Genomic DNA, 72,089 nt, shown 5'->3' with positions numbered 1-72,089 from the left:
AAGGATATTGTTCTGTATGAGGTTGACCTGCAACCTCTAGGACTCCGAAGCAGATATCTCCTGGCTAAATACTTTGCTAAGCTTGTTAGTTACGGTGACCAGAACAGGACCTCCAGTTATGTACGAAACTGGAAGAATAATCAACGCCTTAAGAGACAGAGTCCACTTAGCTTTGCTGAAAGCGAGGGTTTCCTTTTTAATGAAGTTGAATATGTTTCACTGACTTGTGGTCTAGATGCTGCTCCATCATTACATGAACGAGTTTTCTTCAAACCTCACTTGTGCTCGTACACCAACAAGAGCTCCCAACACCCGGAGTATCTTAGACAACTTACTTTGGAGGTTATTCACCAAATCCCATGTGATGCATTGCAAATATATACTGACGGTAGCAGGGGTGACGGCGCTATCTCCGGTAGCGGTGTTTATATCAGAGAAGGAAACGGCATTAAGATTTGTATTAAAAACCCCGATTTTTGCTCCGTCTTCCGAGCCGAACTTCTAGCTATTGCGGAGGCTCTGAATTATTGCGTCACAGAGAGTGTCAGTACTGATATTTGGATCTTGAGTGATAGCCGAAGCTCTATTCAGCATCTGTCTGAATGGTGGAAACAAGGTGACAAAACGACTCTGAACATAATCCAACATCTCACTTGAGTAAACGTCTCACCATTACTTTTCAATGGATACCGTCACATGTTGATGTATTTGGAAATGAGATTGCTGATGGCTGGCTCGTCAGGGGAACCGAGAGATCTCTCCCCATAACGGATGCTTTTCTTTTTCAGAAATTGCAACCCGTGTTAAGCAAAGCATCAGTTCCTCTTGGAGACAGCCCCCTATTCATGAATGGTACAAAGCATCCCGCCCTGGCGCTGCTTTACTTCGGGCAAGTAGTAGAGAACAACAAACCGTCCTAGCCCGACTGAGAAGTGGACACACTCGAGCACAGCGACATGTGGCTGGTATTAAGGTTTTCCCCCTTGTGCCCAAAATGCAATTTGACTCAGGCTGCTCCCGCCCATATTTTCTCTTGCATCGGCTGTGACCTGAATCAGCTGTATTCCGACCCTTCTGCTGTTTTGGAGGGACTTTTTGCACGGCTTCATGGACTTAGTATGATGTTTCTGTCTGCCAAGTGGGACAAGCAACAACAACAACAACAACACATTAGCCCACTTAAAATTTCATCATATCACAAATGTATTTGTTTCTGAAAATTGCATGAATTTCATGTTTGTTCACATAAAATTATTATTTTTTTCTTTTTTGCGTTTGTAGGGAGGAGGGGGGTGACACCACAAATTACCGCCCCGGGTGTCACCCATCTAGGTACACCACTGAATATACATAGATACATATATTCTTTGTTTTTTTTTTTTTTTGTATAGATTCGTCCTATTTAAGGGACTGCTTTATTTAAAAACTAAACGTTAAATGATAATCTTTAAACAATGTTGATTTCAGCAACGTTTTACAAGTGAATAAGCGCTTTGTTGTTTTGACCAGTTTTTCGTATTATTTTGAAAATGAGCCGTGACTAGTGATTGCAATACCGGTATTTGTAGCTATTTTGCAGTTTCGTAATACAGTAGACCCTCGTTTTACGCGGGGGTTACGTTCGATGAAAATGTCGCGTAAATTGAAACCTAATAGTAATGTTAAAATAGGGGTTAGATTCCGTAGATAAAAAAAATACTTCAATCTGGTGATGACTAATTGTATAAGTTTCATGTGTACTCATATCGATTTTTATGTACAATATGCATAAAGAAAACATAAATTGATTTCGTGTTTTGTTTATGAAGAGGAGCTGGCTATGATAGTCTTTTGGCAGTCATTAAGAACTTTTCTCTGCAATTCTTTGCAGAGCATTAACGCATCCATGATCACTTGTGTGATCTCCACGATAGAATCTTCCTTCACTAACAAATCAGAAAGATTATTTCTATTGCCTAGGAATGGCTCAAAATTTTCAATGTGAACGTTTTTGGTTGTGTGTCACCAAAGTTGATATCCTCGTTGGTGTTGGCTTCTTTTGTCACCCCTAAAAGCTCTTCCTTCAGTGAGTTCTGACAGTCGCCCTTGGTTCTGAACTGTGTGAACTTTATTTCTGAAAAGAGCTCTGGAACCAATCGCATAAAATGTCTCCAAGGGCCCAAGTTCGGTTATTAGCACGCCAAAATGCAGTTGATTACGTGTAATCTGCAATCTTTAGGAGTTAGGATTTTGAAAGAGAGGAAAATGTTATCGGTTTGCATTGCCGCATCCGCGTAAAATCGAAACTCATCCGCTTAAAAACGAATAATAAAGGTGTCAAACCTTAAACATCGTATAATCGAAACAGCGTAAAATAAACTCGCGTAAAACAAGGGTCTACTGTACCGGTATTTGCTGAGGTAGAATACTGGTATTTTCGATACTAGCAAAAAATACTAAATAGTTTTTGATTAAAAAGTTTTCAATTTGACTAATTAGATATCTACTGTTATTTTAAATATAAATTTCTTTTTCGATGAGACAATCAATCTTTTGAAGCAGTAATTTGGCTTCAAAAGTACGAATTTATAGAATATCAATGAATCTAAAAATAGCGGAAACATTATAAAATGATATTTTTATCACCAGACAGTGTGATGAATCATACTTCGCGAGTTCATGTGAACAACGTTTTTATTTTTCATTTCCTTGACTTGCCCTCTTGGGAAAATTAATTTTAAATGTAATTCGAATGCGCTTGTGCAAGGAACAATTATTTCAACCATCAATTGCAACTATTCTTCATGATATTTCATAAAAAATATTTGTCTCAACTACTGAATTTTGAAAAAAAAAAAAAAAAAACTTTCTGGTTAGTACAACGAAAAGTAATTTCTTGTCGTCGGTATTGACGTGCTGTTCTGTCCCGCTATTCAGCTTAATACCAAGCGAGAAAATATTTGTAATGTCTTGAGCATTTGCAAAAAGGAGTGGCATAATCAGTTGGAACATATTTTCAGATATTTACATAGTTGTTAAGAATTTTGAAAAGAAAACGAGAGAAAAAAAAACTAACAAGATCAAATACATCGTAAATTTCAAATTATTAACATCATCACCGGCCTGCTTGGATTTCGATAGAATATTTTTAACTGAAGGAAATTTTTTCACTAAAATGAGTTCCAGGCTTAGTGACAATTATGTTTCTTGCAATTATTGATTTTTATGGTTTTTGTTCCTTCATTTTATATCTGTTATCATGTCAACGAAACATATTGTTTTTGTATGGGTTTGGGAAATTTCTAATACCGGTATTCCGGTAACACGTTAAAAAAATACCGAATACCGGTATTGCATTTTTGGTCCGGTATTGCAATCCCAAGCCGTGACATACCCATAACGGAAATGTGGGGCCTTTATTAGCTTTCGTGGTTTATACAAAAGTACAATTTTTTCCCCACTGAAATTTTTCCTTTCACTTTAATCCGATAAAATTTGCCAATTCATAACTTCGAAAATATTTATGTTTTAAGAAACATTAAGAATTTGGGTTTCAAAGATTTAAAATTAAAAAAAAAGCTTATTATGAAGCTTAAATTGTAATGGTCTAATGTGTAAAAAATCACACATTATAGGAAAGATGTGCAGGATCTGAACTCCAAGCAAATGAAGTCCTGTTAAAAGGTAAAGGAACCATTCCTAGTCCTTAGTCTAACCTTTTTTTTTTCTTTTTTTTTTACCGATACCAACTCATTGTTTCGGAGCACAATGAATGTCAATTGGTTCTTAGGTCTGCCCTCTCCTAAGATGAAGTATCAGAAACTCGGCAATCAGAATAAGTGGGAACTATCGCTCTGTTTTCTTCGATATGGAAACCGAAAACGCCCTTCCAAGATACTGAGAACAAACATATTTCGATAACGTAATCTGAGTTCTCACATTTGTGCAACGAATAACAATTGATTTTATTTTCTTTAAACGCAGAAAAGCATGGAGTACGGCGAGGGGCTAAACGGTACTCAGTGGGTCGTTTACGTAAAATTACTAGTCTTTTCATTATTTTTTCGAAAAAGAGAGCATTAAAATATTTTCGCGTCTCACTAGGCATCAAAAATGGCGAGAAAAGTCAAGTCAATTTAATGTACAATAAAACCATGCCAGTCATTTCAAAGTTTTCCGGGGGGAGGGGGGCAAATGGTATGTACCTGGGGTAGGTAGAAAAACAATTTTTTTTCCTAATCAGTTTCTAATAGCGCGGAAAACTTGCGCATTGGCATCCTAATAACGGGAAAAATAATTATAAATTATTTTTGAAATCTCGCAAAAACCCTCAAGTTGAGAAAAAAAATGGAAAAAATCGGCAATAAGGAGTAAATTTTTTTCATAAAATAATTTACTTTTTCTAATAGTACAAAAAATAAACTTTGTAGTTGCCGAAATGTATAGAAAAAACTTGGGGACATATTGTCTATCATTTGAATTCGCGCAGAAAGCCTTTAAATACCATTTTTAAAGTAAAAGTAAGCTGACATAAAGCTATAAAAACATACTATTAAACATCCATTTTAATGTTTTACGTCATTTTTCTTTTGCTGAAATGACTCAGGAGTCACCACGTGCAGGCCAATCAATTTTTCTGGAGGGGGGAAGGGGGTCAAAGAGTGCAAATTGAATGGAAGTTTCAACGGAAAACAGCAAAAATCACTCCCACCCAAATGTAAATACATTTATTTCTCGAAGTCGTGGTGGTGGTGGGGGGGGGGGAATGAACAACCTCCTGACCCCCTAAATGACACACCTAATCACGTGGTGGTGGCAGCCCATGTACCGTACGAATGCTTCGCATGGGTCAGCTAGACCTACTTAATGCAGTGGTGGTCAAGATTATAAGAGGACAAACGGAAACACCACCAAATCTTCGCTGCAATTTGTCGGAAAGTAATGCAAATGTTGTGAGTAGTAACAAATTGTGAATGAAACTTTTTTTAACAACTTTTATTGAAAATACAAAGGAATTTCTTATTCGTGGTAGGAAGTTTGAGTTTAGACATCCATGTGATTTTGACAAAATTATAAGGACAATTAGATTAGTGTGTTCTAAAAAGCAAAATTCGCACGTTTTTTGTTCTGCAAACTACATAGCGATATACAGTGACTCCCAAAAGTGTTCGTACACCTACGACTTTCAATGAAATAGGCCCCTATAACATTGGTTAGAATTAATTTTACGAAATAAGTATTTAATCATAAAATCTATGATTAATTTTTTTATCAAAACTACACGAAAAATTTTGATGAAATATCAAAACTTAATTTTTTTAAAATGAAAAACCAAAAAGGGCCGGAAATTTTATCTTACAAAAGTCTTCGTACACTTTAAAAAATGTCTATTTTTTATTGAATAATCTAACTTTTTATTAAGTTATTATTTAGTAGAATGTCATTCAACATCCACAACAGCTTTTGAACGTCTGCGAATAGATTTCAATGTTTTTTTTCCCTTTTTTTTTTGAGTAATTTCTGAGTAAGTGTTCAACCACTCTTCGAGTCTTGCTGTTTCTAGCTCTCTTTTTATTTCAAAGTCCAGGCCCGTGTCCAGGTTTTCATAAAGGGAGGGGTTTTAAAGTTTCTACGTCCTTACCCGAGGGGTAGGTGGTGGTGGTAGGGGGTTGAATTCCACGGAAACTTGAGTTTTAAGCTGAATTGCCGATCTCAGTATGGCGTTTCTACACCTTTACAGACTGCTGTAACCCCTGCCCACCCTGGAAGGATAATTCTGGCTGCACAAGAGACTGCAGTGTACCTTAATTTTACAGACTTTTTAATTGAATCTTGTTTGTTTCTTTAAAAAACATCTGCTGCTTTTTAATCAAATATTTTCACAATGTGGTATATTGCAATAAGTATTAATAAACTAGAAAATCGCCCATAAAGGTATGACGGGTGAAAATTGCTTCTACATTTAAACGAAGCCATTGCCTGTTTGGTGATATTTTGATAGTTGAAATTGTAACTCTAACGCCAGTGAATGAACCCTAAACACCAGTAGGTAGCGTTCATTGTAGACCATTTCTTCTTTCCCGTGAAATGACACAGTCTCACCAGTAAAATAGTTAAGTTACCGGATTGAGTTCAGCCTTGTCACAATAAAGCCTTACCCTGCATGTTAAACATTACCAAAACATATTATCAAATTATATTGGCATACCGCGAGTTTCATTGTTGAAACTCGCGGGTTACTCGATCATTGGATATTATATATATGAGGATGTCCACAGATTCTTCAAATCTAAATATATAAAGGTGACGGTGTTTCTTTCTTTCTTTGTTTGTATTGTATGTACCCGATGGCCAGAAGACCCCATAGCACCTACAGCCCTGAAACTTGGCACAAAATTCGAATGTACCCGGGGGTCTGCACTCGAAGCCCGAATTCTACATTTCGAATTAGTTATTTTCTAATTAATTAATTAAGCTAAAAATTCACATGTTTCGCCAAATTGGTGGTTGAAAAAATCCCCCCATCCCCTAACATTATATATCGTTGTAAAGGGGTTTTTTTCTGTTTAAGAATGTGTTTGTTTCATTTCTCTCACTTAATTAGAACCGGAGATATAAGCGATTCTAATTGAGCCAATTTTCAAGGCTTCTCTTTCGAGAAAAAGCTATAACACTAGCTCCACTTTCCAGACAATTTTCAACTATAACACTAGGTTCATTTTCCAGACAATTTTCAATTACTTTCTTTTTGAACATTTTGGCGAAAGTTGCCTTTTTTGCTTATGAATAATTTACTGTTATTGCTTTATCTTAAATTCATTTTGCGTATGTTAATCGATTTTCTTTTAAATTAGAAAGTCGCTTGGCGAATTTGGCGATGAATTTTGAGTTGCAAACTATTTTACTGCAAATGTAATTTTGATGGAATTTTTATTTATTTGGTAAACTATTTTAAATTTCAAAGAATTGTACTTTTAAAAAGGTGTACGCATTTTGTTAAAGAGAAATGATGATTTCACATCAGGGCAGGGGCGGATCTAGAGGGGGGCCATGGGGGCCATGGCCCCTCCCAAAGCCTTGTGATTGTAGGATTTTTTTTTTAAAGAAAAAAGAGATCGAAAATATTATGAGAAAATAATAAAATTTAACACATGTTTTTTACATTAAAAGAAATTTAAGCCTTAATTGGGAGAGAAATTATATCTCTCTCCTCGAAAAAGAATTATTATTTCCAAAATTTTACTCCTTCGTTTGCATCATATCTAGATTCCAACTTTAGACACTTGGACGCTCTCTAAATGCTGTTGTATTGCTCACGAGACCAAAGAGAGCCTAAATTTGCGTATTTATGGCTTTAATTTCGAAATTTTTCGGAGGGAGAGCTCACAAATCCTCCATCGCTTTCTCTAATACGTGCAAAAGTAGCTTAAAATTAGATTTTTAGATCGTTTAAGGTAAAATATTAAGGAAGGGGGGATTCCAAACACCCTCACTCTCTCTTTAGAATCATTCATTTTAATAATGTTTCTCGAGAGTTTGTTCAAAAATTTTGGATAGCCTCTCCCAAAATGATCGGCTAGATCCGCCACTGCATCGGGGGGGGGGGGGGGGGGGATCGTCGATTATTTTTTTATTCAACGGACTTCCCTTAATTTTTTAGCGCGGGCATCGCTGTGCGGGTACTGCTAGTTCTTAATAAACTAAAGAATAAAGAGCTTATTGCAGATGCAAATTACGTTTCCAAACTCAATCACTAATGGACTTTCATAGCTGCAACATAAGCCAAACTCATCATTACATCATCATTTAGCAATATTAACGCAGTTAAGGCTTTGTCTTGACAAATCACTGAGCGGTTCTTCCACCATAGTGTAAAAATATTCTTCTAGTTGGTAAAGCTCTAACACTCGCAAATATCAGAAAAACTTCAGTACGAATTATAAAGAAGCGGTGCACACTAATTTTCACAGAAAAATTAAATAAAAGTCAAACATACATATTCTTCATTTGATTTATTATTTTTCTCCAATGGGAGGGGTTTAACCCCTAAAACCCTCCCCTTGGACACGGCTCTGTCAAAGTCGTATTTTATTAATTTAGCCTCCAAATATCTCTAAATATGTTACATTAGGTTCAAATCTGGGCGATTAAGGGGATATTTTCTAAACTTTAGGACAGTTTTCGAGGCACTAAACGCAAACGTTGAAAACCATGTGCTTCTTATCGTTATCTTGATTAAAAAAAAATTGTTTCCGATAACCAAATTTTTGGCTGGGAGTTTAAAATTGTTTTTCAAAATATTTAAATAAACAGCATGATTCATTATTTCATCAAAAATTTTCAAACTTCCTATTCCTGATGCTAATATTCACCTCACACGAGAACACCTTCACCGACCTGATCAAATGATCCAACTAAGTTCTTAAGATTAAGTTTCTCATTTTTTCTTCTATTTACAATTATACAAAAATTTAACCAAAAATGTTGAATTTATTTTCATCTCTAATTCTAAAACGTTTCGAGCTCATTTATCATTGATTTTGCGACGAAAAGCGTAAGCTTTCTCTTTTTTGCACGACCAAGAAAATTTCTGCTGGAAGAGGTCCCATTTAATCCAGCTAATCAGAGAACTTGGTGAAAAATATTAGGTGAAAATTAAACGTAAAATCTTTCATTAAATTCTGCAGAAACTTTTACAGCACTAAAACGTGTCTTTTTCATATTTTTTTTAAACTGTAAATCTCCGATCACGCTTTGTTTACTTTGGCAGTTGACCTTTTCTCATCTAGTTTTCGATACAATTCTTTTCTTTAAAGCATTTTATCAAACACTTTACTATGGAATGGAATAAATTAACTAATTTAGAGACATTTTGAACCAATTTACCGCTACTGTGAGGAAAAAATTCAAATTTCGAATGGTGTTTGTTGTTTTTTTACGAATACCAGCCATTTTAAAGTAATAAGCAAAATATTAGGGAATAAATAAACAAGAAGTTAAAGCCAATTGACCTTTAAGGGTCAACACAATGCAAAAATAACAAAAAAAAAAAAAAAAAAAGCTACATATCGAAAATATTTGAGTGTATACGATGACTTATGTGGCGTGTTATTTCTCTGTCTCTTCGTTTTTTGACCCATTTCAAAAAAGAAGACTCGTCTATATTTTGAAAAAAAAACTACTGGGTTTTATTTTAGAATAAAATAGGAATAATGTGAAAAAATATTGGACCTCATATTCGAATTTAGTTTTACGTTATTTTGGTTTTACTAAAAATTGCAAAGTGTACGAACACTTTTGGGAGCCACTGCACATGTTTAGAAAGCGATTGGAGAAGTTAATTCTATTTTTGCAGTCATCCCGCTGGCTACAAAACTTAAAAGAATTTGAGAGAAGGAAAGCGGTTGCTTGAAAGATTTCACGACGTACTTTGAGTTAAATCGCAACAAATTTGAATAGATATAGATCGATTATTTAGAGCTTTCTCAAAAATTCCAGCAAATAAGGTCGACAAAGCCGAAAAAGTAAGGAATCTTCTGTTTGTGTGTGTGTGTGAAACTAATGATTATTAGACGAGCTTGCTTCAAAAAACAAACATCAAGAGATATTAGATGCCAATTCAAGTTATGATATAGTACTCGAATTGTTCAAGATCTTTTACAAAAAGAGAAAAAGTTTCATTATGTGAAACTAATGTTGTTTTAAAAAAGTTCACAAGAGACCAAGGGTTGAGCATGCAAAAATGCGTTGTGGGTAAAAGGTGGAATAATGTAATGTTTTGCGATGAGATAAAGGTTAATTAGAATGGACTAGTTGGTTTTTGCTACTTCTGGTACGATTTCGATGAAGGAAAAAATTCTCAAAGGCGGGATTTGGAGGCGGCTCAGTAATTGTCTGAGGAAGTTTCGCAACCGACGGAAACAGTATTTTTTGTGCAGGACAGAATGAATTCTGGGACTAATGTTGATGCACTGAGCAATATTTTTTAAACCAAAATCACCGTTAATTACGAATTTAAACTATTTGTTCCAACACAATAACGTTTAATTACATGTTTCTCAAACCTCAAAATCATTGTTTCATGCTTATTTCGTGAAATTACTGTACTGGCCGGACAAAAGGCTCGATCTAAGTTTAATGGAAACTTAGTGAAGCATTTTGGCACCCGAAGTATGAAAAATGGTATTTAATATCGAAACAAACAAGAACTCGTTTTCTCTATCAAAAAAGTCATGATAAAAGTTTCCAAGAACGTTTTTGAACTTCCATGACATCAAGACTAATAAAAATGAGTGAAAACTAGGACAATCGTTCGTTCTTGAGTTATGCGACATACATCCGCACATACGCATATACATACCAACATACGTACATACAGACGTCACGAGAAAGCTCGTTGTAATTAACTCGGGAATCGTCAAAATGGATATTTTGCGTGTCTATACTTTCTTAGGCACTTATCCACGTGTGGTCGAGCTGAAAAAAAAAACTCAACATTCATTCGGGGGTGAGCAGTATTGGAAATTAAGGCCGATTTTTGAGTGAAAATTTTTTTGCGAATACAATACTTCCTTTTTTTTTGTAAATGGAAGTAAAAAAGGGGGATATTATTGATCACAGGGTTTTTCAGGTCAAAACGCTCGTTATCCTTATAATTTTGTCCAGTTTTAATTATGACATTTTTTAAAATTATTCACGGCAAAACATATTTCGTATTTTCAAATGTTCTGCATTCCACAATTACCAGCATAAAAAGGCATTTTGTGTACAAATTTCGCTGAATTTTTCAGAAATATTTTTTTTCCTACGTAATTTTTCTGCTGTCGTGTTTATAATTCCGACCACCACTGCAGTATTAAAATTTAATTTTGTATAACATTATTGATTATGTACTCATTTTCCATTACTCCGCTTTATATTTGTTTCTCTGGAACGCTGGCGAAATTACGAGAATTTTAATGTCGAACTGAGAGAAAAAGAAAAGAAAAAGCAAAGAAAAAAGAAGGAAATAATTTTAAATCTTCTTTCTTGTAGCCATCTCTACTACAAAAATTCTCAAGGATTGACACTAGTACTCTCTAACGAAAAACATGTTTATGATTCGAGCATTGTTTAGTTGTAAGGTGCAAACGATCACGTTACAACAGCTTTGAAAATTCGAAGCAGCAGAATTCTTGAAACAATAATAAACCTTTTCTAGAACGGTGCATCATAGGAAGAAATTGTATAGAACGTTTCAACTGAGAGTCACGTTAGTTCATTGTTGACGCAGCTGATTCGAGGTGATCGACCAACTGCGTTGTTATGACTGAGAGGTTTTTGATTTTTCAATTTATCTCCAACTGAGCTTTGAAGAGCATCCAGTGTTCCGTGACAATAAATAACCATGGGTGTCCCAATGGGAAGTCATGGGAGGTCACTGTGACTTCCAAAAAAAAGTCCTCGTACGGCAAATTTTGCCTGACGATTCGGCAAAATTATGATCAATCGGCAAAATTTGGAGTTCCGTTCGGCTAGTTTTGTCTGACGATTCGGCAAAATTTGAAGTTCCATTCGGAAAATTGAGAGCTCTTCCAAAAATTTAACTTTGAGGTGCCCTGATAAGAACGATTGTAATGGGAGGGGGTGGGGCATCAATATCGATGTTTTCGAAACATCGATGCCGATATCGATGTGTTCGGAATATCGATCAGATAGGTTTGATGTTTTTCTAGTGGTGATGGTTTTTCGATGTCGATTTTTCATACTGCAAAAGCACTTATTTTCTCGAGCAGCAAATTTCTCGTCTACAACGGGATAGCGAAAATCGCGGAAGTTAAAGCTTCTAAAAAAAGTGATTTTTCAGTTTTAAAGTTTAAAAAAAAAATCATTAAAAAACAAACTAACCATTTTTGTTGATTACAAAAACATAGAAAATATGTTATTAAATAGTGGTTCGTTATTTTCCTGTGCAATCGAACGATTAAAAGTTGAAAATTTTGCTGTTGCCAGTGGCGAGTGGAAGAAAATCCACTTTTTTTTTTTTTTTTTTAGCCGCCCGAAAATCGCCGTTTTTTTTCGAAAAAACCGAAAAAGTAAGGGCTCCCAGCAATGATGTCACACTTTCTTTCAACATTTTGACTCCTCCCCTCTCGCAAAGTGTCACCCTTCACCTTACCCCTTACCACGCTGTCTTCCTTTTGGCACATGTCAGGCTATTTTTCATAAACATATTCTTATAAAAAATATAAAAAAACGCTTGATGTCACACTGAAGGCAGATTGACATCTACCTCCAGCTCATTCCCTATTCTAGACTGATGAGTCCACAACAAGGACGAAATGGTAGTCTCTGGATGGGATAACCAGGCTGTTGGTAAATTGCTTCTAGTTCTGGCTTAGGGGCCGGTTAACTTACTGCTTAATACCTCAAGCTTTGCCGTCAATTTACGAGTTGGACCGCACCATGTCTGCGAACTCTCACTTAGAGAGATAAATTTACTACTTTATCTACCAGTTTGTTGGCACTCTCCGTTTCAATGAAATGAAATCTGCCTCCACTATTTGATTATTCCCTATTCCAGACTGATGACTCCATAACAAGGAAACTGCAGTCTATGTATGGGGTAACCAGGCTGTCGCGGTGTATTGCATGTAGTTCTATCTTAGCCTTAATTTTGGGGCATGTAACTTATTGCTTAGAAACCGAAAATATGTTTGTCTTTCCTAGATCTAAACTAACTCCCTACGAACAGTGACGAATTTACCATGTCGCAAATATTGCAGTTGCGAGATGCCATCCTCCACATTAGGGGATACAGGGACTTTGGATGGGATAACAATGCTGTCGGTAAATTGCATAGTAGACACCTTTCAGTTAGAATTGCAATAATCAGTAATAATATCTAGTTAGAATCAAAATGATAAGTAATAACTTTAACATCACTGTGTTCTTCAAAGGTAATAACTTTATCATCGCTGTGCTCTTCATAAGTAATAACTTCATCATCACTCAATTAATGAGGTTCCAGAAAAAATTAATAATAATAGTCCAGGATTCCTCAAAGACTAAGGCTGCCACTGCAAAAATTATATAAATACGAAACTTGACAATAATCTAAAAACTAGTATGTTGTGGCCATCACGAAACTTTCTTCTATATTTTTCTTTTTTTTTTTTTTTTCTGATCCCTCCCCATGCTTGACGAGGAAGCAATATTCCCAACAAAAACAAAATGACACATGCAAAAACTTGACGACCATCCCAATGTCTGAATTATTGCAAAAGCAAAGCAAAGAGCGAAAATTGAAAGTTATTTTAAAAGCCTTTCTTGAATGAATTACAAATATTTTATTTGTTAACAAACATAAGATGGCAACAGTTAAAAATTTTAAATCATTGAGATAATATTTCCTATCATTTCCATACAATTAAAATCACGAGAAATACGCAGACGACAATCTATTACGATTTATCTTTCTTATTGTTGCATTAATAAAAATATTTTTATTCGCAAAAAAAAAAAAAAAATCAACACCTCTTGGAGCGATCGGCGTCAAAATAGAACCAAAGCCTGTTTACATATGGATTCACATATATTCCAAATTTCAACCAGAACGTAGCATTACTTCTTGAGATAGGGCACTCAAAATGGAAAAAAAGAACGGGTGATTGCGCTTCCCCCTTTTTAGCTGTTGACACAAAAATAAAATCAGTTCTTATACCCACTAAGGGCTACTTGCCGATAAATTTTTCTTTCATTCCGTTCATTATTTCTTGAGATACAGCAGTCACAATTGACGACAAAAAACGTTCTATAGCTCAACCCCCGTTTGAGTTATTGGCACCAAAATTGAATCAGCACCTGTTCCTGTTAATACCAACATATGGACCAAATTTTGTTTGATTCCGCCAGTAACTTCCTGAGGAATAGCAAGCACGCGTAACTCGAAAAACGTCCCATTGCTCCACCCCCCTTGGAGGAATTCGCGCCAAAAACTAATGGGCACAAGTTCACATAGGGGCACATATGTGTACTAAATTTCGTTCGATTTCATGCGGTAGTTTTTGTTGTAGAGCGGCCACAAAAAACTGGTCACACACAGACGTGACACACATACATACACACACACACACACACAGACAGACATTTTCCAAAAATGGTCGAAATGGACTCAGCACACCTCAAAACGTTCGAATCCGTCAAAATTCGAAATTCGAAAATTTGCACGAATCCAATACTTTCTTCTATATATTAGATATAAAAGAAAGTAAAAATATTTTTATTCGCAAAAAAAAAAAAAAAAAAAAAAAAAAAAAAAAAATCAACACCTCTTGGAGCGATCGGCGTCAAAATAGAACCAAAGCCTGTTTACATATGGATTCACATATATTCCAAATTTCAACCAGAACGTAGCACTACTTCTTGAGATAGGGCATTCAAAATGGAAAAAAAGAACGGGTGATTGCGCTGCCCCCTTTTTAGCTGTTGACACAAAAATAAAATCAGTTCTTATACCCACTAAGGGCTACTTGCCGATAAATTTTTCTTTCATTCTGTTCATTATTTCTTGAGATACAGCAGTCACAATTGACGACAAAAAACGTTCTATAGCTCAACCCCCGTTTGAGTTATTGACACCAAAATTGAATCAGCACCTGTTCCTGTTAATACCAACATATGGACCAAATTTTGTTTGATTCCGCCAGTAACTTCCTGAGGAATAGCAAGCACGCGTAACTCGAAAAACGTCCCATTGCTCCACCCCCCTTGGAGGAATTCGCGCCAAAAACTAATGGGCACAAGTTCACATAGGGGCACATATGTGTACTAAATTTCGTTCGATTTCATGCGGTAGTTTTTGTTGTAGAGCGGCCACAAAAAACTGGTCACACACAGACGTGACACACATACATACACACATACATACATACACACATACATACATACACACACACACACAGACAGACAGACATTTTCCAAAAATGGTTGAAATGGACTCAGCACACCTCAAAACGTTCGAATCCGTCAAAATTCGAAATTCGAAAATTTGCACGAATCCAATACTTTCTTCTATATATTAGATATAGAAGAAAGTAATAAAATACAAGTGTTATGCAATTAGGCAATAAATATCCTTTCACCAAGTTCTTTTCGTAGTTTATTTTTTCCTTCCTTATATCCTATGGAGTAACATTTTCCTGGAACGAAGTTTTTCAAATCAGAACGGAGTCATTCTTTACGAGTTTGAATACGCGAACAAAGCGAAAGTGATGCGGCACTAAACACGCAAACGATCAATTCCGAACGGTGCGAAAGAATATGCATAAGAGACGCTGTCCACGAATCTCTAGTTTCACTTTTAGTTTAGAGTAGTGTCTTGATTTCGGAAGATTTCATGATCAATGCTTTTTTTTTTTTTTTTGAACCTTGGAGATCGGTGTAGTATTATTTTTAGCAGGTTTATATTTTTAGAAGTCAAGGCTAGGCTTTTTTTGAAGGTTCATGTAAATTAGGGATTTCTTTTACATTTTAATGTTATGAAGATGACACTCTCTTGACCAGTGATTCTCAACCGGCGGACCGGTACCCGTCCCCAGACAGTTTTGGTCGTTCATGATAATTAAAAAAAAAAAAAAAAAAAAAAGTAAAATAAATAAAAAGAAAATTAATTTGAATTCTGAAATTTTGAATCCAAATTATGTTTTTCGCAATCACGAACTGAGACAGGACCCTACTCATTGTCGTTATTGTTTCTAAAAACGGCTCCTGTCCCCCCCCCCAAGCCTGCCTCTCCTCCTGGGCGGTTACGTGTGCATAATTGTGTGTGTGCGTAGACCTGTGTGTATGCACGTTGGCGTATGTGAGTGTATGTGTGTGAAGTCGTGTGTGTATGTGTGTAAACGTGCGTGTGTGTAGGACATGGACGCCTCCGACCAGGAGATCGGATAGCTCAAAACCGGAGCAGCCGCGCCGCGCCGCGCCGCCAGCAGAGGACGGTGGGCGGTGGTGCTGCAAACGCTTCTGGTCCAAGTTGAAAAAGGCACGGACACCAAAAACGGTCAAATGAGAACAATAAGCAATCGTGATTGCTCAAAAAAAAAAAATTAATTTGAATTTTGACATTTGGAATTCAAATTATGTTTTTTGCAATCACGAGTGTGCGTGCGTGTATATATAGGCGTGTGTGTTTGTGTCTGTGTGCATGAGTGTGTGGGTATGTATACACATGTGTGTGTATAGGTGTGTATGTGTGCGTTTTGGTGTGTATGTATGCGTGTGTGTGTAGATATGTATGTGTGTGCTTCGGTGTGTATGTATGCGTGTGTAGGTGTCTGTGTGCGGGCATGAGTGTGTGGGTATGACTGCTGAAGACTTTAAGAATCCCACTAGGGCTTAACTAAGACTTTTGAAGATACAGGGCCCGAACTTCATTTGGTGCCTCCCCCTTACTTTACTTTTTTTTTCATTAAACACTTTGATACTTATACTTATTATACTATACTACTTTTATACTACAATATGTTTAAGAACATAGCTAAAATATTGCTTGGTAACACTTTGTCTTGCTATTTCACTTTGCCATGCATTCCCCTACATTACTTTCCAAGTTTTATAAAGATATTCTAACTCCCTATATTTACTCTTTAAGAAAGCTTTCGTTAAACTTGGCTTGTCATTGACAGTTTGGGTAGATGGGACAAGCTTTTCAATCGTTACCAAAAGCAAAAATCAGTAATAGTAATTATGAACTGTTAATACATTTAGAAAATTAATTTCAAAGTTAAACTTAAGCAAATATATATATATATATATATATATATATATATATATATATATATATATATATATATATATATATATATATATATATATATATATATATATATATATATTGTTTTTGAGCTTTTTCAAATAAAACAGGTTTTTGAGGCATTTTTTCATTCATTTAAATTATCATTTTAAAAGCTTTAGTAATTCAGTAACTCTTCATTTGTTATAACACTGTTCGGGCAAAAAAAAAAACCCTTAAAAATGCTTCTCACATTTTGTCGGGTGATTCTTATGTAAAATACCCCTTAAATCCGAATATGACCTCCGTTTCCCCCCTATAAGTACCGATTTTTTTTTAAAGCCCCCCAATTTTTTTTTTTCAATTTTCATTAGTTTCAGAGTAATTATTATTTTTATTTGGAGGTGAAAGGAGCTTTATATCAACTGCTAACATAGTTTTGGCAGGCAAGAGAGGTTCAAAGTTCAAGATCATGGACTCCGATAGGAAAAGGGGGGACTTGGGGGAGTATATCCCCCAACAATATTAGAAAAATCCCGAAAAACGATCTTTTTATTCTGATTTTTTAAAAAAGATGTTTTTAAAAAAACTTCAGTGCAGAATGAGAGTATAAGACTCGCTTCTATGACTCCCATGTCAAAAAAAAATTTTCACGATAAAAAAAAAAAAATTAAAAAAAAAAAAAAAAAACTGTCTTGTGAATGTCGCACTTTGCATACGTGTTGAATCGCAGGTCTTCAGTCAAAAAGACGTTGTTCTGGCTGATTCTCATGTAAAATGGTGAATAAAACTTGCCCCCCCCCTCAATTAAAAAAAGGGGGGGGGGAGTGCTTTTCTACAAAAATCGGTACGTGTAGGAGGAAAACGGAGATCACGTTTGGATTCAGGGGGTCAATTTGTAGAAGAGTCAGCCGGAAAAGCCTTAGAAGCATTTAAGAGTTTTTTTTTTTTTGCTGCACGGTGTGTTTGGGAGGGAGGGTTCCCCCCATGTTTTTCTTTTTGCTACATATGCACAAGATTTTTAGCTTTGCACATCTCTAGCCATTCATAATAATGTTTACGGTTATTGTAATGCTCTTTTCTCCCTCCAAATAAATAAATAAATAAATAAAGGCTCCGAATCAGAGGAGGGGTAATGGAGTTTCTAAAAAAGGGGCGTCATGGGGGGATGGGTGGTCGTATTTGGAAACAAGGGGCCATTTTACATAAGAATCAGCCAGAATAATGTCTTTTTGAATACAGACCTGCGATTCAACTCGTATGCCACGTACGACATTCACATAATAGTTTTTTTTTTTTTTTACTTCGCGAAATTTTTTTTGGGCATAGGAGTCATACAAGCGAATCTTATACATACTCTCATTCTGCACCAAAAATATTTTTACAAACATCTTTTTTAAAAAATCAGAGTAAAAAGATCGTTTTTCGTAATTTTTCTAACATATTTTTCTTGGGGGGGGGGGGGGGGTATAACCTCCATAAATCCTCCTTTTTGCAATCGGTGTCCATGATCTTGAACTTTGAACCTCTTTTGCCCACCAAAACTATGTTAGCAGTTAATATAAAACTCTTTTCACCTCCAAAAAAAAAAAAAAACCTCTAAAACTAAGTAAAATTGAAAAAAAAAAAACTTGGGGGCCTTTAAAAAAAAAAAATTGGTATGTATAGGGAGAAAACGTAAGTCATATTCGGATTCAGGATCATTTTACATATGAATCAGCCGACGAAATGTCAGAAGCATTTTGAAGTTTTTTTTTTTTTTTTTTTGCCGCACTGTGCCATTAGTATACTTAGGCAAGGCATTTAGAAAAGTTTTCCTATAGAAGGCTGAATGAAAGTGTACAATTCAATGCAAATTTTATCTGGAAAATAAAAACAGAAACCAAGCCCACTATATGCCCCCCAATATGCGAAAAAAATCAATTTTTCAAAGCCAGGAGAGGGGGGTAATTGCCCACCCTAAGCCCTTAAATGACGGGCCTGATTATACTCTTTTAAATTGCGAATGGAGCTTATCTCCAAAGTGTAAATGATATCGAAAAAGAAACCTCAACCACTGCCAAGTAAAATATAAATAAAAGTTTAAATCGAAAATGACCGCTGTAGAAATTTGCCGTGTCAACAAAGATAGGCTGGCGCTGAAAAACAAATAATTTCTAGAGGCAGACGATAAAATGAAACTATGTAGATCTCTGCAGGAAAATGGCTACGTTATCTAATCTTACATAAGGGCTCCGTTCTCGGCTTTTATTAGCTCAACTTCCGCGTAAAATGAATACTTTCGCTTTACCACGTTTCACTTCCTAAGACCCAAAACCGATTTTATTTTACACTAGTGGCACCCGCACGGCTTCGCCCGCAATAGAAAAATCAAAAGGTCTTTTGGTTCGCCTGTATATTTACAAATAATGTATAGTGAATTTTCTCGCCAGTTGGCTTGTACCGACGTTACGGTTCCACGTTATGATAATTTCGTATCTCGCCAATTGGCTTGTGCCCATGTTACGGTTCCACGTTACGATGATTTCGTAATTTATGATACTTTTTTTCTTAAAATTGGAATAAAAAAAGAACCACATCGAATTTTCGAAAAACCGCTTCGAGGTGCACACCCCCATGCTACATACTAACTTTGTGCCAAATTTCATGAAAATCGGCTGAACGGTTTAAGCGCTATGCGCGTCACAGACATCCTACGGACATCCTACAGACATCCTACAGACATCCAGACATCCTCCGTACAGAGAGACTTTCTGCTTTATTATTAGTAAAGAAGAAGATAATGTATGGTGAATTTTCTCGCCAATTGGCTTGTACCGACGTTACGGTTCCACGCTATGATAATTTCGTATCTCGCCAATTGGCTTGTGCCCATGTTACGGTTCCACGTTATGATGATTTCGTAATTTATGATAGTTTTTTTCTTAAAATTGGAATAAAAAAAGAACCACATCGAATTTTCAAAAAATCGCTTCGAGGTGCACACCCCCATGCTACATACTAACTTTGTGCCAAATTTCATGAAAATCGGCCGAACGGTTTAGGCGCTATGCGCGTCACAGACATCCTACAGATATCCTACAGACATCCTACAGACATCCTCCGGACAGAGAGACTTTCTGCTTTATTATTAGTAAGGATAAGGAAGAAGATTTTTACTATCTTCTATATCTAATATATAGAAGAAAGTATTGGATTCGTGCAAATTTTCGAATTTCGAATTTTGACGGATTCGAACGTTTTGAGGTGTGCTGAGTCCATTTCGACCATTTTTGGAAAATGTCTGTCTGTCTGTGTGTGTGTATGTGTGTGTGTGTGTATGTATGTATGTATGTGTGTGTGTGTGTGTGTATGTATGTGTGTCACGTCTGTGTGACCAGTTTTTTGTGGCCGCTCTACAACAAAAACTACCGCATGAAATCGAACGAAATTTAGTACACATATGTGCCCCTATGTGAACTTGTGCCCATTAGTTTTTGGCGCGAATTCCTCCAAGGGGGGTGGAGCAATGGGACGTTTTTCGAGTTACGCGTGCTTGCTATTCCTCAGGAAGTAACTGCCGGAACCAAACAAAATTTGGTCCATATGTTGGTATTAACAGGAACAGGTGCTGATTCAATTTTGGTGTCAATAACTCAAACGGGGGTTGAGCTATAGAACGTTTTTTGTCGTCAATTGTGACTGCTGTATCTCAAGAAATAATGAACGGAATGAAATAAAAATTTATCGGCAAGTAGCCCTTAGTGGGTATAAGAACTGATTTTATTTTTGTGTCAACAGCTAAAAAGGGGGAAGCGCAATCACCCGTTCTTTTTTTTCATTTTGAGTGCCCTATCTCAAGAAGTAATGCTACGTTCTGGTTGAAATTTGGAATATATGTGAATCCATATGTAACAGGCTTTGGTTCAATTTTGACGCCGATCGCTCCAAGAGGTGTTGACTTTTTTTTTTTTTTTTTTTGCGAATAAAAATAGTTTTATTAATGCAACAATAAGAAAGATAAATCGTAATAGATTGTCGTCTGCGTATTTCTCGTGATTTTAATTGTATGGAAATGATCGGAAATATTATCTCAATGATTTAAAAATTTTAACTGTTGCCATCTTATGTTTGTTAATAAATAAAATATTTGTAATTAATTCAAGTAAGGCTTTTAAAGTAACTTTCAATTTTCGCTCTTTGTTTTGTTTTTACAATAATTCAGACTTTGGGATGGTCGTCAAGTTTTTGCATGTGTAATTTTGTTTTTGTTAGGAATATTGCTTTCTCGTCAAGCATGGGGAGGGATCAGAAAAAGGAAAAATATAGAAGAAAGTTTCGTGATGGCCACAACATACTAGTTTTTTGTAATATTTGGTTTTGAACACATAGAAATGTAGAAAAATTAAATAAAAAAAAAAAACTTTTTTTTTTCTTTTACTTTTGAGAAAATAAATCTCTTTCGGAGGAGCGACACTAAAATAATAGTGTCCCAAATCCGAAGATGGATCTGAGTGCGAAATAGATAATCTCCATAAAAACACAACACGCAAGGAATTCGCCAGTGTAGTTAATACTATTAACTACTTAATAGTATTTATACTTAATAGTATTTATCTACTTTAAAGATAGGGAGACCTAACTAAGAGGATACATGTGGTTTTCTTTTTTCTTCAGAAAACACTTTTTACATTTCACTGCAAAACAGGAATGGAAAAAAAAAAAGTTTCCAGCCGCCATTAGCATTTGTGCACAGTGCTTCATTAGCACTGTCATCTACAATAAATAAATAAATAATAATAACAACAATAAGTACCTTAAAAGCACCTTTTTCCCCCCGAGTCGTAATTTTCGCGAAAATGAAGGTATGTATCGGTGAATTTGCAAACTGAAAATTTCCAGAATTTTTAATGAACAGAACCAAACGTTGAGGTAAAAAATACTTCGCGAGGCATCAATTATAGAGTCATTCCATACGAAATGAGCAAAATTCGCAAAAACGTGGTGGCCGCATGGTAACAGATTTTTATGAAATTTGGTATACAGGTTCTTTTTATGCCTATATAAAAATATCTAAAATATTTTTGCTTGAAATTTTTTATTTTAACAGTTACATGCGATTGAAAATTGGTCAAATTGAACAGCATTCTCATAAATGCTAAATGAAGAACTTTTGAAGGCTTGTATCTTATTAACTATTTAATGAAAACATGAAAGTTATATGTTGTTGCAATCTATGGAGTAGGGTAATTAATCTTATATCAGTAAAATTTTCAAAGTTATTATAGTTAACTTTTAACCGAGTTTCAAAAACTGAAAATATTTCAATTTTCTCATAATTAAGCCTTTTATTTTTTAATCTCCATCTTTAAGGAATGCATTAGCTTTGATGAAATTAATACCCAATAATGTGCTAAGTATCATAAAAGAAATACCTTACTTTTGAAGTTATATTTTAATTCCTTTGTCTTCAAAATCAGTTTTAAACTTGGTGACATTTTGTAAAATGATGATTTTTCCCTTCACATACACACAAAAATTCCAATGACAATTTCGACGGATGGGTGAGCTCGACCATTTTTAATTTTTTTTTTTGAAATTCATATTCCTAAAAACTGCATATGAAAGATGTTTAAAACCACTTTTATTTTTCCTCTCAACTGAACCTTTGATTTTTTCGAGTCATCAAAAGTGATTTTCGTAGTCAAAAATGAGACCTTTGCATTTTGGCCGAAATCTATTTGAATTACATTTATGACAGTTAATTTAACGCTTTGATGTTAAAGTGCATAAGTTGATAGTCTTATATGCTGAGTTACGTAGCTGTAAGTTAATAATTAAAATAATGGCAACAGGTTAAAGTTCAAGATCAAATGTAAAAATTTTACTCATTTCAAAGGGGGATAACTCACGTAGGGGACGGAAACACAAAATGAAATAAAACAAAAACTAATCACTGGAACCATGCTAAAAAGAATATGTAACTGTTTCCTGTGTATTTGTGCACCCTTTATAGATTACAGCCCCTCGAAAATCGGAAAAATGACGAAAATGACATTTTTAGACCCCTATAAACCAAAAGGGGATAGAATTAAAAATAAAATTTTCTGGCCAATTGAATATTCCGTTCAAGTACTATACATGTTATACATATTGTTTTTTGTATTTGGTTTGTAAAAAAGATACAGGTCTTTGAAATTAAGCAATTTTGCTAGTCAATTCACACACTGAAACAGAAATAAAAAGTGTGAAAACGTCATGGCACCTTCTTAAATTACGTATATTGTGCCCTATATAATACATTATACTGAAAAAACATACTGTAATTTTCAAAATAATTATTTTAATTTGAAAACTGTATGGATTGACCCTTATTGTGAAATTACGAGAATTCAAAGAATTGAATAAACGACTAAATGATGCAACAGCAAGTAAAACTAACATTTATTTCAATTAAAACAATGTACATTTCAGACTGTACTTCATAAACATGCTTTTGAGAAAATTAAACACGAAAGAAATGGTTAGTTTTGCTAAATTTACAAAATAAAAAGAAGTAACTAATGAAATTTTAGCTTAGTTCAAGTTACTCTAGCAACAAAAATACGCTGATACCAATGATTAAAATTTAGTAGCATCTAAAAGACACTTCAATATGTTACGTAAAAAAAAATTGAGTAAATTTAGAGCATTCCCTCATCTTCAAAAAAGCATCTAAAACAGGAAAAAATGAAATTTTTGGAAATTTTCGATTTTTTAAAGTACAATTTCGTCATCAAAAAATTCATAAACAGTTACTAAATTAGAACAGATAGTTAGTTATAGATAGTTTTTCAATCTGAATTATTTTTACTGTTATTTTTTCATTAAAAGAGCTAAAAGAGTGATTTAAAATCTGAAGTAAATTGGCAAAATTTCAATCTTTGTTAATATCTCAGATTCAAAAAAAGATCGGAATAAACTTTACTTTGCTCTTTCTCAATAGAGAATTGTTTATAGAATGCGGAAATATTCATTTTTTAAGTGTACGTTTATAACTTATGGAGTTATTGAGTCACAAACTGGCTGCAATGAACTCTGAAATTTTAGGCTTAGCGTAAGCATCGACTTCTAATTTCAATAACAAAGCAACAAACAGTTTTTAAACTTCCATATTTTGCATTCCCTTATAGATATGTATGATTTACTTAAATAAAAATTTTCATTGAAATCTGTGACATGTCAGCCACAACTGATTTGATCATTTCGCATGGAATGACTCTATAGCGACTACTACGGGGTAACGAAAATCGCGAAAACTCAAGTTCGCGAAAATAAGTATTAGTTTTACAGTAACACTGTACAGCACTGACTCATTTTATTTACTATGGCGCCAGTTTTTGCTGGTGTCTCTTTCCTACAGGTGATGCCGGGACCGAGGAGGTTACGAAAAAACTTTCGCGTTAAATTCAAAGGACTTTTAAAGTCTAAAGTTTAAATTCCCACGAATAAAGTGCAAATATACGCGTCGAAATGTCACACTCGTAGAAGGGGATTGCGCATAATTTATTATTTTATTTATTTCGGTCTTCTAATAATTGAGATTTTAGAAGAAAATGCCTTTTGAAAAGCTCAATGTGGACTTTTATTTCTGTTTCAGTTTCTTTGTTTGGCTGGCATAGGCGGATTTAGGACTAAGTTCCTGGAGTTCCTGGGGAGGGGCAGGATTTTTTTTTTTTGGAGCAACATTTTTAATTGCCCTTCCCGCCCTCCCATGTTTTTGTCTGTTTTCTGTGATGCGTAAGGCCATTCTTTACTTTTTTATGTGTCGTTTTCATTACTGTGTGTAATCATGCTGTCCTTTTTAAATTGACCTTAAAAGAGAGGGGGTGGTATTAAGAGAGTAACGCAATGCTCCCTTTTAAGTGGGATATAGAATATCTGCAGTTTTAGAGGATTGGGAGTTACTCCCCCGGAGGAAATTATCTAAAATGGATATAGAATTCTGCATTTTGAAGTCTTATAAGGGTTAATTGGAATTTTTTTTTTTTAAGTTTTACGCTTTAAAAGTGCTTTGCGATGCAAGTTAATACTTTAAAAGAAATGGTGCACAGATTTAGAGAACAGGTATCAAGAGAGTAACATACTACCTATTTGAACAATTCTTAATTTATACACTTGATAAGAAATAAAATTGAAGCACACTTTTTGCTTAGGAGTTTCAAAGACTTGTCTAATTATTTTCAAGGTTTATTTGGTTAGATTAGGTTTTTGGTTCAAGAGCCCTTGTAGGCTATACTGCGCCAATCTTTTCAGGGATTTTAGATTCTATCAATAATTTGCACTTTCCAGCCTCTGAAATTGAGTAGTAGATTATACACTTGTACAGTATTGTTCAAACTTTGTAAGAAACGGCTATTTTAAGTTTAAAAGAAAAAATAAACTTTAATTTCCTATTCAAAAAAGAAAAAATCTTGATTTTTTTTGTTATAAGATTTTGGAAGATAAGTTGTTACTATATAAACTCCTCCCAAAACTGGGGAGCATTGTCCCCTTTGCCCCCCCCCCTTTAAATCCACCCATGCTCTTCTAAACTATTCAAAAACGAAAAAATAATGATATTTTTTTTAATTTTTGGAAGATGTGTTGTTACTATATAAAGTCCTCCCAAAACTGGGGGGGCATTGCCCCCCTCTGACCCCTCATAAATCCGTCCATGTTGGCTGGCTCCTAAAATTATTTCCTGGCGAGTAAGATCTCCTTTACACGAGGAGGTAACTTAGTTTAATCAACTTTCGAACTGGCGGTTATCGGGTAGAAAGGTGAAGAAATCGTCTGCATCCTTTTCACGACAGAAAGCTCGTCAGGCACGCCAGGCACATGTGCCGCTGCCATTCTCATCCCGATGAATTGAATCAACTTTTAAGTTGATTCAACTCATCGGGGCACTGCCAAGCGTTCTCTCAACACATGAATAAACAAGTTGAACCAATTCGGTTTAGTTTTAACAGAGTTGTAGTACAGCACAGCAACTCGAACAAGTTCGACTTATTAGAAGAAAAGTTGATTCAACTAAAGTTACCTCGTGTGAAAGCAACGAAAAACGACAGTCAACTAGTTGACAGGCAACTTTTTTGAAAAGTTGGCTCTATTTACCGCCTCGTGTGTAGAGGCGTAAGATTTTACATTTCTTGTTGGACCTTGTGAACAAGGATCGGATTGGACCGCGGTCAGATGCGCCCTCCCGCCTGTGCGCCTTCGTTTTTGTTTTTCACCCTCAAATCTGTGCGCCTTTGTTTATTTTTGCGCCCTCAAATCTGTGCGCCTTCGTGTTTTTTTCTCGCCCTTTAACGTGTGCGTCTTAGTCCCCCCCCCCCTCGAACCTTTTCTTTTAGAATTCTATTTTATTTGCGTCATCAAACGTGTGCACGTCCTTTTTTTTTTCGCACCCAAACCTATGCACTTTCGGGGTTTTTTTTTTTTTTTTTGAGGAGGATGGGGTGGGCGACTGCCTTTTGGAGTAAAAGTTGGTTTTCTGTTGAGGGACCCATCCGCCCCTGCTTGTGAATGTATATAAATAAAGTTGCCAATATACGAAAGAAGTGTATGAGCGGCACCGGCTAGAACGCCAACGAAGATCAGAAAAGGGAGCCGAGAGGAATAGGGGTCAAATAGATACATTTCGCAGCTCGAATTATACGTGAGCTGTCAGATGGATGTTTGTGCCGAAAAGCGAGAGAGCGAAGTGCGGAATGGAAGAAAAATAAATTTCTAGAGGAGATCTGGTCGATGTCAGTGCGGTGTGTTCGGCGAGGAAAACACGTCGGGCATTTACAGACATAATAAATCCATCCGCGATGCGCACTTTGAAACAGATGCTCTCAAGGAAAATATCCATGTTGTGAAAAACCTCTAAAATTATGACTTATTTGCCGCACAGATCTATCTGCAATGAGCAAGCTTTTTTCTTTTTTGCTCTGCATCTTGGGGCGGACACGTGCATTTTGAAGGTTGAGATTATAAATATTATGATCTTTTTGGTTTTGATATGGGTGTCGATGTTCTGAAATTCCAAAGCAAGGGACGGAAAAGCGGCAGGAGAGTTGCGATTAGGGCTTAATTTGTAAAAAAAAATATCGAAAACTTTGCATCAAAGTACAGGGGTGGCAGCGGTGCTCACCCCCTTAAGGGCAAGAACGCCCCCCCCCTAAATATCGCGGAGACCTCCCCAAAGCAAGAGCCCCCCAAAAGAAAAAAAATACTATTCAAAACACCCCTTCTTAAAATTTCAATGGCGCAGTCTGCACCATGACCCCCTCTCCCCCCCCCCCCAGGTGAGCACCCCTGGGGGCGGAAGGGTCTTAAAACAGATTGCGCGTTGAAATTTTTAGGGGATGTTTTGGAGGATTTCTTTTGAGGGGGTATTGTTCTTAGAGTCTTAGGAGTATGTGTTTGGGCGCGGGGATGCTCCATTGCTCTTAGGGTGTTGAGTTCCCCTGCAAAATATGAGATGCAAAATTTCATGATGTAATTAAAAGTTTAGCTTACCATACCTCCAGAATTAACCAAGATAGTCCTGTGATTTTGTTGCTGTTCAGGGTGATGTCAAGGGTTATCAAAATTCCCGACATTTTTATAAGCAGCGCAACCTTGTTTATCCGGACTAACTGGGATTAAAGCTCTGGATTATAGTTAGAGAAGCGACACGTCCACCATCTTGGGACTAAATACCCTTTTCTTCTTATATCTAATACGGTGAAGTAGCATTGTTTGCTTTTTGATTGTGGTGCTTTTTGATCATGGATTGACATAGAGTTAATAAACCATTATTAAAGAGCAAAACACGCGACTTCATCAAGGATGCCCACTTCCTAAGAGCAAGGGCATCCCCTCAATATCGCAGAGACCCCCGAAAAGCAAGAACCCCCCTAAAAATGAGAAAAATACCCCTCAAAACAACCTCCCCCAAAAAAATTTCAATGCGCCATGACCACCCCTGACTTCACCATAGCAAACACAGTAGGAAAGCATCGTTTAGTCCCAAGATGGCGGACGTGTCGCTTCTTTATTCTAAGATTCAGGTCTTTACCTGGGACCAAAAGGAAATCTGGATAAACGTAAATCCAGCTAATCCGAATAATATGGGTAATAAGCAAACCACATTCGCAAATAAGCAGATTAACTTTCATTGCATCGAAAAACGATGCTTTGTTCCAAAATTACATAAAATTGTTTCTCACAAACTAGATCATTTTAGTTTAGCCAGGGCCCAGGCCCCCCCCCCCCCTTTAGAGCAGGGGCGAACCTCCCCAAAAAGATAGAAATCTCCTTAAAAGCACCCTTCTAAGGATTTCAACGGCGCAATCTGCGCCATGACCCCCTTGGTGGACACCTTTGGTTTAGCTGCAGTATTGTCAGACTGATACTCTAAACGTTGTTCATTAGATTACTATAATTTATTGCACTACCACCTATGCAGGAATACATTTAATCAAAATAAAGAGAGAATATCTGTTGCATTTATAGATCCGTTCTTGCTATCACAAGAATAAAAAAGTTTTTAAACTCTACAAATTTGTCCCGGATAAATCGGAGATCCGGATAAACGGGGACTGAATAAACGTAATGCTACAGTACTACAAAACTGCTGGACAAAATTTTTTACTATAACTCAAGAATGGGGTGGTTTCCTTCAGACAAAAGTACTACTTTTGGTCATTAAAATGGATAGAATGAGCAAAAAAAAAAAAAAAAAAAACACATAGACCCAGAAAATATTTTCATTTTCCCAACAGTTTTTTTTTAATTAATTTTTTAAAAGGTCCGATTTTTCAAACAAATCGTGGTTTTGATTGACGTGACAAATGATGCACTTTGCCGCATCTTTCTACTACGTTTCCACGCTATGATAATCAAGCAGTGAATTAAAATTGCGCTCTACGCTTGCTAGCAACCATATCGTTGCCAATGCACGTGAGTAAAGATGCGAATTAAATATTTTGTTCTGTGAATGGCAACACTGAATGGCATTTCATCATTTGTGATGTCACACGACATAAGTGTAAACTATGAAAACGCACCGAGTTAAGTAATTTTTTAAAAATATTAAACTAAAATAAATTATTTAAAAAATGGTCAGATCCTATGTTTTTAGGCATGCTCTTTCAGAAAAAAATACTTTTAAAATTTTGGAAACGACCCCATTTTGAATTTCGTTTCAATCACAACTTAACTCAGTTTAACGTTATTTTGTTAAAATAAAAATGAGTAGCAGACAAAAGGAGTCTTAAAGCGGTTAAAATCCGTATATTTCATAAATTGTCATTAGCAATGATTATTTTCATTTCTTTAAAATTGTTTCGTTCGCTAAAATAAATACGACTTACGGGGTCAAAAACGTAACAAACTGCTAGTTTCTTCAGAAACGGCTTTTTCCTTCAGTTTGATTTCCGGATTGCTCAAGAAAAACTCTTTCATCTTAGATTTTATATTCAGAACTAGCTTTTGCTCGCGGCTTCGCTCGCGTTAAGAAGTATTATTATTAATTAGGTATAGTTTTTGCGGCTTTACTTTTGTTTAGCGGGTGTAAAAAATTAGGGCCTACAAAACTTCTTTGTACATAATATTCTTAACTAATCTGTCATTAGGCGCTAGAACTATCAAGCTACTGGGTGAACTTACTCGTGAGCAAGCAACATTGAGAGTTTGCCCCTGAGACTTGTTTATTGTCATGGCAAAGCAGACTTTTAGGGGAAACTGTAATCGTTTAAATTCGAACGGGATATCATTCGGTATTAATGGGATTCGAGGTATAAATAGAGTTTCCCCTTTCGAACACCCAGTGAATATAGTGGCTTCCACTATATTGCGATGTAACGCTTTCACTTGCAATCTCATACCGTTAGAAAGTTTTGGTGGTTTTAAATTTCGCAACAGCATAATTGGAGCGCCCACGCGCAGAATAAGCTTATGATAAGGCAAACCTGGCGGTTTCAATAAATTTAAAAATTCTACAGGGTAATTAGTAGCGTCTTCTGTATTAATCACAGTATCAATCAAAGTATAGACCTTTTCTTCGCTCTCAATCGACATGAGCAGGATATCGTTGATAGTTGCTGCTCGGTCGTTTACGCCAAAAATGAGACGACCGCGCCAGATTCCCAGTTATCGAAATATCCCCAACAAATGCCAAATACAAAGCAGAGTCTATAACCAAAACTACTAAACCGAAACAAAGCAAATGCAATCCAAAATATGCCTGAAAACTTTTAATGAGTTAAAATTTTATCTGTTGCCATTTTCAATTCGCTAATAAATAAAACTTGAGTAAAGAAAACTTTTAATGAGTTAAAATTTTATCTGTTGCTATTTTAAATTCGCTAATAAATAAAACTTGAGTAACTAATTCAAGCAAGGCTTTCACTTTGATTTTCAATTTGCCCTTTGGCTCCGTTTTTGCATGGGTGTTTCGGTAAACAAACTTTCATCCCCTATTTTATCCCCTTGGGGGTAGAATTTATCAAAATCCTTTCTTAGTGGATGACTATGTCATAACATCTACCTGCATGCCAAATTTCAGCCCGATCCGTCCAGTGGTTTGGGCTGTGCGTTGATAGATCACTATGTCAGTCAGTCACCTTTGAGTTTTATATATTTAGATGATTTTAGTTTTTTAATTGCATGTTTTCTATCCTATCGTGTCTTTAAACATTGTTTCTCGTCCATTTAAATTCAAATAAATTTGAACTTCCTGAAGATTTAAAACACGAACGACAAATGGACGAAACGCTGCTGGTCATCACTCATGTAGGAAAAACACAGGACTGCCACCCCATCAAGAGCAACAGCTCACACTACCAATATCACGGAGTAAAATTGACTTGTTGCAAAAAAGCGTAGTTATTGTAAGTGATTTTATAATATACTCAATGCATTTCATGGGAAAAACACAACGAGTACGTACACAATTGCATAATTACATTATTCTTCCGAACCTCCAAATAAAGGCTAATGGGCCTACTTATGAGTAGTTTGTGGACTTGCGAAAAATAGGAAGATTGCACTTCTATGTTCACAAAAGCGATGTTGATTGCAAGAATAAATCTCAAATTTCAGCATCAAAGATGATAACAATGCTACAAAAACTCTCTGTTTTGATTGCTCTTTTCTGCAGCACAAGCACAAACTGTAAAAATATATTGTGAGGCTCTGAGAAGTTGAGCTCCGACTCTGACAATGTTTACCTCTGTTTCGGAAAATAGGGAGGGGTAATTGGGGCTAAGTTGAGTTGCGAAACTTTCCTAGTAGTTTTTCAAAAATATTCCAACTAAAATCCGAGCCAATAATTAATAATAATAAAAATTAAACATTAAATAATAACCCGTCAATTTTTCACTAAGCTCCCCTAAAACAGGTAAACATAGTCACCAGAGCTGCACTATACAACTTTAAAGAAAAAAAAAACACACCCATGCAGTTGTCTAAAATTGTTAAATGTCCCGTTTTGAGGGGAAAAAAACAAATGGTCACCTTAGAAATACAGAATGACACTAACCTTAATGAGGCAAATTGTTTTCACAGCTGAAAAACGGTTCCTCTTCTTCGGATAAGCACTGTCGTTGTAGAAATACTTAAATACTTTAAAAAGAATACTTAAATACTTCTTCGAGAAGAAGAAAAACCATATCGTTGCAGTGTAAACTGAAACAAGGGTTCCCGAATGTGAACCGAAACTAAGTGCCTATTCCAGCCAATAGGAATGAAGAACGGGAAAGTCAATAGCGAGGATAAACACGCGGCAGAAACTAGAGATTAGTTTCGGGATTAGTTTTTATTCGTTTTACGGAGTCAGGGTTATCTTTGGGATAGCTCGGGAGCTCAGGCTTTACACTTTTATTTTTCAATGATTTTTTAGAAATTATACAGCGGAGCTCATTGATATTGCGCTCCGGAGCCCACTACAGCAGCAGTTGTCAACCTGGGGGACGTAAAAGAGTAATACGGGAGACGTGAGAACTCATAAAAATAAAATAAAAAGTAAAACTAACAGCATTTTTTTCAAAATTGTGGTCACATGTGAATGTTAAATATCAGCTCTCCCACTAACGTATAGTAAGTAACTGATGTGCACTTCAACCTCACTCAGATCACGGATAACCTCAAAAAAAAAAAAAAAAAAAAAAAAAAAAAAAAAAAAAAAAAAAAAAAAAAAAAATCTGCTTTTCGTATTTCGTACGTTTTTAACCGACTTCAAAAAAGGAGGTTATGATTTCGTATTGCGGCTTTTTATGTGTGTTTTTGAATTATTCCAACACTACTGGACCGATTTAAAAAAAAAAAATTTTTGTTCGTAAGGGTATACTTCCCAGATGGTCCCATTGTAATTTGGTCTGGATCTGATAAGGGGTCGGGGAGATCTCCAAGAAACTTAAAATTTCATACGTCATGGTCACGTGGTGTTGCTGTGATTGGTGTATTTTCACATCTAAGCTTTTGGCTTTCTCCATAACGATATTTAAGTCTCGCGGCACATGGATGATTAATTTTCTCAACGCTGCGCCGCATAGTAATTTTTTTTGTTATAGATGTTACTAATGTCTTTATTACTGCGTAGCAAAGCGATAAATTAAATATATTTTGCTACTTTAATAATTGAATCAATTACCTTAATATTTTATTTACTAATAAATAACTTGATTTAGGCACTAAAATATAAAGTTCTTTATTTAATATTCCAATTTTTAAATATATTTAGTGTTCAATTGAGGGGAATTGAATACAGAACACCCCCCCCCCCACGATTTAATTTATATTCTTTAATAATATACATTATAACTGTGTATGATTTCTGAAGTTTGACCAATATTCTGGATTTACTATTTCACGATGCCGCCAGTTCAATTTGAAATTAGGGTTAAATTAATTAGCAGACTTCAAAAAAAGGAGGAGGTTCTGAGCTTGTCGGATTTGTTTTTCCTTTGTACAATGTTCCATAAATACTCGAAGACAGCTGTACCCAGGGGCGTGCACAGGGAGGAGGGAGGGGCACCTGTTGGCCTGAGCCCGAACCTGGAGGGGGCCCAATATTTTTGTAACTAACGGTGAAATATAGGGGTAAACAATATGGAGTAGGGCCCGGAAAAGTCATTTGTGATGGGCTCCAAAATTTCTGTGCACGCCTCTGCCTGTACCGATAAGGAAAAGTCTTTTTTTTTTTTTTTTTTTGTTTGAAACAGCATAGTTCCTCGGCGGTCTAATGGTAATCAAGTTCAGGTTTGATGAAATTGAAGGAACTCTTCAAATATCATACTCACATTAAAATCGATATGTACTTTATTAACTTTGTATATCGTTTCACTTAGTGAATCTGTTTTTATGCCTTTTTTTGTTTAGTGGTGGTTTTGCTTAGGGGGTGGCCTAACTTAGGTTCCAAATCTTTGATTTACCCTATTTGTTCTTTGGGGAAAAGTTAAGGGTAAAACAATAAATTTCATGCAATTTCTCTCACAAACGATTAAATATAAAACCCATTGATAAACAAAGGCCATAAAACAAAGGTTTATACTTTCTTTACCTAAATTCTCAACCCTCTTTCCCTTTTTATTTTCCAGCTCTCTTTTTTTATTTTTTTAAATTTTTTAAAATTATTTTTATTTATGTATTTTTAGAAAAGTTCTGTGCTACGCCAATGACATTCACACACACAGACACACAAACTAAATAAGTAAATGAAACAGAATATATACAGAATAAAATAAAATAAATAATTTGAATTAAAAATAAATCAATAAATAAATTTAAAAAAAAATTATAGATCCCCCTCGCGAATTTGGAACGCTCAATACTTGCGCCATATCCCCCCTCCTGTGGCCAACCCTGGGTGCGAATCCGTCTGGTTTAGTACACTGGATATAAAGCTATAAATAGCAAGCTTCCTCATATAAGCTTGGGCTCTTTTTGTCGGAATGGACAAGAAGCTTCTGTCCATGCGCCCGAATTATCGCGCGATGCAAACTGATGAGACTGCGGACATTTCTGGTCCGGAAGCGATCCGGACGAGGATCGGGAGGATGTCCTGCCGCGTAGTTAACAAACAAAAGTTTTCAAGGGAAGCGCCAAGTTCTGAGTTTCGTTTCGAAAGCTATTTGGAAACGAGCCCGAGTTCCTGTTTTCGTTCCTTCGTGCGGCGTAATTCTTTCTCGCAGGGCTGCCGGAATTGAGTGGTCGACTATTCACTTTTGTTTTTAAAGTGAAAATTTTCATGCACATGGCCTTTAAAATTTTGGTCCGTAACCTTTTGGTGTGACGGAACGGACGTAGTTGTTTTTTAATTGTTGCCAAAAACAACGAAAAATAATGGTATTATAAAGTCTATTTTGTTAATAAAGTTAACTAACTAAATTGAAGATTGAAATTAAGTATGCATGTATTTGTGGATTTTGGGCATTCAGGCAAGTCAGACGCAAAGTTTTAAAGGCAGATTCTTTTCAAGCACAGAATAAATGTGCCAAGTCAGGCGCAGAAAGAACAGGAGTGTGGGGTGGGAGAAAACGTGCGGGTGAAGTGACACTTCAGAATGTAAAAAAAAGGGAGAGAAAAAATCACTTCTATCGTGTGTCTTTCAGACACACGACCTTCCTTTTTGACTTCTGATGTTTGAAATGTTATTGCTATGAGGCCGGATTAGACGTCCAGTGAAATCATCACAATATCCTGGCAAATATGCATAAAAATTCCTTAATTATCCGCTAAAATATAAAAAAAATATGCAGATTTTTTTTTTAAATTCATGCATGTAAAAGTTTTCCCAACCGCATAAAAATACGATTGATCTTTCCATCCTTGCATTTTTCAAATATTTGGCGATAAATTCTAGTTTTTGGCTGTAACACGCACAAAAAATCGGGCGACCCGAGAAAAAACCCAAAAGGTAGCCCGATTTTTACTTTTCTTTATGAAGGACAAAACAGTTTTTGTTCTCTTTCTTCTCGGAAAAAAAATAATAATTTGAATTTTGTCATCTTGAATTCAAATTATGTTTTTCGCAATCACGAGTGTTTGTGTATATGTAAGCGTGTGTGTTTGTGTGTGGGAGTGGGGGGGGGGTATGTGTGTGTGGTTGTGTCTGTGTGCAGGCATGAGTGTGTTGGTAGTTGTGTGTAGGTGTGTGTGGGGGGTAATGTGTATGTGTGAGTAGGCATATGTGTTTGTGTCTGTGTGCAGGCATGAGTGTGTGGGTAGTTGTGTGTAGTGAGTGTGTAGGTGTGTGTGTGTTTGTGTGTGTATGTGTGTGTATGTGTGTGTAGGTGTATGTATGTGTGTGTAGGTGTATGTATGTGTGTGTAGGTGTATGTATGTCTGTAGGTGTATATATGCATATGTGTGTAGGTGCGTGTATGTATGCGTGTAAGTGTAGGATATTGACGAAACGTGGAGACGGTTTTCGCTAGAGGTGCAGCATCGTGAGGACCCGGTCGACGGTGATGCTGCGGAGGGTGCTGGTAGGAAAAATCAAAGGAACGTCAAAAACAGTCAAATGAAAGCAATAAGCAATCGTGATTGCTCAAAAAAAAAAAAAAAAACCCTAAAAGTGAATGAAAAACGCCGTTTGTAGTTATTTCGAAAATTTGCCGTTTTTATGCTGTTATATGCATAAAATGCAATAGCATATGCATTTGCGTATAATCTGGGCTCTAGTCGTCACGAAAGAAGTAACGAAGTTGCGGAACCCCAAAAGAAATTTTTTTTATAAACAACTGAAGTAGTGATGAGGACAAGTTCAGGCATCAAACAAGAATCCCACACTGAAACAAGCGCGTTCATGCAATTACAGATACATAACTAGAGTTCCCCCTCCCTCCTCAAAGGCATTTTTGGCGATAAAATTTTAATTTTTGGTTAATATGCACACAAAAAAAGCACAAAAAATCCCCCAATATTTTTTGAAAGAATGAATAGAGTTTTAGAGGATCAGTTACAGAAAATAATAATAATAAAAAATGACTACTACTATATTACGCACTATTTTGCTGTTAACGTTCAAAATAATGGATATTTGCATTAAAAAAAACTAACAAAGCAGTCAAATCTGCTTTGCCCGTAATAGAAAATTAAAAGGTCTTTTGGTTCGCCTGTATATTTACAAATAATGTATGGTGAATTTTCTCGCCAATTGGCTTGTGCCCATGTTACGGTTCCACTTTATGATAATTTCGTAATTTACTCGTCCATTTTATGATAATCTTGTTCTTAAAATTCGAATAGAAAAAGAACCACATCGATTTTCCGAAAAATCGCTTCGAGGTGCAGACCCCCATGCTACAAACTAACTTTGTGCCAAATTTCATGAAAATCGGCCTAACGGTCTAGGCGCTATGCGCGTCACAGAGATCCTGACAGACAGAGAGAGATCCTGTCAGACAGAGATCCTGACAGACAGAGAGACTTTCAGCTTAATTATTAATAAAGATTTCATTCATGGACTTGAGATCCAAGTAACTGAGAAATAATGGGGTCGTTTCCGAAATTTTAAAAGTATATTTTTCTGTAAAAGAGCATGCTTAAAAACATACGATTTGACAATTTTAAAAATAATTTGACAAAGTTAAGTATTTTTTAACAGTTATCTTAGTCGGTGCGCAGATTCAATTTCATTTTTAAAGCTTCTGCACATGACATAACAAGTGATAAAATGGCCCTTCATTGATTTCGTTAGTGCAGAGCGCAATATTTAATTCGCTTCTGAACTATCATAACTTGGAAACGCAGTAGACAGCAAGCGTAAACATTCAGCGCGCCAAAGTACATTACTTTTGTTTGAAAAATCGGACACTTTAAAAATATAATTAAAAATTAAATGTTGGGAAAATGAAAGTATTTTCTGGATCCATGTTATTATTATTATTATTATTATTATTTTGCTCATTTTATCAACTTCAGTGACTAAAAGTAGTACTTTTGACTAAAAGAAACAACCCCCATTGAAATGGCAGAACAAATATGGCTTTCATAATTTCGGATTTGTATTCCAAACATGAAATTTTCTTAATCGATAACATGCATTCCATGCCTGTATTGATAGCGAAAATGAAATAGAACATCTGTGATCTGATATGAAACAACTTGCTTTCTGTTAAGACATCTGGCTTTCGTTCATTGGCGGCTGGTTCGAGATCAGAAACTTTTTCTTTTCATGAGAATGTTCTGATCTACAGTTTCCTTCTATGTAAAATGAAAACGAAAAGAGCGTGCTCGAACACTTAACCACAGTTCTGCACTTGTGAGTTATGATGCAATCATGGTCTATAAATAAGGCAGACATTCGGGACAGGGCCGGATTACCGCACAGGCTCAGGGGTGCCCATCCCCCTCCCCCCAAGTTCAATGCCGCAAATCCCTCCCAGCCCAGTTTTTCTCAACCCTCTTTCCCTTTTATATATATTTTTATTTTGTTTTAAAATATTTTTTATTTATTTGTTTTTAATTATTTTTATTTTATTAGAAAAGTTCTTCGTCAATGACATGCACACACACACACAAACTAAATAAATAAATGAAATAAAATATAAACAAAATAAAATAAAATAGATAATTCAAATAAATAAATAAATAAATAAATAAATAAATAAAAATAAAAAATCCCCCCCCCCAATTTAGATGGCGCAACTTGCGCCATAATCCCCCCTGTGGGCACCCCTGCACAGGCTGACTAGGCCTGGGTCTGGGGCCCATCTAACTAAGGGGCCCAAATAATTTAAAGAATTATGCATAACATTACAACTACATGTAAAAAACACATTAATTTTTAAAGTAATAACATAAAATTATGAATTGTTGGATGGAAAAAAAACTTCCTTAAAGGAGAATTTTAATTTATTCTGGAAGTAACGAATTAAACGAATAAATCATGTCACAATTATGAAGGGGACCGAAGGTGCATAATGTATGCATAAATGCACATGATAGATCACTTATACATAGCTCTGACATGGACAAAGAGGCCCCCAAAAACGCATTCCGATGGGCCCCAAATCAGTAAATCAACCACTGCATTCTGCTATAGTCTTCAGGGGGTCTCCGAATTATTGTCGGCCTAGGGCCTCACTTTTAGTTAGTAGGGTGCTGATTAGGAAACTGCGGCCTTATATTTTTTTATGAATCCTTACCAGTCATTGCCACCTATGGAATTTTGGTACGCTGGTAGTTGGAAATAGTTCATGAAATGCAAAATGTCAAACTTTCAGTAAACTATACGTTAAAAAAAAAAAAAAAAAAAAAGAATGAAAAGAAAACCCCTTTTAATCAGGTAAGCGAAAACCAAAGAGAAATCTGGATGAGTGGCAGAAAAATTTCGTACACATATACTGTGAGCCTCGACTGATCGGGTAAGGAATAAACAAAGAGAAATCTGGAAGAGCGGCAGAAAAATTTGTGCACATATATTGTGAGCCCCGCTTAATCGGGCAAGGAATAAACAAAGAGAAATCCGGATGATCTGTAGAAAAATTTCGTACACATATGCTGTGAGCTCCGACTAATCGGGCAAGGGATAAACAAAGAGAAATCTGGATGATCTGTAGAAAAATTTCGTACACATATATTGTGAGCCCCGCTTAATAGGGCAAGGAATAAACAAAGAGAAATCCGGATGATCTGTAGAAAAATTTCGTACACATATATTGTGAGCCCCGCTTAATCGGGCAAGGAATAAACAAAGAGAAATCCGGATGATCTGTAGAAAAATTTCGTACACATATGCTGTGAGCCCCGACTAATCGGGCAAGGGATAAACAAAGAGAAATCTGGATAAGCGGCAGAAAAATTTCGTTTGCACATATATTTCGAGCGTCGCTTATTCGGGTTAGGGATAAACAAATACCTCGCTCATAAGAATGAACCTTCCCGGAAATGAATATTTCCCACAGGTGCAATATTAAAGAATCCCGTTTATTCGGATATTGTTCCCGGATAATCCAATAAAACTGCCAAGTTTTAATAAATATTTTTCCTAAAATTTTTTTAAATAAATTTAAATTAAATTTCTGCCTACATGAATTTTTTTTTAAATAATTTATTTGTGTAATTTATACTTTCTAAACATTTTTGGCGGTACAGATTTTGACCTTCTGAATGCTAATTTAGAGCAAGCTTTTTGAAGAAGTCCTCTATTGAAGAATTTTTCAAAATGTAGTGAAGTGAAAAGTGGTGCCAAAACAAAGATTCTTGAATTCAAGCTGTAAGTTACTTACTTTTTTTTATAACTTTCATATATTCTTATGATGCATATATTTAATCATTATATCATTTTTTTTTTTGTTGTTCATTTAGTTTATATCAAACTACGTGTTTTCAATTTCATGAGGTAAAGAACGGTGCCTTGCATAATCAAGTACAAGGCTGAATCGAACAATTTACAACCGACTAGGCCTTAGTTTATTTGGGAGCTCAGGGAAACTGGGTTACTGCAATTCGTTTCAATCAGGGTCGTGCACAGAAATTTTGGGGCCCGTCACAAATGACTTTTACGGGGTCCTCTCCATATTGTTTACCCCAACTTCTCTACAAATATTTCACCCCTCATTAAAAAAATTTCGGGCCCCCTTCAGGCTAGGGCCCGGACCAACAGGTGTCCTTTCTCCTCCCGAAACTGGATCCTGCTCTTCAGAAATCAAGCCCTTCATTTCGACGTTTTCTAGAGGGTTGTTAAAGGGTGTTTACTCAATGCAAATTGCGCAGAAAAATTACCAAAAAACCATGCCCATTTATATGTAAATACAATAATTTCTCAGAGCCAGGGAGCCTCAATTGCTCTCTCCCCCCCTCCCAGATGACCTGGTAGAACTCAAGCCCTGAAACTGACCATATTAGTTTAAGCGGAGACGACAGTGCCAAAATAGAGGAGAAATTTTAACATTTTAAAATTAATCTAAAAATGTCCTTCAGTTAAATTCCGATTCATTTGACACAGAAAACAAGAATTCCTTTCAATAGTCACATAATACTATAAGGTCAGGTGGGGTAAAATGGGTATAAAATAGCCTACTTTTGGATTTTCACTCAAGTATTTTTGTCAAAATATTTCGTTTCTAATATTTTTTTGTTTTATATATACATTAATATGTTGAGAGTAGAATTAAATGATTTTCACACATAATTTGATACAAATTTATTTTTGAGAGGAGTGTTTATGACTATATGTTTTGCATACCCATTTTACCCCACGCAGGTGAAAATGGGTAGCCTATGGGGTAAAATGGGTATTAAAGTCTAAGAAGTGATAAAAAAGCATACTATTTGTTCAATGAAGTGTGATAGTAAAGGCATAAGAGTCAGTTATCAAAATTTAACTATTTAATTTAAAAAAATTGTGCAAAGAGTAAATTTGACAAAATATTAATAAGGTTTCTTTGAACACATGATATCCATACTTTTCTTTCTTTTAAGAAAGTAATGGCCTATTGTTACTTTGTGGCGCATTAAAATTTTTTTATTATTTGATGTTCTTCAGTGAAATCCATGTCGTCTATATCAGAAAAAATATAAAAAAATCCCCCATCTTGGATTTTTTAAAAGTATTTCACCTCATAAAATTTTCCTCAACAGCCATATATTTGCCAATAAATTCTTTCTTGCTTGTTTCCTCAAAGTATAATACTTATACCTTTGCACCTGTGGTTAAACTTTGCTTCATAAGCATATTTTCAGCAGTTTCTATTCCAGATACTTCCTCTGAATGGAGACTTTCTTTTTCATCTATTTTTTATTTTCTTGTTTTTAAATTCCTTACGTTTTTCACTTTCAACTCTTAGCCTTTCTAAAACATCTTTGTCATTTATTTCCTATATTTGCCAGCACCTGTTTAAGTTGTTTTAAATAAATCATGCAGGTAGTTGTCAAATCTGAAACACTTGTTAAAATTGCTGACAATATTGCACTTTTCAAATCTTTATAAGGTGAGGAAATTGTGCTTTGTGACGCATACTTTTCGGATTGAAACGATGATGTGTTCCGAGAAATTAAAGGTACATTAGAGTGCATCAGAGAAATTGATAGAATCTGATTGCAATCAAATAAAAATGTGACGAGCAGCAGGCTGGGCCAGCATATTCTGAGGAAATTGTTATTTTATGCGCAAGTGCACACAAACACTAGAATAAGTATACCTGTGGCTTATTTTTATTTATTATGATGGAGTAAAGTTTATTTTATAAAATCATGCCATTGTGCATATTTTTATGTTTCAATCATTTTGAATCAACCGTAAATGAATTAATATTCATTTAAAGGAAAATATGCTGTACCTTTTAAAACAACTTGCTAGAATTGTAAGCCTAACCATATATACCCATTTTACCCCATTTTCAAAATATGAGATTAAAAATAGAAAAAAATATTTTTTTTCTTCCCTGTAAGTTGAAGCAGCAATAAAAATGTCTAGCTAAAGATATTATGACACAGTAATAAAAATTCCTCAAAAATCAGGAGCTGGAGATAGAAGTTTAAGCAGACAACATGCGACTTGAATTTATCGACTTCAATTTAAAGTGTTGCCACTCACTAAAAATAATCTATTGAAAAAATATATTTTGTGATATATAATTCAGAACAGCCAAGTATAATAATCAACTCAAAAAAATGCAAATTTAATTTTAAAAAACTGACTTTTTAAACCATATATTCTGACTACCCATTTTACCCCACCTAGTGATGTAAAATACCCAGGTATTTATTTTTAGGGGTAAATACCCAAGGTATATATATACCCAGGTAAATACCCAAAATGGGTAAATACCCGGGTATTTATTTCAAAAATTTATATTCATCTAAAATACTTTTCTGTATGTATTCCATTATGTATATATACAACCAACCATATACAAAACAATAAATTTTTGCCCAAAAATTGTATTTTGATCACATATTTAAAGAAATATTGTGTGAAACAGCTTAGCAATCTAATATGATATTCACATTAAATGTGTTGGATATGCCTAATCAATGTTGATAGCCAAATTTCAGATATAAAAAGCCATTCTACAAAAAGAAAAAAGCTTAACTGGTTACAAAAAAAGCAAACATCAATTTTTTAAGGTCCTAGTCTTTTATAACCCAGTAATATGTCCCTGCATGACATCAAAATGTATAACGAAATGTCGCTCAATTTATTATTACAATTTTTTTACCTATATCTTATGCAGAAATTTCCTCCAAACTTAGTTCAATTGTTCAGGTGTATTCTGTATCACACACACACATATATACACACACACATACTATACATAAACATTTAAAATTCATTTAAAATTTTTAATCTTTTATTTTAGGGTTTACGTTTAAAAAAGATAATAGTCACCTTTTAATACTACCTAAAAAAATTTTGCAAAATGCGCAATTACTAGGGGATTTACCCTGCCTTCGGATAAATACCCAAAAAAATATTTACCTTCCCACCCTACAGGGGAGCAAATGCAAATGAGCAAGGCAACAGAAAAGAAAATTTTGCTTTTTTTTTTTTTTTTTTTTGTTTATTAATGTGAAAACTGTTTCTATATTTTCCATGATATCACTTAAATATCAATAAAATAAATAACACCATAGTTTCTTAATAACTTCTCAGTTTATTCTTCCAAACATCCCTCATGCTTCCTTTTTTTTTTTCATTTTGGATATGACTAACCTAGATTGTGATTTTGAAATCCTGAAGTTCATAATGAATTGCTTATACTTCTCCAATTATGACATTGAAAAGAAAGGTTCTTTGGTTCACGATATGTTTCTTTCATGATTTCATCAAGTCTTCCAATAAAAAATATTATAAACTGTGTAATACATATGTATATATCAGTTTTACCAATTATTTCATATTTAGATTTAAAAAAAAAATCTCATTCGCTTTTTTGCATTTTTTTATTAAATACCCAATTTTTGGGTATTTACCCAGGCCTTGGGTAAATACCCGGGTAAATACCCAAAAAATATTTACCTACCCGCTGGGTATTTACCCGATCCACATCTCTAACCCCACCTGACCCTACGTTATTTTCGGAAATTCGTTCCTCCAATAATCGCTCAAACGACATCATTAATGACAAATTGTAAACTCCAAGCCAGTGTCCCCCCAGTTTCGCTCGCACGAAATCCCTCCCCCCATGGGCGCCCATATGCAAAATTTTAAGGAGGGGGGAGGAGGCTCAAATATTTTCCTCATGGTTTAGCAGGATATTTTTTCTGTGGAAACCGATTTCGGTACAGATTAGAGTTATTAGAATTCTACATTTTTAATAATTTATTCATTAATGGCTGGAGAAGAAATGTTTTTACATTTTTGCAAAGAAAAAAGTACTAAAAGCAAGAGAAGTTCTAATTTCCAAGGGGAGGGGGGGGGGGACTTGATACCCAACTTGCCCTCATATGGGCGCCTATGCCCCCCACCCTGTTTTTCAGGTTTGATCTTACCTTTTGATATGTGTACAACGCAGAGCCTGATTACCACAGGGGCATGCTGGGCACAGGCCCCTGCTCTTAGATTTCAGGGGGGCCCAAAATCTCCTTAATTTGTCATGCTAATTAAAAATAAATAATGTTTTCCCTCAGAATCTAGAGTACAATGACGTCATTGATATGTTTGCAAAAGCAAAGTCAAGGAAAAAATCTCTTTATTTGTTGATAAAAATTCCCCTTAAAAAATTGATCTCTTTGCAAATCTCGAAACCACTCCAAGTTTTGTATTTACTACCAAAGTTATATCATAAATACCTTTGATATTTACGGTAAACTGGCAAAGTTTAACCCCATCTTATACAATTATTGTATACTATATCTCTTCTAAAGTAAGACAAACAACGTTAAAAAAAGCACAAATTTGCCAGTTACAGCAGACACGTGTTTCGGCGTTACAGGGAAAGCCTTTTTCAATGCAAAAAAGTAATGAGCTTACGGATGAAAAGACATCCGACAAAAGCTCTTTCTTTTTGCATTGAAAAAGGCGTTCCCTGTAACGCCGAAACACGTGTCTGATGTAACTGGCAAATTTGTGCTTTTTTTAACGTTGTTTGTCTTACTTTACTGTTCAGCACAAAGGTATTTATTTATCTTATATCTCTTTTACTTTTTAAACATTGTGATATGAGGTTACCACCAAATTTAGCATGGTTGTGTTAACACGCAAGTATCGAAATATTTTATAGCTTCAGAATAAAGCGGAAATATAGGAAGCGGGGTGGGAGGGTTGGGGGACAAAAATGAATTTCATGCCTAATGTCTTCAAAAATCTTAGCCGGGCCCTAGGGGGGCCCTGAAATACAAATGAACTCCATGTCCAATATCAGAATGATCTGGCTCTGTGTATAAGGGGGTGGAAATTTTAAATGGCGGCGAAACTGGGGGTAAACCCTCCAAACTATCAGTATTTTTTCACTTGTGAGAAACAGAGGGAAAACTAAAAGCAACTCTTACCCATGAGGATATCGTGATTACCAACTACCATAATGATTTATTTCAAAAACATACCAATTATAGAGCCAATCCTAATGGAGTTCTGTCAAGCAATGATTTAATTTAGACAAATGAGATATAGCCTGTGATAGCAGAACCTATCTTTGATGACATAATTTATGTTAAAATTAATTTTTATTTCGAGTGAAGAAAGAGTTGGTTAATCGAAACAACATTATTTTCACTTCCTTGAACGAGGAAAAGGAAGCATTGTCACGAACGTTTTTGAAGTGAAACATCTTATGCGAGGTTTATGAAGTTCTGATCCTCAACCTTTTTTGTGTGACGGAAGTGACGTAGTTGTTTTTTAATTGTTGCCAAAAACAATGAAAAATAATAGTAATTACGAAGTTAGTTTTGTCAATGAATTTAACAAAATAATTTCTTGGTTGAAACTAAGCAAGCATAAATTCAAGTCAAGTCATCAGTTTAAAGTGTAGTCCACATTGCGTACGTTCAGCCTTGAAATTAGTTTGTAAATTTATTAACAAAATTAACTTTATAACTACTATTTTTCATTATTTTTGGCAATAATTAAAAAGCGGATTTCGAATATTGTTAAATTTTTTCTGGTTTATAATCTATTTTCTTCATTAAAATATACAAATTTGTTGAGAATATGCCTAAGTCAGACGCGGAAAGAACAAGAGCGTGATGTGAGTGACAGTTTAGAGTATGAAAAAAAAGAAAGAAAAGACAGATGTTTCACTTCTGTCGTGTGTCCTTATGACACAGTTTTTTTAAATAAAATTTTCACTCAAATTTCAACTTAAGTTTCAATTTATTCACTTCTGAATGAATTTTGACAATTTTTTTTTGGATGTATCCGTAAGTACATATGTACGTAGAAACATTTGGACAACTGAAATATTCATTTGACCACTATCAAGTAAATTATCATAAGCTTTTTGTGAAGTTTACATACAGTAACGTAACTAACAGTTTATGCAGAGAGATATGCTAGATTTAATCCTTGCTATGTCAAATAAAGGAAAATTTGTGTTTCGGGGGAGTATATTTATCACCAAATCCCATATCCCCTTGTATATGCCCTTGTTTGTGTGTGTGTGTGTACGCATGCGTGTACGCATATATCTCGCAAAGCTCAAAAACGGTAAGCAGTGCTAGAAGGTTGCAATTTCGTATGTATTCAAGAGTCTAATTGTGCTGACATTTTTGGTTACATTCGATGTTTCAAAAGAGCTCTTAACTCGTTTTTTGGGGTAAATTAATGAAATTCTAATTTAAACTGAAGTAACATCCTAAACTGAAAATCTCTTAGCGATATTTCACCATTTTTTTTTTCATTAACCGTTTGCTGTTATCTTGACGATGCATTAACAATTTGGCGATACGTTGTCACCGAAACGTTTTTAGAACTAAAAATGATCTACTGAAGCCAGTGCCAATAGCATACCGATCATAATGAACTCACGAAGTCCAGAAAAAAAAAAAAAATGGGCAGTGGAATAATTTTGTTTTTCAAAAATGTTTCAGGAAAAGAAAAAGAAAAGTATGATGAGAAAATTTTGTTTATTTAAAACATGATTAGTTTCTGACTCGCGGCGTTGTGCAATAGACGTGTTAATGACGTCGAACATTGCCTTAATGATTTCATGGCCCGCTCTTCTATGAAATTTCATCGCTTGATTCAATCTTTATCTTAAAAAAAGCAAGAAAAAGAAAAAAGGCGACGAAATATTTTCATTCTTTTAAATCCGACTTCAGGCCCTATTCCAGAAAACATCGGTAGCATTCCGTTTCAGATTGAAGTCAAACCTACTCCCTCAGACTTCTGTGCTGACGGCTTTGAAGGAGGACCTATGACGTCATTCCGGAATGGAATGATTCTGCGCTGGTGCCAGAATAAGCTTCTTAGGTTGCAGAAAGGGAATGGGGTCAAGGGTAGGTCCAACTTCTGGTTCCAGAGGGGACCATTAAAGGAAGGGGGGTCAAAGAGAAATTTTTGGGCACAAATAGGGGGTCTGGAGCAAATATTTCAAAATATAAGTCCCCAAAACCAAAATTTAGGATATATTTGATTGCTTAAGGGCAGAGTCGGCCTTGGGCCAATTGGGTCCCGCGCTAGGAGTGGCACCGCTCAATTTTTTAGTGTTAAATAAGAAAATAAATGTAGGAAATAAGAATTTCAAATGTAATTTTTAACTAATTTTTAAACTGGGAGTGCGGAGCTACTTTCAGCCCGATTGTTGGAGTAGGTTAAGTTCCCGAAGCTTTTTTATCTGTATTAATGTTAGCAGAATATATTAAAAAACTACTTGTGTCCACGGTAGTACAAACACTGTGATGATGCGCGTCACAGATTCTTGGAAAAAAAATTGTAGACTATTTCTTCCAGTTAAGGAAAAGGAAAAACTAAAATTTTTGAAGGAAAAAATGTAAATTTCAGCGAACGGAAATTTGTACCGTATTTTCAGGGATATAATGCACAGTGACAAATGTTTGTAGTTTTTAGTTTCAATATCTCCCCCCTTTCGTGCATTTTTCAGTGCTGATTTAGAATTAATGAGTAATATTATTTTGGTTTATCTTGCAGACTATTTTTGGAGTAACATGAATTTAAGTCATTCCAATTCGTTACCAAAAAAGCAATTTTTTCCCTTATCTATTACCGTAATATAATTGTTACTTTTTGCGTGATAATTATTTCATTCTTTTCCCACTTTCCAAAAATTATTTGTTTGGACAAACATATGTTACACAAAACTTCATGAGAGGGGGGGGGAGAGATGGCCCCCCTCCTTTTCCTTTATAATTATGTGTAAGAGAAGCCGGAAAAGAAATTCAAAACTGTAACTGGCTGAATTTATTGTTATTGATTATTTAATATAGGCTTGCTAGATTTCTGAAATGTTCAACCGAGACACTGGAATCATCCCCCCCCCTCCCAGCGTTGCTAGTATTCAAAAGAGTACATACCCCTGGCTCAAGGGCAGATTCAGGGGAGGGTCAAAGGGTCAGCTGACCCCCTGTGGCATGAATTTTATTATGATAATTATTATACTTCATTCTTTTTAAATTAAGAAAAATAGTTTATGGAGTCGATACATGGAGTCTTTTCTTTTTACTTTCTTCTATATCTAATATATAGAAGAAAGTATTGGATTCGTGCAAATTTTCGAATTTCGAATTTTGACGGATTCGAACGTTTTGAGGTGTGCTGAGTCCATTTCGACTATTTTTGGAAAATGTCTGTCTGTCTGTGTGTGTGTATGTGTGTCACGTCTATGTGTGACCAGTTTTTTGTGGCCGCTCTACAGCAAAAACTACCGCATGAAATCGAACGAAACTTGGTACACATATGTGCCCCTATGTGAACTTGTGCCCATTGGTTTTTGGCGCGAATTCCTCCAAGGGGGGTGGAGCAATGGGACGTTTTTTGAGTTACGTGTGATTGCTATTCCTCAGGAAGTAACTGGCGGAATCAAACAAAATTTGGTCCATATGTTGCCATTAACAGGAACAGGTGCTGATTCAATTTTGGTGTCAATAACTCAAACGGGGGTTGAGCTATAGAACGTTTTTTGTCGTCAATTGTGACTGCTGTATCTCAAGAAATAATGAACGGAATGAAAGAAAAATTTATCGGCAAGTAGCCCTCAGTAGGTATAAGAGCTGATTTTATTTTGGTGTCAATAGCTAAAAAGGGGGTAGCGCAATCGCCCGTTCTTTTTTTTCCATTGTGAGTGCCTTATCTCAAGAAGTAATGCTACGTTCTGGTTGAAATTTGGAATATATGTGAATCCATATGTAAACAGACTTTGGTTCAATTTTGGCGCCAATCGCGCCAAGAGGTGCTGATTTATTTTTATTATTATTTTTTTTTAGCGAATAAAAATAGTTTTATTAATGCAACAATAAGAAAGATAAATCGTAATAAATTGTCGTCTGCGTATTTCTCGTGATTTTAATTGTATGGAAATGATCGGAAATATTATCTCAATGATTTAAAATTTTTAACTATTGCCATCTTATGTGTGTTAACAAATAAAATATTTGTAATTAATTCAAGCAAGGCTTTTAAAATAACTTTCAATTTTCGCTCTTTGCTTTGCTTTTGCAATGATTCAGACATTGGGATGGTGGTCAAGTTTTTGCATGTGTAATTTCGTTTTTGTTAGGAATATTGCTTCCTCCTCAAGCATGGGGAGGGATCAGAAAAAAGAAAAAAAAGAAAAATATAGAAGAAAGTTTCGTGATGGCCACAACATACTAGTTCTGCTTGGTTCTGTAAGGTATTTCTTCTCAACGTATAATTAACTCAGACGATTGACTGGGTTTGTTTACTAGGCTATTGCTATTTTGAGATTCTTGTTCATTTTCAAAAGAATGATATATTCAAAGTTTACAGTAATGTCCAGCTTGTATCCCTAAAGAAATATGATTGTTGATGAATATTTGAGGGGCTATGATACATGGCGCAGAAAGCGCCATTAAAAAAATAAAGAGGGGGGGAGGAGCTCCATAGCATATGAGGCGGTGCGCCATCCCCCTTCGGGGGATAGGCACCCCCTACTTAGCCGATACTTTTTTATGCTGAGGTCGCTGGCCACTGAAACTTGAACCCCCTTTCAAAAATTTCTGGATTCGCCCCCTGCCCTGGCTGAACGGTACATACCCCTGGCTGATTTTTTGGAACCTTTTATGGGGCAGTTTATTCTCAATGCTATGAATAACTGGTTACTAATTATGAAACTAAAACAGGGGTAATAAAAAATGACAGAAGCAGATAATTTGAACATTTCACGTCCGAAACGTAAATACATATTTACAATTTATTTTATTTATGAAAAACACTTTGAATGAGGAATAACAAATTGAACAATATTTAGATATAACTTTTCATTTTACAGGACTTTTCTAGAGTCCTTTTTGGTTTTAATCTTGTTGCAAAAATCCTCACAAGCTAATCTGGTATTAATTTTACAGGGGTCGAAGTAGTCCTATATATCCTATATTTTCAAAAAAAGCATCAAAATTGTCCTATATTTCCTATATTTTTCAAAAATGTCCTATATTTTCTATATTCCCTTTTTTTACCCTATACACTGGTGTGCAAAAATTAAGAACGAAGTCGAAAAATTAGCATATCAGCTGAACGAAGAGGCAGAGCGGACAGAAAGACCAATCAGGAGATTGTAAGGTGCTGTACGGTAGCACATGCGCAGATATGCAGGCAGACGTAATGGGGGAGTGTCAGAGTAGTATAAGTATAAAGCATGTTGTCGGTGTAAGATCAGTATTTCTGGCAAAGAGATTGCACGCCGTATAGCAGTTAAAATCACACCGAGTTGCTGCCTCAGCGAGAAATGGCGAATAATCAATCTGTTAGACGACATCTGGATGCTTTTACCCGAGGTCGAATCATTGGGAAGTTGGAGGAAGGCCGCAGTGTGACAAGTGTGGCTGCAGAGTTCGGAATTGCTCACAGCATCGTTTCACGACTTTGGAGACAATTTCAAACTACAGGAACAGCTATCCGGGGGTTCAGTAGTGGTCGTCCACGCAGGGGTGCCCACAGGAGGGGATTATGGCGCAAGTTGCGCCATCAAAATTTTTGGGGGGGATTTTTTTTCCAGAAGTTTTTTTTTTAGAACATGAAATTTTTTATTTTTGGAAGGAAAAAAATATTTAAACTTATTCAACATGAAATAGGGGAGGGGAGGCCCAAAGCGGGTAGACCTTCGTATGCCCCCCCCCCCCATGGTGTGTTAGCGGCGACGAATACGTATGTCGTGTTTACCCGAACACCGCCGAGTTATTACACAGGACACAGGCCGACAAAAAAAAAAAAAAAATTCTTTGGTGCCCAGAGTCGAAATATGAAATAAGTTTTTCTCTAGCAGCTCTACTTTTTTAGATAAATGCTGTTGTTTTACCCAAAATGTGCAGTTTTAGCTCCATTTGGCGCACTTTTAAAGCAAGTGTAAGCTTCTTAAACAAGGATTGCTTCTGGCATATTTACCCTATTGTCAGCCTGCAGTCTAGTAACTTAAAGGAAAATACACCAGATGCAGTAAAAGTTTGACGAGTTTAGTAATAACGCTTCAACAAGTTAAGGTCAATGTGTAAGTTCTTGGCTTGCATATATTCGCTTCTTGCGATGTGTGACGAGCTGGATCTTTGTATTCAGTATTTTTCAGGGCCTGATTAATAAAGCAGGTGACCCGAAATAAACATTTTTTGTGGGGTCCTCTGAAGTCAAACCTTATAAACATAAACATTAATGGGGAACCACCATTTCAGGTGTGTTGAGGTGTTTTACCACTCGTTCAAAATATTTGTTGGAGGTAGAGTATCCTACACTTAAGTACACGTAAAAAAGGTAAATAAATAAAGAAGAAAACTTAAGAAAATAAAAGAAAATTAAGGTAAAGTTTTCTTAAGTAAGACTACTACAATTTTAGTCATTTTGAGGCACTTAAAAATTAGGGACCCATGTCCAAGAGCCTAATTGGACTGTTTGGTAATCAATCTCTTATTATTTGTACAATATAATAGGAATAAAAAATCCCTGTTTTGTGTTTTATTTGATCTATAGATGTAACTTCAGCCTGTTTTATGTATATTTAAATGTTATATCTTAGAAATTTAAGTTTCTGGGCAAAAACTGATGTCATATTTGAACTCAGGGTACCAAATTCATACGAAATTAGTTCCAAAAACCCCAGCACCAAAATTACTGTTGCTCTGTGTTATCAGTCCGCAAGCAGCATGGCGTAACCAGGCTTAAAATAAAAATTAAAAAAAATTAAAAAATGATACATTAAAATTAAAAAAAAATGAAGTTTTGTAACTTGTGATTAGTCAAAGACCAGCTTACTTTTTTAATTGTTAATAATATTACGTTGTTCTGACACCATCCACCTACAAACTACGATAGTCATTTCGTTTATTTCATTTTTAAATTTAAGATTATAATAATTTAAATAAAAAACGTGCCTTCGGGCAAAGCGGGTATAGGGTTTAATTATATATTTATTTACAATTTCTTAACTCGTGTGCTGACTTAGATTTTCTATTTCAATAGGACAAGTATAACTTTAAAAAGTTATTTTTTAGGATGATAATTAATTAGTCTATTAATTTAATCATTTATTTCTTTTTGTTTTACAAACAAATGTGCTGACTTTAAATTGGATTAGTACAACTGTTATATATATTTTTAGATAATGGCAGGTAGCTAGTGAACTATTTTAATCATTTATGACTTCATATTTAATTGGAAAATGTACCAAACCACAATTAGCTAAGCTTACCCGCTTTGGGCTCAATGGTAAGTTCAAAGCGGGTTTTTCACATGTTTGTTAAAAGTTTGATAATAAATAAATATTGGGTTTGAAATAATGCAAAAATCACTTTTTATTTTGAAGTTCAAGAGAACTCTGCTAGGAAATAAAACCGAAATTGTTTTGGTTCAAATCCAAAAACTACAATTTTCGAGCGTTCTTCGAAAACCTACTCGCTTTGAGCCACTCTCCCCTACATGTATAAATAATAAATTTTTGATTTACTCATACTAAAATTTATTAGCCGTGTCTCTTTTTCAATAAAGGGATCATCAAAGACAGGATGTAGTCCGTGTCCGTTGCAAATCAGGATCAGACGATTTGATTTCTTTTTGATTTATTATAAAATAGCTGCGTCGTCTGGTTTTGCAAGATTTACCTCGAAAATAAAAGTTATGTCAAGTGATTTGTGTTTAACAGTCAGGCTTGAACAAAAAAAAAAAAAAATCTGCAAAATTTCCCCACAGATCGCAGAAAAATAACCAAAAAGGAAAAATTTTAAATCCCCCGATTACAAGAAATATCTCGAAACAAAAGCAAGAATTTTATTTATTCACAGCCGAGGGAAAAAAAAGGCAACAAATCTTTCTTCTCAGTGATTTTATGGACGATAATTAAAACTGAGCTCGCAGTAGACAATAAGTTTCCGATTTTATTTTCGTGTTCCTTTACCTAAAAATACGTTCAACTATTCTCCAGTTGACTTTATAGCCTTGTTGATGGTTTTGAAATGAAAGGGAAGTAAATCTACTTCAGGGGTATTTTTGCGAGCTTTCGAATGATACTAAAATCGAACCGATCGGATAATTATTTCAGGTAGAAAAGGTCTTTTAATACCATTTAAGGTCCTAAAACTAAAATTTGAACTGTTCGGCACTTCTTTACATCCATGCTTCTTTGCCGCTTGAAAATCTCTCTACGTTCCTTCTCCGGTGCCCAAGTATCTTCCTGTCAAATTTGGTCGAAGTCCGCCATACACTCATTTGTATGTGGAACATGCATAAATATATGCACATATATTCCTTGTTTTATTTATACAGATTTTCTGGAAGTAACACAGTTTTGAATGAGGAATACGTGTAACAGTGATGAGAAGGAGGTCAAAAATGGCTAAAATAAAAAGTTTTTTAAAATGTTTTTCCCCCTGCTATTTATTTATTGCTTGTAAGAATTTTGACCACTGTGCTCTAGCCTTTCATGGATTCATTTGCACCAAAACAATAGTTTAAAACTAATTTTGAAGTTTTCGAATACAGTAAAGCTTGTTAAGTTGACCACCAGTCTAAGTTGACCGCTATTTTCAGACACAGAATCAGATCTATATCATATAATTCAACCTTTATAAGTTGATCACATGTTTAAATTGATCACTAAAGTAGTGCACCGCAAGTGGTCAACTTATACAGGTTTCACTCTAACATAGTTTTTAGCCCACCACTTGAAAATGAACACACTTTCTTCATAAATTAGCTTAAGTTTATGTAGAATTTTTCATTTCATTTTACTCTTTTTTTTCTACCATTTTCAAATTGATTATTCTTTCAATTTATCATTAGATGATTTTTATAAAACTTTCAATGACGCGTTATGTTCCACTGTTGGAAGTAGATCAGTTTGTTCTTAAGGTATTTTAATTATTTTTCTTAAATCATTTTTAATTTCTTCTGTATCTAATATGCTATAGAAATTAGTATTAGAAGTATTAGATACGTGAAAATTTTCGAATTCTGAATTTCGATCTGTGCTGAATAGCTGAATCAATTTTGAGGATTTCCGAAAAATATCTGTTATAGTGAATTTGTGTGTGACCCATCTTTTTTAGAAATGCGACTTCAATTTCGGTAAACTTCCAGGTGGGCTCCTCCACTGTAATGCCCATAAAACGCTCTCTTTGCCATTAAGAGTCGTCTAAAACTGAGTTTCCAGAACTGCAATTTTGAAAAATTTATGGGGAGAGCCCATGAACCTTCCCTCTTTTTAACAGAATCAAAGACAATCTGCAATTGCCTTTTGGAGTTTCACTTTCGATAAATTGCCGGGGAATGCTACCGAACTTCTCCTTCCACAAACATTACCAAAGATCTATCAAAATTGCGTTTCTTAATCTACAGCATTTAAATGGAGCGCCCCTCTCCCTTCCCCCACTCTCTTCAAAATCATTAAAGATTGTCTTAAATTTGGTTTTCAGGGCTGCAATCTCGAAAAAAATTTCCGGAAAGTGCTTCCGAAAACTTCTTTTCCTAACATCACGAAGGTCGGCTACAAGTGCGATTTTAGATCTTCAATTTCCGAAACATGCCTGTCCCATAATGTTGATAGCCTGAAATCGTAATTTTAAGACTTTAATCACGAAAATTTCCCGAGGGACATCTTTCGAATCTCTTATCTACCTAACATTACCACAGATAGTTTAAAACTGCGTTTTTAGAACTACTATTTTGAAGGGGTTCGGGGAAGAGTCCCCGAACTCGCCCACTCTCCTTTGCATAACAGACGAGTATCTACAAGTACTTTTTGTTATTTCAATTTCGAAATAAATACCGGGGAGGGACCACCGAATCGTTCAAATCGAAGCCACCGAACCTTTCCAATGAATGTCTCAAACTGTGTTTTTATAACTACAATTTCAAAATTATTCCAGGGGAGAAACCCCCGGACCCCCCTATCTGACTGAATATTATACTTCCTACAAAGTTCAACTTGCTTACATCCAGTAATCCCAAACCAGAAAGGTGAATCCACTCTCTGTATTTTTTCATATGTTTGAAAAAAAAAAAAAAAAAATCTCTGAACTTTTTTACTCAAGGGCCATATTGTAAGTCTTTTGAGGTGAGACGTGTCAACAATCCAACGATATTTCGGTTCAGATGGCAGTAGTTAGAGTTACTCCCCCCTCCCCCCGTTAGTTTGCCAGGGTATTAGAAACTCGAAAAGTTGTCACCTTTAACCTTATTCAAAAGTGAGAAAAATTGGGGGGGGGGGGGGGATTTTGCGCCATTGAGCTTGGTGGGGATGGGCACCCCTGCGTCCACGAGGAACCACACCCGCAGCTGACCGGTATATTGTCTTACAGACCAGAAGAAACAGGCGGCAGACAGCGGGAGAAATCGCTAGACACACGACACGGGCGACTGGACGACCGATATCGCGTTTTACCGTGGGCAGAAGACTGCACGGTGGTGGTCTGTTTGCACGACGCCCTATACGGTATATACCTCTAACGCCTGCCCATCGGAGAAGGCGTTCTCTGTAGTGCCGGGAACACCGGAATTGGAAAGACAATGAATGGGGACGAGTACTCTTTACAGATGAGAGCAGATTCAGTCTGAGTAGCGATTCTCATCGCATACTCATCTGGAGAGAGCGTAGAAGCCGTAATCATCCCTCGAACATCATTGAAAGGGACACGTATGAAGGTCGCGGTGTTCTCGTTTGGGGAGGCATCATGCTTGGTAGTCGTACAGACCTTCACATCTTCGACGCAGGTTCAGTCAACGGGACCCGTTATTGTAACGAGATTCTTCTTCCATATGCGCGTCTTTTTAGATGCGCTATGGGTCCGCAGTTCCTTTTCATGGACGACAATGCAACATGTCATCGCACAGTAGCTGCCGAACAGCTCTTAGAGAGTGAGAATATTGAACGTATGGATCGGTCGGCACGATCTCCGGATCTCAATCCCATCGAGCATGGGATTTTCTAGGCAGACGCTTGGCAGCTCGTACCTTACCACCAGTAACGATTCAGGAGCTTCGATTGGCGCTGCAAGACTCATTCTCAGCATGGGCAGACGCTGTGAAACCCGCCTAGCAGTCGGGGGAGATCATATCCCCTACTAAAGACCGGATGTTTCTTACTGGACACCCATCACAGGGATGTTTCGGCCTTCAGTCGCATTGCGCTCCATGCTACTTTTTCAATAAAGCTTCTTTTTATCCCTCTGATTTCTCTTTTATTAAGTGTTGCTCACATTACACATGTCCTTACGTATTGGGGATCTTACGGTATTAAATGTGTTGATTTGGAAAGCTTTTGTACAAAGTTATATTGAAAAAACCGTCTCGTCCTTAATTTTTGCGCAGCAGTGTATATCTTTTAAAAAGAATAGTAAATAAACTTCCTGACATCGGATTTTTCGCTGAAAGTACGTGCCCAAACGAATTTCAAATTAAAAAACGCAACTGACTAAATCCTGCAACAGGCATCTTCTCTCATTGGCTACAGCAATGTGACATCACTCTATAGTTGGTGGAGTTTCGAGAATTAAGTCTGAAGTTAGTTTTAGAATTTTGCTTTTGGGGGGCAACAGCCGTTTGTTTTGTTTTCTGTCATGGGGTTTTTCGTTTTTGTTGGTATAGGGGCCTTAGTGGCCGTGTGATTTCGCCAACTTGCTTTGTAAGCAGAGAGGCGCAGGTTCGATTCCGTCTGTAGCCATGAGTGTTCTATTATTCCTATGTAATGTACATCTTTCATGTGTATTGTCCTGGAAATAAAATATGGAAAAAGGTTGTGGATTATTAGAGGTAAAATCTTCTCCGCTGAGAATAGCTATATACCCTAATGTGTGTTACCATAAATCAAATCAAATCAAATCGTTGGTATATTTTTGTGTTCAGTGCATTTTCTAATTGGAATTTTCTAATATTCTTTTTGCAATCTTTTCTATTTGTAAAATTTTGCGATCATCGAATGTTAGTTCCTTATGACGTTAAAACGTAGTTTGTTGTATTAAGTGGAATTATAATGGCAAAATCACATCGCTTAACAAACTTTCGTGTGAACCAGGAGGAGATTAATTGTACAACTTTTGGTGCATGTGCACTAAAGGAAAAGATGATTTTACCGCTTTTTGACATTTCTGCAACTGTTTGTCATTTTGCAACCATTTGAGGCAGCATGCTAAAACATTCAAGCGTAAAGAAAACTCTGAAAAATGTCAAGAGGATCCTCCTCAAACTCTGTTTGTTCTTAATAGAAGTGGTAAAAGGTTCAGTTTAGATATAAAATCAAATAATAGTGGAATTTGTACTTGGGTCATGAGTGAGGAAGAAAAATAAAAATCAGCTTTGTTCAAATTTTGTTCAGTTATTTAGTCTATAAAGTATACTTTTTTTAAAAATTATTCTTTCAACTACAGGAAAGTCATTTGAGATGTAAGTTATAATTTTGTTTGAGGTTTTTTTTTTTTTTTTTGAAACAAAAACATTGATAATGACTAAATAATATATGATATGTATTATTTCTTTTTTCATAGCAAAATTATTCATATAATGTGTCCTATATTTGTCCTATATTTTTCGTGGAAAATGTCCTATATGTGACAAGTCGGTCACTTCTACCCCTGATTTTACAAGTTAATGTTACAAATGAGGCAGTGAGGAGCAAAGGGATGTAAGTGGAAAAATTTAAAATTTGGAGATAACCAGTACACATGGTAGGTAAACCTCTCCTCTGTCTTGGGGCAAGAGATGTAGTACAGTAAAAATAGGGGTCGGACCCAAACATCCAAAAGAAAAAAAAAAAAACCTAAACCTGGTGCAAATTGTTTATTACCCTCGAAATAAGAACAGGTAAAAAGTCCCACCTCATTGTGCGTCGGGTTTTGGAATAGGGGGGGGGGGGCATCTAAAAATTGCTGTTTTGGGTATTTTTCCAGAATTTTTAGAATAAATTTAAAGTGAGAATATTTTGTTTAAACTAAATTTAGAAGCATGAAACTAAATGTGTTTGACCCAAAAGAGGGATGACATAACCCACCAATGCTACAGAGCCCCCCTATTCCCGTAAAACGAAGCAGTACCCCCGAACCCCCCTCCATTCATTTCATATGGAAACATTATTTCGTGCTAAGTTAAAGTTAGAAATCAAGTGTGTCCATCCTCCAAGAGCGATGGTGCACCTCCTCTCAAAACTACAGCACCCCCCCTCCGCCAAATAAATACTCAACCCCCCCCCCTTTATTTCAAGTAGAAGTATTATTTCATGCAAATCTAAACTGCATTAAATCAAGACTGTCCACCCTATAAGAACAATAGCTCACCTCCCAAAACGAAATTATATACTAAAATATTATCCTTCCCTCCACCCCCTCTGATGGTGCACATTTGATTAAATGGCCAGAAAAATTACGCTGAACTGTTTTTTGCTTCCAAATGATTTCTCCTAAGCTTGTAACAAAAAGTCTTTGTCATCAAGATATTTTTTGGAATCTAGATCCTCAACAAAATCGCTATTGTTGCAGCTATGTCTAACCAAGGCTTCACTGGATGCGTGTCTTATCAGGCTCAGTCATTTCTCAAAAGATCAAAGGCGCCGCCTTGCTCGTAAGATGGCGCGGTAGTATAACCGGGGGAAATCATTTGTTTACATTAGTTAACGTATTATTTCTGCTGTAAAAAGTGATGTTTTTTCAATCTTCAACGTAAAATTTCATTGATATGGTTAACCGATGTGTAGTAGTGTAGTACAGGGTGAATTGATGCCGGAACGGCGTACCAGGTCTGTTTTTCAAGGAAAATAAATTCCCTTTTCAGATAAAGCTGGTCCCAACTCAGTATTCAACTAGTATTTCTCATTGGCGTTCACTTCTGGTAAAATGCATCCCTGAAGCACAGGGAACTCCAAAGCATTTTGAGCCTTGGTCTCACTTTTAGTAAGTCGGCCCAAGAGATTACGTATACATTTTTTGAGACATTTAATGTGAGTTGATATCGAGAAGGTTTCGAACATTATTCTTCCTCTAAATTTAAAAAAAAAAAAATGTCTGAGAAGGAAACTTTGTTGTTTATAAATTATATAGTATTTTACTGCATGTTTAAAGGAGGTATTTAATGGCGCAATCGTCAAGATTTCGACAATAATTGTTTTATTTTCACAATATTGGTAAGACTATAATACATATTTGCTCTTTTGATATTATTTAGTTACAGGTACGTCGCTCAGCTTGGTGAATTTTCTCTTTACCTTTACTTGGCGAAAACTGAAAAATTGCACTTACATCATCGTCAGCGAAACTTAAAAAATAAGGCTTACACTGTCGTATGTTTGCTTCTTTTTCTAATTTTACAAAATTTACACACTTTCAATTTTTACTTATGACAAGATTAATTTATTCTGCTGATTATGTCACATAATAATGGAGAATTGAAATTGATTTAGCGAAATATTTTAACGAGATTTCTCATATTATTTTAACATCTCGTTTTTATTTGGCGAATTATTTTACTTTGTTTTGATTAAAAATCCGCGAAAAAAACAAAATAACATACTACTAAATAAATTCGATGATCGAAAGCATTTTAAGTTTTATTACATATAATTTTATTACCATTTATTTATTAAAAGTTTCAATAATCCTCTTAGTAAATGAAACTACCCACGAAACGACACTAAAAGTTTCAGTAAAATATAAAAAAAAATATGCTGAACAAACTATATTTGACAACTATAAAAGCTTCATTTTATTGAAACCAAAAAAACGAATACGGGGACAACAAATAAAATGAAAAATAATCGCCAAGAGTTAAAATGCATCGTTGCGCACATATATGAAATTCTTTGGCGTCACAAAATTTGACAGCATGATACAGTGGCTCCCAAAACTTCGTACACTTACGACTTTCAATGAAATAGGCTATTATCCATTGGTTAGAATTAATATTTCGGAATAGGAATTTTATTATAAGATCTATGATATATTTTTAACAAAACAACATGAAAATTTTTAATACAACATTAAAACATAATTTTTCAAAAACCAAAAAGTGCCGGAAATTATATTTCACAAAAGTCTTCGTACACTTTGAAAAAATGTCAAAAAAAAAGAAAAAAAAAAAGAAAATAATCTAACTTTTTACAAAGTTATTATTTAGTAGAATATCATGCAGTATCAACAACAGCTTTTAAACGTCTGAGAATAGATTTCATTGTTTTTTCTTTCTTTTTTTGTACAATTTCTGAGTAAGTGTTCAGCCGCACTTCGAGTCTTAAATGTCGGTAAATTGTTCCCGAGTCAAAGGAGCGCGAGAGGCTACTGCAGCGCCATCTGTCCGCCGCGCGGAATTTGCTTTGTTTTGGTTTTCAGAAAGCAAATCGCAGTTCGCCATGTCTAATAATTAGGTTTGGAACAACTCTTTGGAGTTGAAATTTTTGGAAATTTTTCAAACAGAGCCTAAAATTTGGAACGCAAAGCACACGGATCATAAAAATAAGCAAAAAGTTTGATGCATGGAATCGCATTTCTTCTGGCTGCTTCTTATGTAAAATGACTCCTTGTTTCCAAATACGACCACCTTTCCCCCATCTCGCCCCCCTTTTAGATTTTCCCGCACCCCTTCTTTAAATCAGAGCCATTTTTTTTAAACTTGGAGTGGGAAAAGAGCATTACAATAACCGTAAACATTACCCTGAATGACTAGAGATGTGCAAAGCTCAAAATTTTGTGCATATGTAGCAACAAATAAAACTTGTCCCCCCCAAATTGGGGGGGACTTGGGGGAGTATATCCCCCAACAATATTAGAAAAATCCCGAAAAACGATCTTTTTATTCTGATTTTTTAAAAAAGATGTTTTAAAAAAAACTTCAGTGCAGAATGAGAGTATAAGACTCGCTTCTATGACTCCCATGTCAAAAAAAAAAAAAAAAAAAAAAAAAATTAAAAAAAAAAAAAAACTGTCTTGTGAATGTCGCACTTTGCATACGAGTTGAATCGCAGGTCTTCAGTCAAAAAGACGTTGTTCTGGCTGATTCTCATGTAAAATGGTGAATAAAACTCCCCCCTCCAATTAAAAAAAGGGGGGGGGGTGCTTTTCTACAAAAATCGGTACGTGTAGGAGGAAAACGGAGATCATATTTGGATTCAGGGGGTCAATTAGCAGAAGAATCAGGCGGAATAGCCTTAGAATCATTTGAAATTTTTTTTTGCTGCGCAGTGTGTTTTTGGGGGGGGGGGGAGGAGTGCCCCCATGTTTTCCTTTTTGCCACATATGCACAAGATTTTAAGCTTTGGACATCTCTTACGGTTAATGTTTACAGTTAATATAATGCTCTTTCCCCTTCCAAATTAAAAAAAAAAAAAATGGCTCTGAATCAGAGGAGGGGTATGGGAAGTTCTAAAAAGGGGGGCGAGATGGGGGGAAAGTGGTCGTATTTGGAAACAAGGGATCATTTTACCTTAGAATCAGCCAGAAGAATGTCTCTTCGAAAGAAAACCTGCGATTCAACTCGTATGCAACGTGCTACAAGCACAAGACACTTTTTTTTTTAATTTCTTTTACATCGCGAAAATTTTTTTGGATATAGGAGTCATTCATAGAAGAGAGTCTTATAACTCTCATTCTGCACCGAAATTTTTTTTACAAACATCTTTTTTAAAAAAGCAGAATAAAAAGATCGTTTTTCGTTATTTTTCTAATATTGGGGGGGGGAGGGGGGTATGCACCCCAAGTCCCCCTTTTTGCGATCGGTGTCCATAATCTTGAACTTTGAACTTCTCTTGCCCATCAAAACTATTATTAGCAGTTAATATAAAGCTCCTTTCACCTCCAAAAAAAAAAAAAAACTTGCTCTGAAACTAAGGAAATTTTTAAAAAACTTGGGGGGGGGGACTTTAATAAAATTGGGACGTATAGGAGAAAAACGGAGGTCATATTCGGATTCAGGGGGTCATTTTACATAAGAATCAGCCGACAAAATGTCAGAAGCATTTCGAAGGTTTTTTTTTTTTTTTTTTTTTTTTTTGCCGCACAGTGTAATTCAATGCTATGAAAATTATGAGTACAGATATTTATATTTTATTTTTATAACTAAATTGTATAATATTGTGGCCATTTTCGGTTGTAATCTTAATTTTTAAATTCACATTTGTTGTCATAAAACAGTTTCAGAAAAATAGCGGATAAACATATTTGTCAACCATTATCTCTTCTTCTTCGACTTCTTTTTTGCCTTCTTGGTGTTGTAAATGTGTAGGTAGTTGTATGTAAAAAGAATACAGGCACATCGCAAAATCTGCATCTACTTCGTGGTCCATTTTGCAAACAAACAAGCGGATTTACAGTTGAAACGCGCGCGAATGCTCGTGACATCACCGGCTTCTGCGTGCGCAAACACCTCGCCCGAGAGTGTGAACGGCTCTCTCGTTCAACGCTTCCCTCGCCATGACGTCACAGATCTCTCGGCAAAAAAAACCTCTCGTGCTTTTCAGGGAGAGTGTGGAGCCGGCATAACTGTTTCTAGTTCGCTTTTCGTTTCAGTGGTGTATTTTCGTAATCTAGCCACCAGATGTCTCCAAATATGTTCCATTAAGTTTAAATCTAGCGATTGAGGAGATATTTCTAAGCTTAAGGACAATTTTTGAGGCACCAAACGCAGACGTGTGCTTCTTATCGTTATCTTGATAAAAAACAAAGTTGTTTCCCATCACCAAATTTTGGGCTAATAGTTTAAAATTGTTTTTTAAAATATTTAAATAAACAGCATGATTCATTATTTCATCAAAAATTCCAAATTTCCAAGTCCTGATGATATAATGCACCCTCACACAAGAACACCTTCACCGTTCTGATGAACTGATCGAACTAAGTTCTTAAGATTACTTTCCTCATTTTTTTCTTCTATTCACAATTATACAACAATTTAACCCGAAATGTTGAATTTGTTTTCATCTATAAGTAAGACGTTGTTCCAAAACATTTTGAGCTTATTTATCATTGATATTATGACGGAAAGCGTAAGCTTACTGTTTTTCGCACTATCAAGAAAATTTCTGCGGGAAGAGGTCCCTTTTAATCCAGCTAATCAGAGAACTTGGCGAACAATTTTAGGTGAAAATTAAACGTAAAATGTTTCATTCAATTCTGCAGAAACTTTTTCAGCACTCAAATGTGTATTTTTCATAATTTTTTTAACTGTAAACCTCCGATCACGCTTTGTTAACTTTGCCAGTTGACCTTTTCTTACCTTGTTTTCGATCCGATTCTTGTCTTTAAAGCATTTTATCAAGCATTTCACTATAGAATGGTATAAATTACCTAATTTAGAAACATTTCAAACCAATTTATGGCTACTGTGAGGGAAAAAAATCAAGTTTCGAATCGTGTTTGTTGTTTTCTACGCATACCTGTTATTTTATAATAATAAGCAGAATATTAGGGAATAAATAGACAAAAAAATAACGGCAAATGACTTTACAGTGTCATTACAATGCAAAAATAATTTAAAAAAATCACATATGATAATTTTAATCATGAATTTATTCGAAAATATTTCAGTGTACGATGACTTTTGTGGCGTATTTTTTTTCTTTCTCTTCGTTTTTTGCCAAATTTCAAAAATAAAATCTGGCAATATTTTGAAAAAACTACTGGGTTTTATTCAGAATGGCATAGGAATGGTGTGAAAAAAAATTGAACTTCATATTTGAATTCAGTTTGCGTTATTTTTAATTTACTACAAAATTTCAATGTGTACGAACACTTTTGGGAGCCACTGTATCTCTTGCCATTTAATATTTACATTAAAATCATGGGGGAATTTCGAGTCGCGGAACATGTGAAATTGGCGAAAACTTTTTCTATTGCTAAAATTGCTGTCGCCAATGTTTGTTCTTTCGATACTTTGATGGAACGTTTATTGTTTTTTAATTAATTAATACATTTATCTGGCGAATTATTTTGCACTTTAATGGATCTTTGGCTGAATACAGTAACATGGTTGCTTCCTAATACTATTTAGTTTTGATTTGGCGGATTACGAAATAGCTTAATTTAATTTTCCATTTTTTTTTCATTTTAATGTAATTTTTTATGCTACTTAATGGCTTTTTTTTTAATTTGATCTTTAACAAATAATTTAAAAATTTGTGGAACTTTTCATGTTTTTTTGTGCAATAATGTATTTATGTGGCGAAGTTTCTCCAATTTAAATTTCCTCACACTGCGTAAACATTGGAATACCGTTTACCTTTTTAACAGGATTGTTTTTATTTTTTTTAACTGTTATTATTATTTTTATTTATTTATTTTTTCAACAAGCAAAAGTTTTGTTCAAAAAAAAAAAAAAAAAAAGAAGGAATTTATATTATTATTATTTTTTTAAAGGCTGGAATGTATAGGTTTATAAAAATCTTTAAATGAAAAGCTGCCATGTTTTCCTTTTTTGAAATATTTATTGGCATGTTTTTCCGGGTGAATTTATTATTGTTTCAATGTACTTTTAAATGATTTAAATTTCTTGTTTTTTAACATACAACGTACTCCTTTATGATATAAATTGTAATTTATAATGATCGATACTAACGATCAGTTTTATGGCAAAATTTTTATTTGATATCTTTTCTACTTATTTTTCTTTAGAAAAATTGTATCTCTATGCATTTTAATAATTCTTGTTGTAAAAAAACTAAAGATATCAAATTGAGCTATTCACCGTTTTCAGAATATGTTTTTAAAAAATAACTAATTTTGAATTAAACTTTAAAGTATAAAATAAAAAATACAAAAAGCTCTCTGAATGTTTCCATAAATTATATTTATCAACTAACAAAAATATCCGGCGTTGCCTGGGTTAGTAATAATTATGAGAAACAATCGCTATTTTCATTTGTTTTCTGTTTTAACTGATAAATATATTTATCAGTTGTGCTTGATGAAGCATATGTAATTAATTTTTGCATAATAAAACCAAAAAAATACTTTTTCTTGATACAAATTGTTAAGCATAGTTCATACGTTTAATAGACAGTATGGTTTCGTCCATAAGATGTAATGTTCAATTATATAATATTACGCATTATTTCATTCAGAGCCAAATTTCCAATGTTTGTTTGTTATTAATTGGAAACAGGAATTCCCCCCCCTCCCCCCCAAAAGAAAAAATAACAGTATTTCCAAAACATTTATTCACATACGTTTTCGAACAGAAAACTTCTTTTTAAGCTCGTTTGAAATTATTCAATTTATAATTGCAATAAATGCTCACTCCTATTTATATTTATTGAAGGTTTGCAGTTACATTACTCAAATAATTTTGAAAATGCTTATTGCGAAAAGTTGGAATAATTAATCACAACATTTTTCATACACTGAATTTACATTGATTTGTCTCCCTCAGCTTATATTCATCTGATTTTGTTTCCAAACTTAATTTTTCTTGAAAACAAAGTTTCATATTTTTTCACTTTTTGCGTAAAATATCTTTTCAAACACTTTTCCTCAGGAAGAAAAAAACCGCTTTTAAATTAACTCAAATACTTTTGAACTCAATTTTGAATAACTATTCTCTTTGAGAATAATCTTATCTGTTGTTTATATAGTTAAAGTTGCCACAAAATCCACCAGGTGTCACTGGAGTCTCACCAGGTTTTTTGTTTGATTGATTGGTTTCATACTACAACTTTTATTGAAATGACTGAGCCTGATAAGACGCGTATCAAGTGAAGCCTTGGTCTAACACAGTTTGTGCATATAATTGTGCGCTTCAGTCCACTTTCAGACTTTTCAAACATTCACTATGAACCCCTCAGAGCAAGCACAAGATTTGAGACGCAGAAAGTCTTTTAGAGCAGAAGGCTTGGCTGTTGTAATAAGACGCAGATTATATTTCTGTAGTGCTTTCTTTGCACCCATCAAAAATGACACTAGCTTTCCCTTACTTGCAAGTGACCTGTACACTGCATTGCTGGCATATTTCCTTGAAGCTTACAGATCATTACCAAAAATATAATCAAGCAGGTATCTTCCATCTATTACATATGAGGCAGTGAGAAGCAAAGGGATGTAAGTGGCAAAATTAAAAATTTGGAGATAACCAGTACAAATGGTTGGTGAACCTCTCCTCTATCTTGGGGCAAGAGATGGTACTAGTAGACCTGGCTTCTATACAGCATGATTTAGAAAAGAAAATCAATGAAAGTCTACCTAGGATCTTATCTTTAAACGCGTTTTATTCAAAACTTGAAAATGTCCACTTACATCCCTTTGCTTCTCACTGCCTCATATATGACACCAGCTGTTCGTTCTGTGATGGTGGATGAACCTTGTACTTCACATAATAGCACTTTCACGATACAGGATTTCTTTCCTTCTGAAACCAGATTCATCGAATACTTATGGAGGATCAGCGCATAACTCGTTCCAGAAGTTTTTAGCAATTTGTTATTTCATCTTTACTTTTCATGCCATTCGGTGTAAAAGATGGTTTGGGCTTTACACATCTTTACAGATAATAACTACTCTCGTAACAGAAACTAAAGACATAACTGCTTACCTCCTTTACAAAGAAATGCCACAAAATTGTTTGCCCTCAATATTCTTTGATGTTACTACCCGAACGTTAAAGGTCTCATCGCAACTCACCTTATCATCAACGAGCAATACTACTACCAACTTGAGAGGGAAGACACTTCGGGGGCTTTAGAAATGAATTGTGACTTTCCAACTGGGAGACAAAAAGGTGTAAATATTTAGCATTCTATTGTTGTATTGCTCAATGCTCTCATCAAGACTTGTTCTATCGTTGAATCACTATAGGTTCTAGACCACCTGGATTTGTCACTGCGTTAGATCGTTGGATATCTGATGTTTGATGTGATCAAATTTTTTTTTATCGCATAATGTACTCAAAAGTTTCATATAGTGCTGCAAGTATATGTCATATTTAGCATAATTCACATAACCAGCTGCGTAAAAGAGAGGTAGCTTGGTGTTTGCAAATGAGAACTCCCACCGACTTAGAGGGTGCAGAATTGCAGCATTGCCCGTCTCACTATTGGCTATTTCGGTTTGTCCTCCATTACGGTGATGGCAAAAGACTGTAGAAAAGTTGAAGTAAGTTAATCAAGAAGAAGTAGGGAAACTTTGGTCAATTTGGACTTTTTTTATGCTGCACAGGAATTTTGTTTTCCAGCGCTCTAAACAGTTTAATAACTCCAGTCACAAATAATTTGGTTACTGAGATCTTTTAGAATTATCATTCTGACATTACCATATCATTGTGCGGCATTTTGTACTTCGGAAAAGTTTAAATCAGGGAAATTTTTTCGTGAACTTCACTGCAATAGTTGGTTTTAGAGTATAAATTCAGCCCCCCCCCCCCAAAAAAAAAAGTGATGGCGCACCCCTTAAGTGCGACGGAGCACCCATCCAGAATAAAAGCCCTCAAAAAGGAAAGAAATACCCCTTGAAAAAACTGCCTTAAAAATTCCAATGACGCAAAGCTACTCCATGGACCCCCCCCCCCCCCCCCCGCCTGTGCACCCTTGTTGATTAGAATTTTTTTCTGTGAGAGTTTATTATTTTACTATTATAGTGTGGTTTCTGTGAGGTTTGAGAATTTTTTTTAAGTAATAGAAATTAATTTTATTTAAATGGAGGAATATTTCGTCCCCCCCACTTCCCCCAAAAATCAGACGCGCAAAGTGCTGGGACTTTTTACCCCTTCTTGCTGGAAGGGTAAGAAGTAATTTGCAACAGGTTTCACCTTTTTTTTTTTTTTTTTGGATGTTTGGGTTTGGCCATTTTTTGGCCTAATTTTACTGTACTAATGGTACTAGCTCTGATGGGTGCTGCTGTACAGCATGATTTAGAAAAAAAAAAAAATTACTGAAAGCGTACCTAGGAAGTTATCTTTAAACGCGTTTTACTCAAAACTTAAAAGTGTCCACTTACATCCCTTTGCTTCTCACTGCCTCAAATGATAAAGTAGTTACTCTAAATAATCCTTCAAAATTAATTATTGTTTTCTGGTCATTTATAGTCAAGTTTATCTTTTTCCGGGACGTGAAGTAAACCGGTCGGGACACCGGGATTTTGTTTGAAAACCGGGACGTCTGGCAAGCCTAATTTAATATGTAGGCGTAGAAGAAATTTAATTTCAAAAGATGTAACAATATACTCGAATTTCCAAAAGACATGTTGTCGGAGAAAAGTTGAAAAGCTGTGACGTATGGGCTCATACTCCAGCGAAAGTTAAACATAAAAGAAAAAAAATGAAACATCTTATCAAACTCATTTTTTATTATTTATGAATTAAACAAAATCGATACATTGATCACATCCTTGACATTTAAAAGTACAAACCTTTCCCAGTTTCATTGTTTTCATCCAATCAAACATTATCAATGGACCGAGAACAGAACATAAAATAATGAACTATTTAAAAACGTAACTCTATCTCAAGTGTCCTTTTTCCAAAAGGCAGAGAGATAACGGCCGGGAACGGTTTCCGCATCCACGTAAACACGATAAGCTGACTGATAAGAGGCGATAACTCCACTTACCCGATAACCCGAAGGATTGGATAAAGTTTCGAGAACATTGCTTTCTGAATTGATAGGGAATCGAGGAAATTCTGGTTTCCTTTCAATGGCAAACACTTCACTGGTTGGGTAACAGCAGTGGGTGGATCCCTTGCAGTCTGATTGGTGGGCTCACGGAATTAATCACTTTTCCATCAGTTCCACTGGAAGTAATCTATTAATATCAGTATTTCATTACTTAAAGAGGCCGATTACCTGAATTGCAAATTTCAGCTCAGAAAACAGTAAAAGCTCTTAGGGTCCAAGGTGGTAATCATTGGTTCTGGTCCTCTGGGTTTGAGTGACTTCTTTAACAGTTTGATTCACTACATAAAGCGACCGATGTCATGAGGACCCTAAATGCAAATTTTAACACAGAAATACAGTAAAACCTCTGAGATGGTACTCATTGGATTCTCGTGGCTGGAGGTGGTAATTCTTGGATAAACCATGACCCCCCGCGTTTGAGGGACTTTAAGCATCCTGATTGATTACGAGAATGGCAAAACTTGATTGAAAATTTTTGTGCAGAAAACAGTAAAATCTCTACGCTGGTAATCATTGGTTCTGGCCCTCTGGGTTTGAGTGACTTCCTAAACAGTTTGATTCACTACTTAAAGAGGTCGATTACCATTAATACAAAATTTTCACAGAAAAAAGTACATAAAAACTCTAAGGTGGTAATCATTGGGTATACCATGATATCCTGGGCTTGAGAGGCTATAAAAATTTGATTGATTACTTGAAAAGAATAACTTGAAAACTCTATTGTAAATATTTGTAGAGAGAACAGTAAAAGCTCCGAGGTGGTAATCATTGGTTCTGGGCCTCTAAATTTGAGTGACTTTTGCAATTTGATTCCCTATTTAAAGAGGCCGATTACTATAAATGCGTCTTAGTTCAAAAAACAGAAAACGCTCTGAGGTAGTAATCATTTCGGCTAACCCAGATCCTTTGGATTGTCAACTTGATTGTTTGCTTAAGGAGACCGGCAAAACGCAATTGTAAATTTTTCCACTGAAAATTTTTTCCACAGTGAAAGCTTTAAAGTGGTAATAATTGGTGTTGGCTCTCTGGGTTCTATAGTGACTTTTTTTTAACAATTTAAGGCTGATAACCGAACAAATTAACAACCGACAGAAAAGTCATTTTATTCCCTTCTTCAGACAGTATAAAAATAAAGGAAAGACTGGTTGTCCAGAAGATATCCTAAGTCTTCTACCCTAATATTAGTTTTTCAACACATCCTCATTTTCAACATTATGTAACTTCTGGTTGAATCTTTCTTTTACACAGTTACTTTGAAACCTTAAAGAGTCATAAACACCGGCAGTACGACGCAACTCAGCTGAATTGTGTACCACGTTCTCAAATGTTAATACATCTAAATAAATGTTAATACATCTCCGAGTTCCCGAAGCTCCATCAGTAGAGCAGTCAGAAATTAGAGTAGATCACTTTACTTGAAGGAGTTTTTGGTCACTATTACCCCTGTATGCAAAAAACTACCTATTAATATTGGCAATATATGTTAAACGAAGAATTAAACGAGAGACCCCAAAACCTCCTATCCCCCTGGCTGCGCCACTGAACTCCACAAAACAACTTGCGAGAATATGGCGCAGAATTCAGCTGTGTTACGACATGGATGCTGTTCTGTCAATGATTATGTATGTTGTATATGTAATGTGTTGTTTCTTAAATAAACATGTGGACCTGGGCATGGGTCCGCTTGGGCGCTCGTTGATTCTGTGGAGGTGGGGGCTGCACTTTCCCGAGATGCTCCCATCTGGTTGGTCAACAAGTGATAGGAACAGGGGGCCCTCGGGGGTTATGTCAATGTTTATCACTCTTAAGACGTTAAAGTACTTAATTGTAATTTTCAGAAAAATACAATTTTCAGAGAATTATTTTTGAAAAGTAAAATTTTCAGAGGGATGTTTCAGGGTTATGAGTTTTTTTGGGGGAGGTTTATCTTGGATGAGTGGTGTTCCATATCATTTGAGGGAGTGCGCATTACTCTTGGGGTCGATGGGCACAGTGGCGGCCCTAAGTTCTGCGGGGCCCAGGGCGAAGACTTTTTGTGGGGGTCCCAATTAAAAATGATCAATGATCGTATTAATTACAGGAATGTCCAAGGCAGGAGTGATGGCACCCTCCACCCACGAACGAGATCCCTCAAAAAAGATGGAAAACGGTCCTTAGAAAAAGCCCCTTAACATTTTCAATGACTCAGTTTTCAGCCATGCCTCTCATCTGGTGAGCACTCATGTTAATTAATAAATAAAGCGAAAACTTAATTACACTTAATTAAAATTAACTAAAATTTTTTTTCATGATATAGAATCCAAATGTATAAATTTTTATCACTGAGGTTTAATTCAAGGACCACCTTAAATGCTATATAGAATACCCTTAGTTTGAAGAGGTCCGGGGGTTTATCCCCCCGGTAAAATTTTAAAAAAACAGGTATAAAATTCTGCGTTTTGAGGCCTTATAAATCATAATTAGAACTACAAAACTGTCAGGAAAAAAATAGGCAAATCAAAACTTTTTGTAAGTTTCACACTCTTTTGCAAATGAAGAAAATGCAAAATAAAAATTTTCCTTTGATTCGTCAAATCGTCGACATTGATCGACAGAGAGATGAGAAAAGACAACGCTAACATCGACTGTGTTGGTAAAGTTGATTTTTGGTCATCTCCCAAACCTTATAGGGGTTCTACCAAAACCCAACGACAAAAAAAAAAAAAAAAAAAAAAAAAAAAAAAAAAAAAAATCACTAGTAAAAAATGCATTAAACTCTTAAAAGAAACGGTGTGGAGACTTAGAAGATAGCTAACGAGAGAATAATATCCTTGTCATTCAGACACCTTACAGTTTAACCTTTAAGAATAAATAAACCTTTGAGAAAAAGAATAGAAAATTATAATAGTAATCACAAAATTAACGTTAAAACATCATATAAAATGGTACTAAAAATATAATTTAATAAGGAAATATTTTTAACGCAGCCACACGTAAAAATCTCCCAGATACGGTCGCATTTTTCGCAGATCGTTGCTCATCGCCTGGAACAGAGGTTGAGAATCCTTGTTTTAGTAAACATCTAACTGTCAAATTTCAAGGCAAACGAAAATACTCCCTCCCCCCCTTCCTCCCTTTTCTCGAAAACAACATCTGGGATTAATCTTCAGGGCCAACGAGAGGCCGTGTCAACCTATAGCCTGAAACTTGGAGCCTGACACTGGGGGGGGGGGAGGGGGGCACATCGGTGCAGTATTAATGCATGGGTGAAGGGGGGCTATCAGCTCTCGCCGGATTTTGTTCGTCTTTGTTTTGCATTTTTTAATGAGGTTTCACGTTCAAACAGAGCTTTCAACAAGGTCAAACTTATTCTAAAAAGACTTCAAAAAATCGGATTTTTTTTAAATACAAGTCGGCGCGGAGGCCCCTATCAGGTGGGCCCTGTGCGGTCGCACGGATTGCACGCCCTGGAGCTGCCCCTGGATGGGCACTCCTACTTTAACCTACGACCCGCGGGCCGAATTCGGCCCCCGAGCAGCTTACAAACTGGAAACATATATATGTTTTTGGATAATATACTTCTTTTTAAGCATTTTAAAGGAAAACTAAGCCAAGAAAATCTCAAAAATCACTACTAAGCATGATCGTAGCCATAGGGGGGAAGAAATTGGCAACTGCCTCTCCCTGAAGGAGAGTCGAAACTTTTACTTTCCTTCCTAAAGTTATTAAAGATAGTTTAAAATTGCATTTTTGGGACTTCAGTTTAAAAAAATTTCTGGAAGATTGTCGCTAACCTGTTCTTTTCCTTTGGAAAAAAAATAAGTAAACCATCTGAACTGAAATAATATTAAATTGATGACCCGCCATTCCTCCAAAAATTTACAATGTGGCCCTTGAGCGAAAAAGGTTGGAGACCCCTGCTATAGATAGTTACGTCTCATCTCACTGGCATTATGGTTTCAAAAATGTGACGTAATTAGACACAAATGTTCACAAAATTCTTTTTTTTTTCACCTCTTTTCTCAACAGCGTATTTCAACTTCTGGAAAAAAAAAAATAACAATACATATTTAACATCGAATAAAGTAAAAATAAATTGTGAGTTTGTTTGTTGAAATACTTGTCTGAATGAAAAAAGTAATTGAAAAGAAAGAGTGCAATGTACGCAGGGGTGCCTCCCTCCCCTTCGAGCAAGAGCGTACCGTCCTTAAAAATCGCGAAGACTCCCAAAAAGCAAGAGCCCCCCCACAAAAAAG

Source organism: Uloborus diversus, chromosome 6 (assembly GCF_026930045.1).
Source record: "Uloborus diversus isolate 005 chromosome 6, Udiv.v.3.1, whole genome shotgun sequence".
NCBI lineage: Eukaryota > Metazoa > Arthropoda > Arachnida > Araneae > Uloboridae > Uloborus > Uloborus diversus.
This window is presented reverse-complemented; position numbering follows the sequence as displayed.